The 72089-nt window shown below is 37.6% G+C and overlaps 2 protein-coding genes across 2 annotated transcripts in view; both read left to right on the top strand.

Annotated features, from left to right (window-relative positions):
* The first annotated feature begins 6615 nt into the window (after positions 1–6615).
* Positions 6616–30370, top strand: LOC110853594. Its single transcript, XM_022101879.2, has 6 exons — positions 6616–6892; positions 7852–8210; positions 8335–9498; positions 11768–11953; positions 29866–29948; positions 30073–30370. The coding sequence occupies exons 2-6, from the start codon at positions 7875–7877 to the stop codon at positions 30161–30163; spliced, it is 1860 nt and encodes a 619-aa protein (XP_021957571.1). The 5' UTR covers positions 6616–6892; positions 7852–7874; the 3' UTR covers positions 30164–30370.
* A 37311-nt stretch (positions 30371–67681) lies between these two features.
* LOC118436485 (serine-rich adhesin for platelets-like) overlaps positions 67682–72089 on the top strand; it is a 17204-nt gene continuing 12796 nt past the window's right edge. The window contains exons 1-3 of the mRNA XM_035854665.1: positions 67682–67955; positions 68913–69275; positions 69402–70526. Of these exons, the coding sequence (XP_035710558.1) occupies positions 68937–69275; positions 69402–70526 (1464 nt within the window). The 5' untranslated portion in view covers positions 67682–67955; positions 68913–68936. The remainder of the gene's footprint in view (positions 67956–68912; positions 69276–69401; positions 70527–72089) is intronic.

Raw genomic sequence — 72089 nt, forward strand, 5'->3', positions numbered from 1 at the left:
AATAAAAGGGACAACGGGCATTATTTTGCCAAACCTTAAATGCTCAAACTATTTCGAAGGAATATCGGTACAGGAAAATGGAACGATGCCCACCTTGACTTTCACTCACTTTCTGAGAACAATGTCCATTGTACGTACAGAGGAAAACACAAACAATTAAAGGTTGCTCTCTCTTTGTTTCTGGCAAGCGAGACGTGAAACAAACTCACGGCTCTGGCAACCATCTCTTCTCCACTTCCGGGAAAGTAAACCTCAGTTCTTAGTTTGCTCAAAATTTGACTGTTGTGTACTTGTCACAAATATTTGCTTTGTGTTGACTTGATTTGATGATGTGATGCGAGGGGAGATATCAACTTGTCCTCATACTTGACCACTTTTTGGGAAGTAATCCACTTATGATATAGCGACACTGTCATCTTAGGATTGTATATGTGTTTCACGCGATTTTAGTGAAGTCTTTCTTTAATTAAATTGGTCCCTAGTCGAACAAGAAAACAAAGGTTATAAATACAACAAAGCACCGTGGTTGCAGTCCTGCGAACTGGAAAACTGAGTGTGTTAGCGAATGTGTGAAACACAAAGGAGGTCGTAAATTAAGTGGTGACGACGACAAGGCCACTTCATCCATTGTTTGGTTTAGGATTTGTTAAGTTAGAAGCCCAATATTTTGAGGAACCGTTGTGGCGAGGTGGTGCAGAGGAAGAAGATTAAAGTAAACTCGTATAAGTTATACTTAAGCACAAATATAAACTCCAATAAACAGTGGAAGAAAAAGTAAATTCGGCTTTCACCAAGATTTGAAGAATATTCAATGTAGGTTTTCCTATATTCAAAAAAAGTCTGTAGTACCCTAACCTATTTCACAGCAATAATTAGTAGCCCATATATTGTCGGTTCCAATAAAAAATACCAACAATTTTCAGCCACGTGTATCAAAACAATTTGCAACTTCTGCGAATGAACATGTTCGCAGGATCCATTGGAAATTGAAACATTTATGTTGAAAGATAACGTTATCTTCACCATTTTACTGCTTGGGGTATCCGCCTGCCTAAGACAAGCACATTTCTCGTCTCATTTGCAGCTTTCTCCGCACCTACTTTTCCCTAAAGCATCAATTTCCAGATCCTCCACTCGGTCCAGATTATTCGACTGACAGCTCATCAGCACTCGAACCGCACGAACGCTATCCCATCAGCAGCAGGCGTTTCGGGTGCGGATGACGAGATGAATTTGTAATGGGACAGGTGTGCTCTTCGTCTGCTCATCCATCACGAAATTCTCAACTAACCAACAAGGTGGCCTTTTCCTCATCTATTTCAATTAACCAAATACCAATGATCGGTTAAATATTCGACCAAAGTATGGCTTAACCAGTTGAAAATAGGTCTTGCTATTTCAAATCATCACGAGTGACATTGACCACTAAATTAGCTGAGAAGTATGGGAAACAAGAGCAAATATAGATATATATTGGGAAAAGCGTGACATTCTAAAAGAAAGTTAGTAGCTGGTTGTACCCTCACTTTAGGTTTATCCAGATTTATGGGCCATGCCACAAGACGACAGAGACATGTATTCCGAGGTTGTGTCGGCTCTGGGAACTGTAAATAAGCCAGGCGTAATTCCCCCCGAAAGAGAACAAGGATCCAATCGAAGCAATCTCATAACCTCTCGTTCCAAAGACAACAATATCTCGAGCAGTAGCGCGTGTTGGCTAAGAAAAGAATTACGTGGCCAGGCTGGAGTAAAACAGCGGCTGGTTCTGTGAGGAAGAAAGAAACTGAATTACGACATTTTTGGAGAAAGTTGGGTCGTCTTAATGCTTGTTGAGTGACTGGTGTGGGCAACGTGGCAATCGACAGCTTTGTAACTGCTCGTAATTTTGAGGGGCGTCTTGATTGGTTATTTTGTGTCATAAAAATGTTATTTCATTAAATATTGGATTAAGTTTTAGTATAGTTTATGAGTTGAATGCAAAATCCCGGACGGGTTGCCAAATAATTCTTTGAAATTTCGCAACAAACTGTTAACTCGACCTGGTTCTGGTCATTCAATTTTTCTTCTTCGGATTGAAACTAAGATACTTCAAACTTTATTTTTATCATTATCATTTTGCTAAAAATTAGAAAAATTCATGTATGAAATTACATAGATACTTCAAATTATTTCTAAATTACACGTTCTCCTGATATCATTTGGGTGAACCATATAATCTCTCTTTCAATCCTTCCCCACAAATCCTGCTTTCGTGAGATCGAGATCCAAGTTGATTTTCAGGACCCACAACCAACACGCACCACGAAACCGCAAGCGTTGTCTGTCTGTTATTTGTGGTGCTGGACTTCACTCGCAGGCTTTCTCCCATTTCGTGAGGTGAAAAAAATGACGAGAACAAGATATCTTTCGAGAGAGGAGATTTCTCTCTTTCTCTGCTTGCCACCTTGAGAACTTTAGCTGACGGTAAGAGCACAATTTGCTTTCATAAATTTTTCTACAAAATTTCAAACTCTGTAGTAATATTCATAACTTATCCGCAAATAGGGATACAGCAGTGGAGGCCCGGGTGGACAAGCGAAAAAATTATTGAGAATTGATTGAATCCAGATTCGCTGCGACTCTTCGGTCAATTCGCACTAAATTTTCTGCAACTATTTTTGCTCCGTGGCCCCTGGGGGGTAAGGCGTTGGTAAACCCGCAAACTAAGAACTAGCACGTGTTTAACCACTTCACCCCTGAGAGACGAATATTTTCATACCTTTCACCCCTAGTAACGGCGAATTTTTTCTTCCCTTGACCCCGAAATTTTCACCTACTGCATGACGTTAATTACTGAGAGATGAATTGAAAAATGGTGTTCCCACCGGAATTATTCTGGACACTTTTTTATGAAAGTTGATGCGAATAACCATTTGGGAACGGATTTTGAGTTGTAATTTGCCTTTGTGCATTTTTGCGAACGACTAATGTTTATAGCCGAAAATAGCCAACACGCCGAATTAAAAAATGATTGTAATCGCATGGAAAGTTGCACAAACATTGATTATTACGTGCATAATAGTACATATATTTGCAAAAATCGATTATCGCGCGTCAAGGGCTATAGAAGCCGATTTTGGCGGGAAAATTAAACATAGCAAATATGGCTTTCAATTCATGACATTGGCTATAAATAATTTTGTAATCAGACTAAAATGTGTAAAAATTGCTTCTTGTACATTTAACATGCATAGAATTTACGCATACTTAGGGAGGGAAAACAAACGTTTTCTTACAGTGACTTTAAATTGGTAGCAGTGGTAGTGAATAATTATAGCATCAACTGTTCGAAACCATACTTTAGCGCATTTTGAATATAACTCAATTTTAACTGGAAAATTATATGCTACTTTCCGGACAATCTTTTAATTTTTCCGCCCAACGAGATTTCATCGGCTCCAGTGGTTAGTTTTCCCGCCAAAAATTTCGTTGGGGCGTTCTAAATCCGAGAAAAACAATTTCACTAATTTTATCTGAAAGCGCTGTTGAAATATGTGACGAAAATTCCATGTAACAGCAGTTTTCAAAACTGGGCGTGTTAGCTAGAAATAGCCAGTTAGCTATAAATTGTTTTTACCTCCCGCAATTCATCTTCCCGCCCAAATGGCGGATTGTTGACTGAAAACTATATTTGGAAGAGCAATGACCTAATTTTTTTTTCTGGATACGACACATAGTCGTATGCCGGTGTGAACGGAAAATACGCCACATAGTCGTTTCCGTTGTCAAGGGTCAATACGACACATCGTCGTATTTCGGAGCCAAGGGAACTTACGCCACATAGTCGTATTCGGCGTAAAGGTCAAATACGCCACATAGTCGTTATAGGGGCGAAGTGGTTAATTCGAGCAGATGCGCAAATTCTACACGGAGAAGATCCACATCAGCACATGATAATACCAATTTCATACAAATATATATGTATTTGAACGTTAAATATCAAATTCTAGTATAAATACTTCACACCATGATCTGGTGCACCGCAGCAAATGTTGACTCAAACTAGATGAATAATATAATAGAGAACATTTTTTATGCCGCCGGAAGTTAGGATTATAAGTGTATATATGCATTTGAAATGCCATTGGAGATTGTAAAAGTGAAATCTAGTGCTACATTTAAGTCATTCAGAGATTTAGAGGATTTGCATTTGAATTTGGGGTCGTGCAATGGGATTCAACAAGAGAAGTGGAGTAAATCTTATGGAGTTTTTTTGGGGGGTTTTGGGAAATAATGAAATTCAGACAGAAGGTCGGTCCCGTAGTTCATTGTGCACACACTTTATGCGACTTAATCCACTCAATCCTTTAAGGTGAAAATGGGAGAAAGTGAAACGATGAAAATCACATACATAACCTAATAGAAGTTACATTTAAAAAATTGATGTTTTTATCATATTGTATATTTGCAGAACTTAAATTTCTATTATACAGATATGCCTCATATGTGGCCTAAACAAGCCAGGCACTGACGAAGTTTAATAATACATATTTATTAAATATACATATTTTATAAATCTTGAACAAGTGGTTTTCATGGGTTTTCTTGATTTGTACATAACTTACATGAACGCGTAAAACATGATGAATTTTCACCCATACTCCACAATAAGCATGAATTTATTCACTTCACACCCCTAAATTCGTAACGAGCACATATCAGCTACTGAAGGAAGAGCTTTCCTCATGAATAAGTAGATAAGCTCTCCACATCCTTGTATGCACTTTATGGTCATTGAATGATGCATCTTAAATAAAATCTCACCCTCCGCCCCATGGCCAAGTGATAATTTCTCCATTTGTCCACTGGAAACGTGCCAAAGAAAGAGAAAGCAAATAAATCGAGTGGATAATTTTGACTCCTGGTCAACTCTTGGCCAAAGTATGGTGACCCCATAAACTAATAGGTCTATCAAATGACTGATTGAACTATGAATGGGGGCAAATTTGTTGTGTATAAAGCAGTGAATGGTTCAACGTGTGAATATTTGTACATGGCGTGATAGATTTGACATTGCTTAAACATTCCGTAGGTTTCTGAGTCTTTTTCCTCGCAAGGTAAGTCCTGGTTGGACTTTATATTACTTTAATACGAAAATGTGTGGGAGAATACACCTTCCGAAAAAAATACAATCAAATTAGGCCTCTATTTATGTAAGAATTCGAATATGCGTATGCGTATTGAACACTCTATTCCTATTCTTATTGGCATTGCTTACACAATACTTTTCTCCTTCCATTGATAAGATTTGTACGAGATGAAGCACTGCACTCTTTAATTTTCCCGTGCAACAAACAAAATAATCCAATTAGAGAAATAAATAAGAACGGAAGAAGAAGGGGCTGATTAGGTTACACTCGTTTTCTTCTCCATCGTGTGTGCTTAGCATGGCTGTAAGTGTTTGAAAAACAGGGAGAAAGTTACGGGAATTAAGGAACCCTGCGGGTGTTAAGTAAGAGAAATTCAAACCAGTCATCCGTCAATTACGTACAAATCCCGTGTACTGGAATTTTCTGTTTCTGATCCTCCTCTTGGCGTATTGATGGCATAGTATAAATGCCTCAAGAAATGTGCAAGACAATACAAATGTGTATACGGAAACGTTTCAAAATCTATAAATGAGCAGGACGTATCAATCTCATTTATATGAACAATGTTTTCGTTGCTAAATGAAATATAAGCTAAACAAATGATATATATGATCTGCAAAAATCTGCAAATTATTTATTTTTGCAAATTGTAAATCTGCAAAAATTGGTATTCATATACATATGTAAATGTATTATGCATATAGTATAGAAATATCTGCATAAGCAGCTCCGGCTTGTTTCAACCCAGAAAGAAGTACGCATCTTTAATATTAATTAACTTGATTCACAATTTAAATTGTGGCTTTAATTACAAAGTGCAATTACGATTTTTTGTACATGCATACCTTCAACTTTCACTCTTTATTACAACTTCCACTTATGCACATGATAAGTACTTTCGTCTACTCATGTTAAAAATAGATATATGTAATTACTGCAACTTTTCTTCTAAAACGCAAGTTTCCACCTTAACGAAACTTTTCACACTTTCAACTTACTTACTTCCCTAGTTTCACTTTAGTTAGTTTTATTAGCCAAGTTTGTTGCACGAGGGAGGAAACTTGGAGATGCAATTAAACTTTGTGAGTTTATCCCGTTATTGATATTGGAATGATCGCAATCTGGTTGTTTAACATTGTTTTACTATATCGAAATATTTTATTAGTCGAATTCCAAGCTACCAACAATTTTAGTCTGAAAATATGGTGCTGCAAGACTAAACTAAACCCAACAATTCTATATTTTTGTCTACCTTCTGTAAAACTGAGTAAAGAAATCAACCCCGTCGCTGCATCCCCCAATTTCGTTATAAAGGATTTACAGGCAGAATTTTGTACGAGACTGGTGAAGAAAGCTCACCCCGACTTTTCCCCACGCCATGTGCTCCGTGATGCGCTGACTACGCCGGCCTCTCATTACCCCCAACTCGACTGGAGAGAGGGGAGAATGTTGGGAAACTACATTTCTAAGCCGCCTTTCTCCTAGAGAATGGCTCAGTCAGGACCAAACTCTTGACAAGGAATGAACCAGTCTGGTGTGAAAACTGTGTCAAAGTACGACGATTTTCGAGGAAGAATTCCCAAACTTGAGGAACAAGTTGTGTTTCCTGTTTTGAAGTGCTTTGAAAAAGTTGATAAGAAAATTGTGTTGTAAGTTTTCCTCGTGAAACAAGTCTACTAAAGTATAAATCAGTTGTTAAATAATCGGTGGTATGATTGGTGAAAATTAGCCGTGTTAAGTAACTAAATGTGAAAATACACAAGGTAATACTTTCAAAAATACTTTAACCTTTAGACTTTAGAAGTGAAAATATTCTGACTTTCTCTTCATTTTGTGTAAATGTTACCCAATGTAGAAGTTCTGTAATTATTGAAGTTTTAAATTCATATAGTAAAATAAGCGCAAAATACTGCAAGTTTGATTAACACACTTAGGATGCGTTAAAATAAATATCATGTGGAGGGGCCCCTGCCTTTCACCCCCAGATTTTGATTGCCATTGAATATATATATAGTATCCCATAAGTCTACTGAAACCCTAAAGTGGTTTTGTTCCATGGCCCCATATGCGCCTGTCACACCCACGTATCTCACTTACAATTAATGTTAACCCGGTTTGCAAAAAATTGAGAAATTAATAACAATTTTCAAATAATAATTGGAAAGTTTGTACACTTTGAAAATTGGAGCTTGAACTTAGAAAATGTGCTGGTTGAATCTTTAGTAGGAAATTAGTAATTTCCTTTAAATACAGATGCCTAACTGAAATTAACTCTCGTGTTATTCGTTTAGCTTGGGTACATAAATTTGATTAAATTCATAATTCTATCAGCAACCAAATTACCCAAAGTTGAATGCATTCACAATTAATTATTATAACTTGGTTATAGGCTAATTTGTGTATCTCAGAATGCAGCTAAGGTTCATTTCATGTAAATAAATTAAGAAGTGTTTGCCAATTACTTGAAATAATCACCGATAATTACGTTCGAACCCATTCCTTAATGTGATAAGCACAAAGTGCATTACGGCATTATAAACTTTTCTATGTATAAATATACTCTTTGGAAGCTTGTTCAATAACAAAATTTGTTGAAACACACTCACACCTTACATTAATTAATGTATACAGAATATCTGGAATAATTTGGTGATGATAAATAAATCAGTAAAGTAACAAATTACACAAAATTAATGGATTACATCACTCTTTTATGTTTTAGAGTCACAGCTCAAAATACGAATAATGATTCCTAAAGAGAAAGCTGGATCTGACCAGTGGGACGCTTGGTTGTTGGAGGCCGTTCGGAAAATACGCGCCCAGAAACAACGTCCTGACGCAAACCGAATTTACAACGCTGTTCGTTTCCTCGCTGAAAAATGTGCTCAAAATTCATCCTCGTCTACGTCACAATCAGTCAAATTCGAACCTATTCACATGGTCCTCGTCCAGAGAAATTTGGACCGTGCGGTGCGAGAACGGCTTCTGCTCAAAGTGATCAGCAAAGGGCAGACGACTTATAAACCGCCCGATAAATGCACCGATCGAGTCATGAATTTGGGAATCAGTTCGGATGAAGAGGTAATTACATATGATTTTTTTAGCTAACAAGTTAATCTCAATTTAGGCTTAAAAATAGCTGTCCCAATTTCCCCCATGCTTTGCTTAAAAATTTGGAAAGATACTTATTTCCAATCTTTTCCAGATTTCGAAATGCTTCATAAAAGTGCTCCGAGAACTGAGCGAGCCCGACCCCACAATTCGTCAGCAACCTTATTCCTCCCCACTCTTGAAAAAGCCCCCCTCGGGTTTCACCCTCGACCAGATAATCGACTACCTGACGCAGTCCCACGTCCTCATCCTCCCACCCGGCGAACAGGACGACTCTCCAGCCGACTTTCTCCACGAGAAGCTGAGCGTCCTCTTGGAAAAGGAGATCCTCTGTCGCGGGAGGGTCGAGGTAATTGACGGAATTTACTACAAAATTAAGGAAAAGCAGGATCCTGGATTAAGACGGAACCCACAACAATCTGCAGTCAAAGTTACTCTAACAGACAATCAACAACAAGTCCTGCTCGAAAGTGAGGACACAGTGAAGCGAATTGTTGACGAAAGCGTGTCAGGCTTATTACAAAAAGCGGCAAAGGATGGTTCAACAGTGACTTTCACCCTGACATGTACAATGTCAAATACCACTTCAAATTCTGCTCCAAACCCGACAAGCTCAATTCCCAACATTCACATAGATATTAAAGAAACGAGAAAACGTAATCGATCACTTTCACCAGTTTCGGGCTCTGAAAGTGGTTCGTCCTCATCGTCATCGTCGTCGTCGTCGTCCAACAGAAACTTATGCATGACACGACGAAAGATAAAGGCGCCCAACATAAGGTTGACCCCACCGCCACCAAAGTTGGTCAGCAATGAAAATTCACCTGTGTTTGGAGTGAAAAGTTTTTCCCGTGCTCCACTTTCAGATTCGGAAAGTAGTTGTTCATCAAAACTTTCATTAAAATCGCAGAAAAGCAAAACAAATATGGGACAAAAAATTCCGGTGCCAGGGTTGACCTCTCCAAATCCAAATAAGACAATCAATGATACAAACCGGTCAGCTCAAACTTGTGCTAAGAGACGATCTTTGTCACCCGTTTCGGGATCGGAGAGCAGTTCGTCTTCATTGTCGTCAACTTGGTCGAAATCTTCTAAAGGAATTGGTTGTGAAAGTGGAACGGAGAAAGTTAAGGTGCCAAATGTGAGACTGACCCCAAGAGTTGGCTCTGGTGAGAATTCCGCACTGAAATCTCAACACGTAAAAATCCCCAACGCTGGTTGGAGCATTACTGATATCGCATCCGCAATCGTGCAAAAGGTGAGTGATTTAATTTTCAATTTATTTGTTTGTTGCAGAACTTTTACTACAAAAGAATGAGTGCCTGCATTACATATGTACATACAACTTCCACGCAAAGAACAATCAAAATATTTCCCAGGAAAAAGTGAACTTGTCTAAAAAAAAGGCATTCGCTTTCCACAAAAGGTTGAAATGGTTGATTAAACTTTGCAATGAAAATGAGACTTTGATTGAACTTAGCACATTTTTTCTTTCATGTCATTCAGTGTAATAATTGATTTGCTCGAGTGGAAAATTCATTTGACTGGTTTTAGTTTTCTAGTAAAAAGAATAAATTACTTTTGAACAAAAAACAGATCAGATTCTACAAGAGCTTAAAATCAAATAAAAATGTGATTCTATTTGTAATTTGTGTTTATTTTCTTTGAATATACATATGTATCAAGATCAATTGGATCCACTAGTGACTAGGTGGATACATTTTATCAAGTGGATTCCACTTGATAAATTTCATTAAGAAATCAGAGGTTTAGAACCTAGATTTAGCATTTTTATTGTCTAATAATATTTAATCTCGTATTACTCGTATATCACTTCGTTTCCAATCTATTTTTCACCCCCATTCTGAAAATTGAATATGGTAAAATAAATGTGCCCTCATAAAAATCAAGTCTGTACGATGTTAAGAACGAGAATATTGTTCAGATGTACCATTTTAATCTAGTCCATCCTGATTGTCACCATTATGATGTAGAGACAGGATTTCGAGACAAATCGGTTGTGTCAGAATAAATAAACCTCTTGTTGAGACTTTTCTCTCACTTTTTTCGTGATGGTCGGAGGGGTAAGGGCATTTTTACCATTTTGGTCTCATTTGAAAATACAGACTATTAGAATATTTTCTCGCAGAGGAAGTTTATAAGTAAGACAAAAAACATCAGCGTAAAGCAGGTTGTCTTTTTCTGATGAAAATAAAATATAAATTGAGGTTTTTGTGACAAAAAATATTAATCGTTAATAGCATTTTGTGTCTGGAATATAAAATATTGTTTTTGTAGCTGTTTTACTTTTCTTTCTGGTTTGCATTTTTAAGTAGCAAAACCGAGATAAAACTGACAAACTTCCCACGATAGTCTGACACGAAAGGAAGCAATTTTCATTTTTAATGTTACGATTGCCAATAAATATTCAATAATTTGTATTATTAATAACCCGGAGTTGATTCAGTTTAACTGATCTGATGCGGAAGACTTAAGATCGCTATTATTAACCAATAACATTATCATTCATTAAAATAATTTCTACAAGATGAAAAATTTGAACAAGTTAAATTCCATAATTTTGTTTTTTATTTAAAGAATATGGGAAATGTAGTTAGATATGTTCCACGTTACATTTTGCATATCTATTTAACGAAATGTATGTATTCATGAATATTTAGAAATTATTAGATTGTAATTTATCAAATTAAACTTACGAAAGAAGTTAATCATGAAATTTTTTAAAAAATTCAATACTTTGTCCAATTTGATTTAACAAAATTTTAAAGACCTTGTCTTTAAAAGCCTACCTGCGAATTATGAACCCCACAGTTCAATTGCTTTAGTGTATGAAACAATTTTTTCTATGGTTGAGCCCCGCAAAGAATCCAGGGCCAGTCAAACTAACGAGGAGAAAGTGGATTTCGTTTTATGATTTCTTCTTCATTTCCTCCCCTCATAATTACCCCGCAGTTTGCGTGGACGATGATACCGGCTCTCCACTCAAATCCACTCTCATCCTACATACATACTTTGTAAAACAGTAAAACCCGTATTCGGGCATTCGGTAGGTTTACTTTCTCTGAAATATAATGGGGACGAAGATCTAGTAATAAGTAATTGAGGCCGCGTAGTGTCGTGCAATGAAGATGAGAAGCTTTTATGACTCTCTTTCTCCATCATTATAAGATAAGCCCTTATCTCATTCATTTCTTGGGGAAAGTGCCTCTCATCTTTATCCACGGATATGGGTATATTTACATCTTAAGAAAATGATGCTTGAGCAAGTAGGCAATCGCAATAACATAATCGTTAACTCATTTCTCGATTTGTTTTCATAATGGGAAAGCAATAAAGAGCGGTTGGGGTTCTGGGATTATTTTCTCAGACAATCCGATCACTTGAAAAATAACCAAGTATTTAATAACTATTAATAAGCATTCAATCCTAATCTAATATGAGCTTCAATTCGTGCAACATTAAATTGGGATGTAAGATATAAAATTTTGTCATAATTTTAATTTTAGAGGAACATTACACCCTCAAACCTGTCTCGAGAGAAGAAAAACCTGAATAGGAAGAGGAAGAAGAAAGTGAAAGCAAAAATCCAGAAGAAAGACCAAATTTGCCCTGAAATTGAAGAACTTGGAAAGGAAATCGAGGTTGATTTAGATGTTGCGAGTTGTTGTTCGTCCTCTTCAAGTAGTTGCAAGGTAGGTTTAATTAATTTTTAACATATGTATTCTCTCATTGTTTTTATTTGCTTGCTTATCAACATCTTTTATCAGCGTCATACAATTTTCGTCAATTTTGTATGATCTGAAAATTATAAAATTTTTGCAAAAAATGATTAGTTTGCTTTTCTATTCGGCAATAACTTATTGAGAAGTGGAATAATTTTCCAAGTTTTACTAATTTATTAAAGATTTATCATGTTATGGTATTATACAACTTTATGCAATTTTACTTTTGTTTAACATACGACTCGCCTTTATTTGCTGTCCCGGTGGAAATCTAGACATTATTATTTAACAATTACAAAATTGTCAAAATCTCGTATACAACCTTGAAAATACACAAATTCCAAACAATTAAATCTTGCAGCCATAACTGCAAAAATATTTTGCATCTCAGTCAATAAGTGAAAAATTCAGTTTTACTGCACTACCATATTCAAGAACCCAGTTAGTCCTTTATTAAAAAGATGGAAAAATCGGTAAATTACGACTCTTTTTATTCTGCCCTTAAAACCCGGGTGGTATCCGAGGGAACGAAGAAAGTAAATGATTTCCCCTCAATTTCACTCTTTCAAGGCCGCAATTGTGGTGAAAGTTAAAACTTATTTTGCTTCGAAATAGGCACTTTGCATCCGAATTAGCTTCATCACCATTTTTATGGTCCTAATAACTACGAGATGAGCAAAACAGGGGCAAAGAAGTAGAAATAATAATCTCAAGAAATCCAAACCAACCAAGAAACTAAAAACTCTAATGCCAGAAACAAAACCAGATTTCTTTTTTATTTTTAAATGAGTATCTCTCCTGGTCATGATTAACCTCAACATTTCTGATTTTTTTGGGTAGGAAAATGAATATTTATGTAGATGGAGAGGGGAATTTCCTTCATTGCTGTCTCGTCTGAGGAGTATTGTTGAATATGTAAAACTTTCTTTTCATCAGTGGCCTGCGTGGAATAAATTGCACAGATATACAAAACTACTAATGGAATACACCAGATTTTCATCATTTCACATACTTTTAGAATCAAATAGATGTCCTCTATATGCATTTTAGGGGCAGTGGTAAGAATAAATGAGGAAGTGCAACCCTGTATTTCCTAAAGCTTATTTTTCCTCCCTCATTACTGAAAATTTGGATTCTGGATGACGATGAGTTGGAATAAGAAATTGTAAACGCAATTAAAAATTCAAAGGTGTTTGGTTAGCAGTTTCTTCTCTCATGCGACGGGAAAGTTTTCATTCACGTCTGAGAGAAAGTCTGTAGATCTTGGAAAGATGCTAAAGTATGATTATTCCATTCTTTCCGCAGAAATGGGGGTCGAGTTATGTCACGCGAGACGAAAAATAAAATCTCGTGGTTTACACTATTTACATTGTAAAATAGTGGAGATAGTGAAAGCAGACATAATTAAAGTTGGATATTTCTTGGTTGCTTTCTCTGAAACTTTTTTCTTTGTGAATAAGGTAATCATATTTTTGTGAGGTTAATGACTCTAGAAAAGTGGAATTTCGTGTTTAGTTGTCCTTTATATTCTCATCTTTGTAATGTAGAGTCTGTCTCATGTTGAGTGTAAAATTTTATCTGCGTTCGCTCAAAGTTTACCCACATTGTCAAGATTGCATGTACTGTTAAGCTTTCTTTGACTATGTTTTCAAATAAGCCCAATTTCAATACCGATGACCTGTAGTAGTCCCGTGTGGAGCGTTATATTTCCGACTGGATGACCAAACAGGGAAATCAATCGCATTATCACTTTCGACCCTTAATTTTTTTTGATGGTCTGTATTTAACTTCTGTCCTTCTGCTGGTTAGCAAAGTTATTTTAGATTTACGGGGACAGGAGGAGAGGAGATAATATCCAAATTCGACTATCAAATATTGAACAGTCCAGCACGAATAAATTCTAAATTCTTCCCCTTTCGTCGCTTCATCATCTTTGGTAAAGTGTGTCCTCAAGTGCTTAGTGCGATCATAAAAGTAAGTGCATGTGTCGACCCCTTCGGCTTCGAAATGGCCAAAATTATGAAACCCCTTTCTTTCGATGTATTTATGTTAGTGGAGGAAAACTCTTTGACTCGTAGAGGGAATAGTGGTCTTGTGGTTTTCGTTTTATCTCTATCTATCCTCCTTCTTTTCGTGCTTTCATCCACCCAAGATGAGAGCCATGCCCAAGTACGTTTATCCAATCAAGTAAAACCAAAACCATGCAGAACTAAATATATATTATTCCAAGACAGCTTAATTACCATCGCAGTCTCGTCGTTAACTTTTAATGTCCTATTCAGATTTCCTCTCTAGCACCACTGCAATTAATGACGTGGTTAAGCAAACGTGTAGATAAAATGGGGGCTCTCAGTTTTATTCATCTAATAAGAAGTTAGTTTTCCTCGTCTGTAATTATGGTATGAATTATCATGGGAGGAAATATGAAAGTCATGCTCTTTCAGTGGTGAAAGCTAAATAGGAGTGGATGGGTTTTAGAGAGAAAAATAAAGTCCATGTTATATACAGGTTTAAAGAAGGTGCATATTTTGATTTTTATTTAAAAGACTTGTGAAAATTAGATAATTATTGAACGTATGCGTGACGATTTGTCTGTGAGTCCCATTTCATTGAATTTGTTACAAGATAGATCCCTAAAACGGGCGGCTTAGGTGAAGCGAAGGGAATCGCGATTAAAATACTTGCAATAGCAACGAACCATAGCAATATGCAATACCACCACGTGGACAGTGGTACTTGCATTTATGAATATTGTGGCCATTTCTTAACCGATTTGGATTATCTCAAAGTTAATTGAAAGCTAAAAATATTTAGAAACTTTTTTTCACAGTACATTTTTGATTTAGGTCCTCAATTTTTTCGTATAAAGCAATGTCACCTTTTGGAGGGTGTTTTTTGAGAATATCTCAGGAATGGGTAGGCTCACAACCGACCAGAGTTGGAATCCAAAACTAGACCATCATAATTAACTCTCGGCACTTATTTCACAAAAATCCGTTAAGAAATGGTAAAGTAATGTGGTTTTGTCACTTTTGAATGTTGTAGTAAATGCATACTTAGGTGTTTTTTAATCATTAGATCACCATAGCTTCACCTAAGAAAAAGGAAAAACAAATCTTTCTTCATGATATGATACATATTGAGGAAATAATGCGTATGGATTGCCAAGAATTTGATTTACGTTTCCAAGATTGTTCAATTATAAGTTTCATATTGACAGAATTTTAATTTTGTCAAGGTATGGCGTCGCTATGGATAAGAATAATAATTAGCTATTATGTTTACATTAACCTTATAAAAACTAATTAATTTTGACCTGGATACCATTTAAAAACGGAATTTAAAATGGTTTCTATTGCTCTTGAGGGCGGACTTTCTGGGGTGCAAAATACCATTGAGACCGAGTTGTGGGGCGGTGATAAAATCAGTTGGGGACTGAATTAATGCAAACCGATTTTGATTATTCTGCTTATGCAGTTTTGATTTATTACGAACCAAGAACTGATTCGCGAACAATAATTAGAACATTATACACTTTTTGAACATGAAATTTCAATTATAAATCAACAATATAACTGAGCCAAATGGCACACACTATAAATTTTTGACATGACAGTGGGATTTGATTTTCATAGTAGTACAACAATTAACTAAACGAACAATAAATCATCATCATTGATGACATTACTATCATGATTTTGGGATGCATTATATATTTCAAACAAGTTATTGTAATCGTAACGTGGTGAATTTTGTCCAGTGTTCTGTGACTCGTTGCGATCCGCTAGTGGCACTACTTGCTGCGATACCTGCTGCTGCGATAACTGCAACTATTTGTGAATACACTACATAAATTCTCAGCAAAGATAAACAGCATGTTCTCGACTTACCATTTCGTCATGATAAAATTTGAAACAGTTGAAGACGCTGCTACCAATGCACAAACGTTTCTCGCAAGCAAGGCACTTGAACTGCGTAATCGTCCTCTTCCCCAATTTTGTTTTGCAGTGGAAACAATCGGATTTGCTTGGGTAACCGTTTTCTTTCATAACTCGTTCTGGAATATGCATATTCGCTAAGGGTACTGAGACACGGCTTTGGGAAGGTCTTCCTCTTGGCTTCCGTGCTACGGGGAACTTCGTGAGAATGTTGTGGATTATTGATTTGACGAACGCTTCGTAATTAAGACGGCGGAATCCAACTTGATCGTTTTGGGTCGTATTGTACATAATCATTGAATTATATACCGAGAGCTCGACCAAATAAAATGCGACCTTTTTATACCACTTGTATGACTTGCGGAGACTTTGGTTGGGTTTTATCGCTTTATCGACATTGTCCACCCCACCCATGGTCTTGTTGTAGAGTAAAACTGTATCTGGCTTCATTCCGTCATTCCATGGGGCATGAAAGTGTTGAGGATAAGCACTTCCCGCCTGTCCTGCCATCTTGTATGTACAAAGAGGTTCTAAATTTTTGAAAAAAAACAATAAATAGAAATATTTCACCAACCTTTCTATCAAAACGTCTCCATCACTAAAGGTTTCAACCTCTCCTTTTCTGAGTTTTCGAGTCATCCTTGCACCCCTTGGAATTCCTTTCCGTCTTTTTTGTACAGTCCCCAAAACATACGTGAGACGATCTTTCAACATCCTTGCTAATTTGAGGCTGTGGAACCAGTTATCGATTATGATGCGACGACCAGCATCTAAGTATGGCTGCAAAAGAGTCAGAACGGCGGCTCCCCCGAATCCAACAAGAGAAATCCACGAGCGGTCAGTTATCTGCGTGCTCTTGCCTTGATATGGAAGAACATCGAGAACATTCGTCCAACATATCGACGGTTTTTACAGATGGTATTAATTTCAAGCTCACACTATGTTCGTCTAGTTTAAGAGATCAGCTTATGAACATCTTAACATTTGGGAGTAAATTCTAACATCTAATTTAAAACGAAACATTTAGCAGACACTCATGTATCAAGTACACCTCGTTTTTTCCTTCTGGGAATTACTGGTGAAAGTAAATTTGAGTAGATTTGGCATAGAATCCGGTTAAGGAGACCTAATTGAAAATCAATTGTGATTAATTTCTCCAATGACCTTCCTCCATCCATTCACCCAGCTTTGTTAAATCCATTGATTCACGGACACCTCATCCCCCCATTTCATCCCTGTCACAGTTCATCTCACATTTCATACCCGCACGAATGCTAAAATATAATAACTCGGAGTAATTTCATGTCTATATTTTTGCCTGAATACCCAAAGTTTTATCACATATCAGGTCTCCTTCATTCTTTCATACGCAACACGAAACATCTGAAAACTATAAGAATCCAAACTCTTTCTCCAGTGGATTTGAGAACATTGAGAGGGTAAAGTCGGTTCTAAATGGAATTGTTTACGAAGGAGACCTCACAGGAGAAAGGAGACGAGAATAACGATAACAACTGAGCCGTTCGGAGTGGATTTCACCTTTGGTCGTTTCTGTCAATTCCAATTTCCTTTATTTCTTTCCCAGTCCCTGTTTCGTTTTATTGTCATCGCATCGTCATCATGCATCCACCGCCTTGGACTTTCAAGACAAGAAAAAGGGTTGCACACTTTCTCCCTCCTCCGTCTTCCACTCCATTCAACTCTCATTCGCCATCCGTCTCATCATTACCGTTCTGAAAAGAAGTTTTCAATTTCTTAGTCAATTTGCTAAGTGAGTTAGTGCGTTCATGGCTGCGTAGATTCACTCCAATCCGGTGAAAGTCATTGTTTTGAGTTCTTTCAGTTTTGAAATCGTGAGAACGAAATGAAATGGGCAAGGGTGAAGCCCTTTAAGAGAATTTTGGACCCTTAATACATCTTGTTCCATGCCTTAATATTACGAATGCCGACCTAATACAATGGGGAAAATGGAAAACCAATTTCATACCCGATAGGGAAATGCTGGCTACTTCCATTTGCATTTTCGAGTAATATTTGTATCCTGTGAATTTTTATGTGATGAAGAACGCAAGACAGAAAATAATACATATAGAAATAGGGAGATGTGGTATATTGACCTGTTGGAGACATTATACGAACCTTGCGTAAAGAAAAGGCTACATTTTTTCAAATTCTCCTTACATCTACGACAATGTTCAAACATTGGTCAGTCGAAAATACACAAAATGCATCATCCCATCCATTCATCCAAAGTCAGATGACATGGAATTCAATGGATTTCCCCAGAGTAGAAGAGAAAGCGGAAGGAAGAAGGGAACCCCGGGGGAGAAAATTGAGAGGGATCGAACGAAAATAAATGCATTTTTGAAGTCCGGCATCTCAATGACCACCGCACTTTGAATATTTTAATTCTTGTCTACTCCACAATTTCCTTCTCAAGATGACCATCCTTGACCAGAGGGAAATGAATAAATTGAAATTGAGCGTTTCCTTCCAACTTCTACTGTCCAATGTTTACCCACTTTCACCAATGTTAACATTAAATATTTCATCAATAAGCTTATCCATCAGTCCTCTTTTGGGTCGTTGGTCTAACAAACAAATGTAACCAACGACACAAGTTGTGACATCATTCCGATGTCCGATCATCCGTGATGTTGTCACCTTGTTAAACAAGACCAAACAGAAAGCAGACGATACAAAAAGACCACTGGGAAATGAAAACTTTTACAAATTTTGTTCAACAATCCTTTCAATACATCTCACATTTTTTGACGTCTAAATTCGTACTATTTTACAGTATACCTTTCCCCATTACAAGCTGGCTTACTTACTGCACGATAAAAAAGAACTGGAATACCCTATTCATCCATCGAATCACTCCTCTTTCCCGCACTCTCGGGATAACGGGAATTGGTAAAAAGAAGAGAATGTTGTGATGGAATTTCTGGGAAAGAAAGAAAGAAAGGGTTGCTCCTCTCCCTCGCCACAAAAATTCCTTGTTGTTCCTATTCCTTTTGTCCTAATAGTGGAATCAAGACGGCGACGGCTGCAGAGTTCGAGAGAGGGAAAAGTTTGAGAGAATATATGTAGGAAAATTCTATGACAGAAATGTGAAACTGAGATTTCTCAAGAAGAACGAACCAACTTTCTCCTTCACTTCGGCTTATGCACGTGTTTATTAGAACTACAGGGCTTGCTTCCTCGAATGTTTAAATGCGACGAATGTGGCGTCATGAGACAGAATTAAGCTAAAATGTAAGGGTTCAACGATCATATTTTATTTCTAGTTTAAGTAATATGTGCAGGTAGAACAAGATAGCTTATTTATTAGACTATTATTATATTATAATATTATTAATAGGTAGATAAAATTGACCGAGTTTTAAAATGATAGAAAACTTATTTGAGCAACCATACAAATTATGGGACGGACATTTATTATATGAGAGACTTTAATCCCCTTGAAAAATTGGAGTAAGAACAGATGAATTATATATTTAATACAAACCGAGGAAGTCAATTGTCTCTTCAGTGGTTTCCCTTTTGCGTCGGAACGATTTAATGTTGTTTTATTTAGTGAAGAATCGTTTTTTCACAAAAATCTCTTTCTAAATCGGTTGAATGGCAGGCAGTGGAGTGTGTGCTGGAATGAAGCCACTTTTGTCCTCTTGTTTTCCTCTGTGTTCCCCGAGCTGAATAAAAAACAGGGACGTTTTTGTGAAAGAAAATGTGAGTTATGCGGATCTCACCCGGAAATTGAATTTTGATTGTCTCCACGTTTTCGAGCTACACATTTTAAAGAACTCGAGGGAGGGAGAAATTGACACCATGTTTCCATCATTTTGAATAATTTGTAAGAAATTTAGAAAGTAGTAATGTGTCAGTTTTATAAAAAAAAGGTACCGCAGCGACAGATCCAAATGAACTAACACTCATCCGACTATGTAATCGTTTCAAGAAAAATTGGCGACTCAATAATGCAACTCGAAGAAGCACAACCTCTTCGAGTGTATTACTTTCTACGACCACGGTTGATTAGTTTTCACCTGCATAGTCAGCAGTACACAGCGTTTAATCCTTTTCATTAAGTTGGAGAAGCTGCTCGTCTCATATTATTCTCAACGGTGTCTACTCGGAATAAGGTGTAAAATAAGGTGTAATAAGGTGTAAGGTGTAAGAAATAAAATGCTACATAGCATTTTTAAGATCATGTTTTTTTAAGTGGGGTTTACATAGTCACAAATGCAGTAAATTGGTTTCTTCTGGCGAGGACAAGAGCCCCTAAAACATCGCCATTAAGTGGACGTGCCCAAAATTCCAAGATCGTAAAAACCAATACCATAAAATAAATGATAAAAAAACCGAAGATTAAACTCCTCTCACCTTCTTATCCCTTTCTTGAGCATTGCATATTATGCACATACTACGTAATACTTGTAATTCAAGTGCACCTACAATAAGAAAAAAAACTTGGTCCATTCAACTTCCATGACACAAGATGTTTAAAAATTTCAACTTTCCTGGTCTAGTCTCGAGGTCAACTACACATAATTAATGAATTAATCTACATCTCCAAAGTTTTTCCACCCAGAACAATACACACATCAAAGAACAATACTTTTACTAACTAAGAAAAGTAAGTTAATATGTACATATTTTCAAACTTTCAGTTTTACAAAATAGAAAAGTTTTAAACATATATACTGCAACGGCTGGTCTGAAATTATCCGAAAACTTATATCAGTTATGAATTTTCTCCAGCATCCAAACCTACCAAGTTGGTCATGTCGTCACCAACTTGGTATTAGTAAAAACCAGCAAAATGGATGCTGCATCTCTCTCCTGGGTCTTTCAACTTTTGTAGAAAGTATGGAAAGTAAAATGGCCAAAGTTGGACGACAAAGTTTGTCTGCAAAGGAAAGTTTGTTTGGCGACGATACCCAAGAATTTTATCGCTGTAGCATTATTATTACGACGTCGTGATGGCGCACCGACGACGGAGTTGGACGAGGACTTGGTGTTCTTTAAGGGACCGTGCAGGAATAGTTTTGATTGGATGCATGAGTGGTACATTTTTTCATATTTGAAAAGGATCATGGCGTCGTATTGGTATGAATGCTAGAGTTCAAAACGTTTTGCATTTTACGGATTAAATTTCTAATCTTCAATACTTTATTACAATTTTGTACTACTTTTTTAAACAAATTAAAGAGGTTAGGAATAATTAAAATTTAAAACCTGCTTTCACAAGGGCTTTTATACTAGGACAATTTTATATGAATCACTTATAAAAAGTGCACTACCTGAAGTTTAAAATTCTAGACGAGCCTTTAAACTATTTTTTTTATTCTTACCTATATTAAAGTTGAAGTTCTCAACTGCGTCATAACCCCCTATATGCAGATCGTATTCTGTATCTGTATCTGCCCTTCTACCTCACTATTTATGGCGGTTAGTTCCGAGTTGTTGAAGATAAGAAATGACACGACCACCTTATCATCATCCAAATTGCTTTCACCCCACAGTCACACACCCCGTCCTTACTCTTCTTTTGTTCTTTTGTGCATTTTTCTCTTTTCTTTCCTTGTTACGGAACAAAGGAAAATTGCTGAGAACATGAATTTGTGACGAGGGTGCGATTGGCTTCGTTCTTTTTTATCTTGGGCCAATTTATGGGCAGCTCAACCTGTTGTTGTCTGCCTGGGTGGAGAAAGTGCTGAATTGTTGATGGCGAAGGCGGTCCTTGTACATGAAACGGTTCCGTGTCTCGTATCTGATACGGAAAAACAACCACAACGTTTAGGCATTGCTGGTTTGTGCTAATATGGCATGTTTGAATATAACTATTCAGCAGCATAAATCGACTTTGGTGGTGTATACGCGTAGAAATGTGGAGTTGATTCAAGCAATTGAAGCTCTAGCAGAATGTCATATTATTTGAATTTAACAACTTCATTGTTTGACGAGAACAAAGGCTAGGAAAATATAAACCGTTACAAACGAAATGCAACGAAAGGGTGGAACCCATCAGCCGTTCCCAACCAAGAAATCTCATTTTCCCCGGGTGTAGTCATACGCCCTTGTCACTTTCAATTTCTCTATCCATTTCTAACAATATTGTTTCAAAATTTCATAAAATCTCACATTCCCCCATTGCTACTAGGAGGGGCATGGGCACACCCTCTCGATCAGTAGGACACCTTCATGGACAGCATGTCAAAAATATTAATTCTCAAATTTGATGACCACACCACCCGAGGGAGTGTGATAGAGGGTGTGGTCGTCCATATTCGACCTTAACCCCTCCTCAAACATTAGAAGCACATTGATGAAAACCGCATATCGAAATTCGAGAGCTATCGTCAATACGGACAGACAGACAGACGAGACATTCCTATAAAGGGGTTTCACCCTTTAACAATGAGAAATGTGCCTGGTTCACCACAAAGCTTGATATTTATTGATTGGAAGGACTATGTATGCACAACCTGCGTCCGCCTACGTGTCGGTTCGATGTGCTGTGGCTTCCACGAAATTACACCAAATTGGGATACAAATAACGGGTTAAGAGAAACCCTAATCGGTCCAAATTACCATGTACATCTAGAACGAAGTGAGCGTATTGATCACGAACAACACCTGCATGAAACGTGTAAAAATTTAATCTAAACCTGGAGTGCATCCGAGGCTTCCTATTTGTATATATTCTCCTTTGGTTTTCTTGTTCTTGAGAAAAAGTAAATTAAGGTTCATAAAAATGTGGAAGGGGAAAAATGAGTTACATTATTTTTCGTGTATTTTGCATATAAGCTTGTGTACTACATGCTTCCTGTAGCCTTTGATTGATTAATAATTTTCTTCCACTTCAGCATAAAGTTAGTCATTGTTTAAGGATGCGTCATGTTCTACCGAAATGATAGAAAGTTTAAGGCTAAGGTTGAAGTAATTGTAGTTCACCTAATATATATATGAATCAGTTTCGTGATTATTTGAATTGAACGCGTATCTTGAAATGTCCATACTGTATTTCGATATCATTTTATCATAATAATATTTGCACTATGAAATACGGACGTTGAATTGAAGTGAATTATATTCTAGTTTGTTTCCACTCCACTTTACGTTGGTGAGGATTACAATGGAAATCCTGACCAAAATCAGGTCTGGTGGGAATTAGCAGTGGTGAAAGCGGTTCAAGCTCAAGAGAAGAGATTTGTCTCCCAGTAGGAAAGCAAAGTGTGATTAATTACAGATGAAAATTGAGTTATAACAGGTTGAGCAGTAACATTAAGTAAATAGAATAGGGTTGATTGGGGCTCAAACTTACCGTATTCCTTCCATTGAAGTAAAGATTTTAGACCTTAGTAAATATACAATTCAATAAACCAATTGATACAAAAATTTATCACAATGTTGCTTACTCCATATTGTCCGATCTCTTTGCTGTGGACAAAAATTTAGGATTTTTCTTGCAAACCTATGAAATTTGAGGTTGGCTTTTTTTCTTTCTTACACGACAAATAATCCCTGGAAGATAAGCTGATGACAATGATGCCCCTCCACGACGCGACGAATTTCTTTCCGGGTTCAATAAGATTGTTAAATACTGATAGTTGACCCCAATAAATCAGTCGTTGCTGATTATCCCCAGTTTGGTCTGGCCTGAGTAACTTTTTATCAAGAAAAGAAATTCTGCTCAGATCACGGAGTTAGATATGTATGTATATGTATCATGCTATGGTTGAGATCAGGAGTACGTGGGCCCGATAAAAGACCGAGATTGCGTTAGTCTTCTTGTCCTCATTCAGAATTTATTACCTGGAAAGAGGCAAAAGTTTTGTTGGTTGGATGGTGTAAATCATACTGGTAACAATGCAACGTACTGACTTTTACTATTCGATGCTCTATTGTCAAGTTATTGTGTGGTAGATGTTGCCGTCGCACTCAGGGCTTGAGAATTGTTATCAAGAATTGAAATGAAATCTTGGTACACGTGAAAATGTGTAGTATGGAAGTTAAATACGCCACTTATTTATGTATGTAGACATATACAAGGCGAAGAAAGTCAAGGAGAGAGCAACCTCACACCACCACTTCTCGCACAGGTCCCCGCTTTCGCTTTCACCGATATATTTGTATTATAATAACACAATAACTGTTAATTCAAGTGTGGATTGTGCAGACGAGATGGAATGAAACCAATAAGTGTAACTTAATCATGGTATTGTTGGCGTTGTCATATTTGCCCTTTATTCTCACATTTGTCTTAATTAGTTTCACTTGATTTTACCCTGATCAAAAGCAAATTGTTTCATTCTCCACACGTGCAATCGTGAAATTTAGACATCATAAGAACCAAGTAAAAGGCGCTTGATTAACATGGGATCATGTTATAGCCAGTGCAGTGAACATTTTCTGATGATTGGTCAACATATTTTGGTTAGAATTTAGCTAGTTTACAGGCAAACTAATATACTTCAACATTCTTTATCTCAGAGAAAACAAACCATTTCTGAGATTTTGAAGGAGAAAGTTCGTTTGTACGTGTTTCGTGACTGGAAAGTGATATTACATGGCTTTGGGATAAGTCCGCACTGATAAATTAACACACCGACTGAGGCTCTATAAAGACCCATTCAGCCAATTACATTATACGGACGGACAGAAGTGGACCGTTCCAAGAAAATGTCGTAGGCGTTGAATTTCACATTAGTCCCAGTCAGTTGTAAGAGTTCATCAGCTTTCACCCGACTCATGGGAAAATATACGTAGATTTCAGAGTAAATAAATTTTTTGAACATAATTTCAGACGGAATTGGACACAAAATATAATCAACTTGAACATACATAACTAAAATCACGGATTGAAATTAAGATTAATTTTAACCCATATGTCACTATTATTTTTTAGTTGGCTGGCAGACTTGTACACAACTTGAACAAAATTCTTAAGTTCAGTGTGCTACAGTTAGTTGTGAACTTTATCATCTTGCTGATTCATTAGACTTTAATACATAACAAACTTTTACATTACGAATACTTTCCCGAAATGTTTGTGAACAAAGTTCAACCCCCACGTCCAAAATTTCCACCAACCAACTTTCTCCAACCTCCAACTAACTATAACTACATAACTTTGGCTTTGTTATACGCCAAGGGAAAGTTAGTTTGCGAAGTACTAAACAAAATGGCGGCTGGCTGCATTCCGAGTTCGACCAACTCTTGGCGAAAGTCTGGAAAATGGCGAAAGTTGGGGAAAGTTAGTTGAATAGGAAGGACAAAGTTTTTTAGGCGTCGCGACGAAATCCATAAGGTAAATACGACGACGAGTGTACGGCTTTGCGACGATGTGTTGTTAGCAATTGGGGTAATGAGAGATATTTTTTTTAGATATTTTTTGATACCTGAATTTTTTTATTTTCGGGGAGAACATTTTCGATAGTACAACTTGCTATTTAGAATAATTTTGTGTTCTATGAGCATATTTTTGTGCTAAAAAATTTGCTGAGATTGGGCCAACGCGAGAGAGGGCATTCCGAGTTGAGAATCTCAACTTGAGACGAGTGAAGTCGCAATTAAAGAGATTTTTCAGCGAAAAAATTATATTCTAGTTGACAAAGGAATAGGTTGCTTTCACCAATACGCGTAAGTGAACCTAGGGGGAAAAAGTTTTAATTTCACTTATTTTCCGAGAATTCGAAAACGCATCATGCCTTCTTGTTGTTTCAACCCTTTCATTTAAAAGTGAAAGGGTTGAAAAATTGAGAGAAACCAATGAAAAGAATTGTTTGTTGCGTGAAAAGCTACCGGCAAAGCAACACCTCAAAGACAACTATTTTTCAGTGCTCTGTAGAATTTCATTATTTCTGAGTTAATTAGTAAAAAATAATTAAATTACTTGTGACAAATCGATATGATAAATTGAAAACTTGCTCATAAATACTATACCATTTACGTAGTTCCTATAAAGCTATTGAAATGTAGACAAACTCTTTCCATCTAAATATTCTGGTACACCACTGCTACCAATTATTTAAATAGTTACGAAGACACAGACCAGATTGGCATTGATTTGTGGTCTAGCTTAAAAGAGTAAGCTTCTTATAAACTTCGAGGAATGAACAAAATTGGAAGAATCCGTCTGATTAACTATTTACCAAACGAGGCATGCATTCTGCAATCTGTTTTTCTAGTGGATTTAGAAAATTAACAGTTTTAAGAGAAAATGCGGTGATGGTGGAAGCAGAGCCTCCTCCCCAGACCTCGATTAATTGGGGTAAAGAAATTCCCTTCTTTTTATTATTCTTGGGTGGCTTGGTTGGAGACAGATTGGGTAATTTTCCTGCCTTGCTAATTTGCATTCGACGCATAAATTACAATGTGATTGGGAACCTCATTACAGAAACTGAAGCTGAAGTCGGAGACAGAATTGTGGAAGAAAGTGGAAAACGGTTTTATTTTCTCTCGTAGAGAAAGATTTTGGGGAATATAATGGTGCATGGCAGATTCTGCTCGTGAGAGTGATAGGCAGGACTAACGTCTCCAGGGGTTGGGGTCCACTCATTGAAAGCGGCACTCGGGTGGTATTTGCAGATGTCACAATTTGTTGGGTTCTCCATTATTTAGCCGGGCCTCTGCCACAGGAAAAATAACTTTCTCCAGGCGATAAGTGTAATTTTGCATTTGTGACATTTGACACTTTTTGTATCGCATTTCTTATATACGTTTCCAACAATTCCTCGTTTTACTGGTGTTAGATCCAGGGTGATTTCCAACCCCAAAATGAACACGGACTACACCACAAACTTGTCTGGTATTTTCGGTGATCCGTGTCATGCACAGACTTCCCTCGTTTCGTGACGTGGAACAATCATAGAAAGAGTAAGAGAGTCTCATCATCTAATTTTGGGTTAAGTCTAATATTGTGACTTGTACTGTAATATTATGACTTGTACCTTCAGAAAATGCCAAAATATCTAAAAACTCAAGCTGCATAAGGAGCTCACACCCCATCCAGCCCCCTTGACCGTATTTCGCAACAAAAGTAGTAATCTTAAGAGTACGCAATCCATATTTTCGAGTGGTTTCTCTTTACAGTCCCATTTAAATATGAATTCAATTATAGCTGAAACTTTTTTCCCCGTCCGCCTATCATTACCGAATAAGAGAAATTTATACAGTGGAGTTCTGAATTATTCATGTGACAGAGCAACAGCTAAACCCTAACTTTTACACGAAAGAATCAAGGCCCGGCTCCCCCAAGATACATGTTTAGTCAAACCAGGACATTATATTTACTCTGCTGAGAACTTCTGTAAATCCTGGATGCATTTTCCCTACCAAAATAAAACGTATGTACGTAATTCTTAAAAAAATGGGACAAGAATTTCTAAATTACTGACCCAAACAATCATCACCGTTTTCCTTACGAGGAGAGAAAGCTCCATAATTTGAGGTTTTAAATGGCAACTCGGACACGAAATTCCGTGCCTGGTCCTCATTTAATTTTTTAGACATGGACGAACGACGACAGTTTACCTTATGTTGATGGGGTTGCAGAATGTCCGTCTTTCTTTTCTGGTGGGTGATGAAACCTCGCGTTACTTTCACTTTGTCGGTGGAAATTACATGCTTAGGGGGAAGAAATTTTTGTGCTGCTGGTTTTACTACTGTCATGTGTTTAATGCCTGTAAGTTGGATGGCTTAATCTCGCGTGGATTGGAACCCACGAAGAAATGATTGCTTTCTTCTGTGGGTAGAAGACTCGAGTTAATTCCGTTCTGGCGTGTATGTGATAGGATTTGATGAGAGGGTTAGTACGTATGTGCGCCTTGATAATAGCTACTGGGCAGAAATCGGAAGATATTCCCAACCCCATTATGATGCGGGCCTACGTTTCCGTACATTTTTGGGTACCGAGATGAGACATAGGTAGAGTAGAATGATTCAAAAACATGGATTGGTTTCTCGTAGCACAAACTTGCTGATGATCAGCCAACAACACTCGCAGGACCGATTTGACTTGCTGTTTGAGGATCCAAATTAAATTCAGATTTGTTCCGAGAAAATGTCCATCTTGGGAGTTGTTTACTCTCACGAGCTCCCACCTACGAACTAAGGAAATGAGTATCAGACAAATAAGTTAAGAGTTGGTGACCCCATTTATTTATGACAAAATTGTTTTACATTGTAATTTGTAATTGTCAGGGCCTTGCTCGTCTTTAAATAGAAATTTTTGTTCGCTTTCTTTCAGGTTAATTTGGTACTTTTTTTGCATGGGCTACAAACAGGGAAAGTTGTCATAGTCTAACTTCGGGGGAAAGTTGAGACGCGTGATTTTATTGATGATGGAACTCGAGAGCAGAGGGTAAAAGTTGGTGGGTCGTCTCTCGAGTGTACTTTCTTACCCTCTACTTACTCACTTTCTCCCACCACCAAAGTCACGGTTGAGCTGTAAACGTGACATTTGTGTCCAACAACATTTCCTACATTCTGTACAACCTTTCGTTCTCTTTCCAAGATCTAAAATCTTAGAAAATTCAACCACCATTACCTTTTTTACCTGTTTGAGCTTAGTCTCACCAGATGCATTCGTTTCCTCTTCTTCGTCGCCGTCAGTTGTCACTCCCACTTAAAAGAAGTGGTAAGATGGAGTGCAGGACCCGGAGGGATTTGCCCTCCACATAAATAACTGTCAACTTGACGATCTTCCCCGTGTCAAAGAATTCCGGCAGAAGAAACATGAAATGTCCATTTTCATATGGCCTCCCAAGGTGGCATAATTCATTCATAAATGTCACCACAATTTATTTAAATGTCTCATCTTATTCGAATTGAATACTAAATTCTCTACAAAGGGATGACAATATATCAGTAAAGTCTTGCAGACAGGAGTGCGAGAATTGTTAATACATCTGGGTGATTTCAGGGGCAAAATAGTGGTATATTCATGTACAGAGGGTGGATTACTCCGTTTGATTTTGAAGTGAAAAGAAGTATATAATGATTCTGTATATCTAGTTTTTGCACAGAAAATTTACTAAATTGTCCTTCTTAATTGCATAATTAACCTTAAACCAAACTTTGCATGGTCATTATGGTCAAATAAAAGTTCTCTCTATATTCTCAATCCTTACCAATAATTTCTTTAGTTGTCCACTGCTAACGTGTCAAAGAACGGTTGCACAAAAGAAAGCTATTGGAGTGGATAATTTTAACGTGTGAATATTAATAACAATATAAAATACCTAAATTGGTCACACCAACAGGACGGGATGCATTAACTGGATTTAATTTCATCCGCTTTCTCTGCGTCTGTAGTAAATAATGAGTTCGTGAATAGCCGGACATGCCGTGACACAACATTATCCTATTAGTTACCAGTAAAGTAAAGTACTCGGCTTAATGACCACGAACGATTGTGTGACCTTAGTGAATGTGACACAATTAGAAGATTGACTTAAGGGTGGCAAGTGTAATTCCTGTAACGAAACTAACTAAAGGTTCTAAATATAACGGAGCGAAACGCAAACTTCCACAATTGAGTAATCTGCCAAATCTCGTAAATTGGATTATGCTCGTATCCTGTTCTTTCCATAAATGTGCATAGGATAAATCCCTGATCATTACACTTTGTGCTATAAAATTTTATGAGCAATCATGCATGTTAATTCTGGCATACTAACAATACCGTGCATAATTGTTTAAATATATAATTTTACAAATAATTACGTCTTTAGCAATAATTTAGGCAGTTTGAGACGGTTAAAAAGCTCCTAAGGTTAACCTCGCTATTCACATCTCGAGTTTTTGTAGTTATGCATGCATATAATTTTCATATAATTATGTTTTCATGTTCATGTTTCTATTATAAATTCATAATTGCATAAATAGTTCGTATTTAGATCAAAATAATAAATTTTATGGTCTTTCTAATTACAGGACAACGGCAACTCGTTCCTCGTCGAATGGGGATTGGCAATCGATGACATCATTGACTGTTACTATGAATCTGAAAATGAAAGGTTAGTCGCATTCTTTACATGTGTCAAAACTAAATCATTTAAACATCTAAAACACATCAAGTCAACCCAAAAACTAATATTAAGTATTACTAGACCCTAATTTTTGTAATTCTTTTTACTTCAGAGATGTGTCACCCCTGCCAAGCCCGACGACGTACTTTAAACTCTCACGACCAGAACTACCCTTCACGGATAGTCCAGTCGGTGGACACTAAATTCGTATTTCTAATAATCTGCATTCTAGTTGTACTGCATATTAATTTTTTTGGACAAATGCATTTTAAACATGTACCCTCCCCTCGCTGATATGACATAATGTCAATTATTTCTTGAAGCATCATTAAGTTTTATGGAATAATGTATTTAGCACTAAATTTGTCAAAATTCAAAAAAGGAAACAATAAATATAACGTATAAACATATAGTACACGTTTATCTATATTTAATGCAATATTTTAAACTTTTTATTTGTTTTAATTATCTAAAATTTTAGTTGGCCACCTTAACCTTTTCATAATCCCAGAATTCGACGACCCTGCATTAATACAACGTATGTTCCAAAGATTAACAAATTTCGCACCACACTGATTCACTCCCTTTCAAAAGTTTGGTCCTGGCTGAGCCGTTCTTCTGGAGAAGGACAGCTTAAAACCGTAGTTTCTCTACTTTCTAGTTTCTCCCCTCTCCTATCATGTCATGTGGGGTAACGAGAGGCCGGCGTAGTCAGCGCATCACGGAGCACATGGCGTGGGGAAAAGTCGGGGTGAGCTTTCTTCACCAGTCTCGTACAAAGTTCTGCCTGTAAATCCTGTATAACGAAATTACAGCGATGGATGCAGCGACGGGGTTGGTTTCTTTGCTCAGTTTTACAGAAGATGAACAAAGATAGGAAAGTGTTGGGTTTAGCAAAATTTTGCAGCACACTATTTTTAAATTTTATTGATTAGTTTGGGAATGAATTAATAAGATAGATATTTCGATATAGTATATTAATAATATTGTTAAATAACCAGATTGAGATCATTGCATCCCTTAACCTTCCTCCCCCATAAAATAGACTTGGCAAATACAACTAGGGAGGTAAGTTGAAAAAGTGAAAAGTTTTATGAAACTACATAAAAACTTTTACATTTTATTTAGAAGAAAAGTTGCAGTATATCTATTTATAAAGCTTGGAAGAAAGTATGCTCTACATATATAACCTGAAGGTTGAATTAAAGCCTTAAAGCCAAAAGTGTCACGTATGTTCATTAGTGGGTTGACCTATTTGCGTATCATAACTTTTTACACAAAAAAATGTTAGTAAATTATTTAGTTTTGGTTTAAAATATTTACAGCAGCGGAAACTTTCTTCATATAAATTTTTTCCCTATTAAATTTTTCATTCATACATTTTGAGAAGTTTGTGTTGTTCATTTCTTTAGCCTTTCATGCCACCACTGCATCAAGAGTAAGGAGGATCAGAAAATGCAGAAATTCCAGTACACAGGATTTGTACGTAATTGACGGATGGCTGGTTTGGATTTCTCTTACTTAATACCCGCAGGGTTCCTTAATTCCCTTTGCTTTCTCCCTGCCCTTCAAACACTTACAAAGCACACACAATGTAGAAGAAGATGAGTGTAAACTAATCAGCCTCGACTCTTCCCGTCCTTATTTCTTTCTCTAATCCTAATTGGATTATTTTGTTTGTTGCGTGAGCAGGAATTAAAGTGCACAGCGCTTTGTCTCGTACAAATATCCGCAAGGAAAACAGATATATATTTTGTAAATGCAGAAGTGTGTATGTATGACTTAAATTCTATGATTTTCTGACTAAAATTCTTCTATGGTCAGTTCCTCTAACACATTTTCCTACTCAATTAAACTTTGTCTCCTGTCGAGTATAAGCGACCAGATTGTTTAAACAATGCCATGTTTTGTCATGCTATGTACAAATGTTCACATGTTGAAGCATTCATTCATCTGGACATGACAATTTGCCCTCATTAATAGCTGAATCAGTCAATGGATGGACCTATAATACGTCACCTATAAGTTGATGGGGTCACTATTCTTTAGCCAAAAGTTGACCATGAGTAAAAATTATCCACTCGATTTATTTACTTTCTCTTTCTTTGGCACGTTTCCAGTGGACAAATGGAGAAATTATCACTTGGTCATGGGACGGAGGGTGAGATTTCATTTAAGATGCACCCACCACCATTCAACAACATGACCATAAAGTGCATGCGAGGATGTGGAGAGTTTATCTACTTATTCATGAGGAAAGCTCTTATTCCAGTCGTTGATATGTGCTCGTGACGAATTTAGGGGTGTGAAATGAATAAATCTATGCTTCTAGTGGAGAATGAGAGTACATTCATCATGTTTTCTTGTAAGTAAAGTGCTAGTTTTATTTATGTTTTATTGTTGTGAGTGCAACATTCGTGAACGAAACAAAATGAATGAAACACGCTTATTTTGAGATTAGGAGAATTTCGAATTTTGTTATTCTGTTAACTATCTGGCTTGTTTAAGCATTCGGCATGTTTAAGCATTGGGCTACATCTTGTTAGTATACTAAGATACCTGAAGAGATAACAGAAATTTGGCTTCACTTCGAAGTTCAACAAGTAAAAGTTCTAGTAAAAACATTTGTTTTTAAAATGTAACTTCATTTAAGTTACGTGATTTTCATGACTTCACATTTTCACATTTTCACCTTGACGGTTGGAGTGGATTAAGTCGCACGAAGTGTGTGCACAATGCACTGGGGATCGGCTTTCTTTCAGAATTCTTTATTTCTCAGAACTTCCCAAACTGTGCTCTATTTCCATTTTATTCTATTATCGCCCGACCCCAAATGCAAATGTAAGTCCCCTAAATCTCCGACTGACTTAAATGTAAGAACAAGTTTCACTTTCATGAAATCCAAGTGCTGGCTTCCTCCAGCATACAAAATGTGTTTCATGATATTAGGTATTCATCTAGTTTGAATACACATTTACTACGGTGTGGTGTATTTATAATAGAATTTGATATTTGTAGGAATGAGAAATAACGGTATAGTGCAAAAATTTGGTGACCCCGGTCTCCATCGAAGGAAACATTTCCCGGTATAGCCCCAGACGTACTCCTTTGTACTACGCGACCACCATATCAATGCACCCGTCAAATCTCACTCATACTTTTCTTCCCCACAGTATATGCCCTTGCGAAAGTAGGTTCGGTCCCCGAACCTTGTATGTATGTACTTTGGTGGGTAGACTGGCCCGAAAGCCAGTCTGCGGCGGTAGATCATTAAAGTCTAATTGCCGGCTCCCCAAATACACGTGCTAGTATGGCAGTCCTGCATATGTCCTCACTGCTATACGACTACCCCACCATGCACAGTCCCGTGGAACAAGGGCATCCCCACGGTTCACTCATGGTGGTGGTAAATGAGCAGTCAGGATCTGCAGGTATTTAACAGATGATGGTTAGAGAACGGGGCGGACCCCCTATCCTCGTCTCCTGCATCCCCATCACAAGTTCGCAACATTACACCGGATCGCTGCCCCTTGCAACAGACCAGTTAACCCAAGTAGCCACTCCATCCACACCTGACCATACTATTTGCACATTTTATATACGCCCCTTTGGATGCAAAGACAACCATAGATTGGTATGCCTGCTTAATCCACTCGATAGTAATGTCTAGTAAACTAGACTACTGGTAGGGCAGCCAGCTTCTCCCAGTGCAATTCTTGGTTGCCGGTGGCACCCGTCCTTGCACCTTGGTTGGGTCATAAGTGCTTAACTTTGGCCCGTCTATAGAACCAAAGCACCCACCTCACCAACGCTGGCTCCCCGAACCTTGGGAGGGAGTTGGGATACGGAGATGATGTCACTCCTGCTCATGATGCGATCTGTGCGGCTTACACTGAGACAGGCCTGACGATATGGGGAAGATGTTTGCACTGGGCAAGTAGGTACTGCTCTCTGGGAGTCAGTGTTAAATCAGTACTGCTCTCTGGGAGTCAGCTGATTGGAGGAGGGATTGGAGGTTGGGCTTCCGCTTTAGCATGTGAGAGGTATTGAGAACGAACTTCTGGTTCACCACATGTAGGAATGAGAAATAACGGTATAGTGCAAAAATTTGGTGACCCCGGTCTTCATCGAAGGAAACATTTCCTGGTATAGCCCCAGACGTACTCCTTTGTACTACGCGACCACCATATCAATGCACCCGTCAAATCTCACTCATACTTTTCTTCCCCACAGTATACTTCGTCTGTGGGCGTTGGTCTTCCGGTGGGCGCTTGGTAGGTCAGAGGTGAGTGCAGTCGGGACGGACTGGGATGAATGTTCCGGAAGGTCACCACACAGTTTGGAGGCGTAAGGCCGTATGTGCGATCGGCAGCCCCACTTATGATGTGAGATACACGAAAGTTAATGTTTTATCGGAATTTAGCACTCGAAATAAGTCACCGAAATGTAATACGCGTCCCCCGAGAGTTATAGTTTTTACAGAGCAACTCGTTATCAATTTATTTTACGTAGCCGGAGGATTTTACATTTATGTATCAAGAAACCAAAATATATTTAGAGGTTGTGGAAACTGTAGAATTATGGGGGACTTTAGGATGGCAGTGGTGGAGAGAGGAGATACGTCTTGGTAGACGCCGGAACTCCGTCTGCCAGGATTCTTGGATGGAGGACAGTATATGTCCTTGCTGAAGGAGACGATGTCCTTCAGTCGATGTATGGATAATTTAGGAGTGAGTGGCCGGTCGAGACATCAATGTATGAATATGGAGACGAGGAAGAGATAGGAGGGGAGGATGCATATGATATGCATAGTTCCCTCATATTTAACACAAAGCTTGGCCACCCCACAAAGTACATACACGCATACATTGCTCCCACAGATACAGAGAAAGTGACGAGGTTTCATCACCCACCAATAAGGTCGGACACTCTCCAAGCCCATCAACATAAAATAAAATGTCGTCGTTCAAATAGGAGCTTAAATTAGTAACAGGCACGGAAACTTCGTGTCCGACCAGCAATTTACCTCCAAAATTAACCTTTCCCCCTTATCCTTAGTAAAATAAACGGTTATCATTAGTCCTGGTCAGTAATTTTAGAATTTCCATATTTTTCTGACACCTCATAATTTTCTATATTTATTGATGTGGATCTTCTTCTTGTAGAGTTTGTGCATCAGATCGGATCAAATGCATGTTAGTTGTTAATTTATGGCTTGCCTATCTATCTCTGTTTAAGGACCGAGAATGCAGTATCATAAAATATTATATTGCACGGTTATAGAGCTCCGGTTAAGATATGAATATTACTACAAGGTATTGAAATTTTTGTAGAAAAATTTATCAAAGCAAATTGCGCTTTTACCAGTTCTCAAGGTAGCAAGCAGGAAACGAGAGAAATCTGTTCTTTAGGAAGATAACTTGTTCTCGTCATTGTTTTCACCTCACGAAACGGGAGAAAGCCTGCGAGTGACGTCCAGCACCACAAATAACAGACAGACAACGCTTGCGGTTTCGTGGTGCGTGTTGGTTGTGGGTCCTGAAAATCAACTTGGATCTCACGCAAACAGGATTTGTGGGGAAGGATTGAACGAGACATTGCATGGTTCACCGAGGTGATATCAGGAGAACCTGTAGTTTAGAAATAATTTCAAGTATCTGTGTTATTTCATACATGAATTTTTCTAATTTTTAGCAAAGTAATAATGATAATAAAAAAAGTTTTAAGCATGTTACTTTCAACCCGAAGACGAAAAATTGAATGATCAGAACTGATCCAGTGCATATTTTGTTGAGGATTTTCAAAGAATTATTTGCCAACCTATCCGGGACTTGCATTCAACTCATAAACTATGCTAAAACTTACTCCAATATTTAATGAAATAACATTTTTATGACACAAAATAACCAATCAAGACGCCCCTCAAAATTTCGAGTAGTTGCAAAGCTGTCTATTGCCAAGTTGCCCACACCAGTCACGCAACAAGCATTAAGACGACCCAACTTTCTCCAAAAATGTCGTAATTCAGTTTCTTTCTTCCTCACAGAACCAGCCGCTATTTTACTCCAGCCTGGCCACGTAATTCTTTTCTTAGCCAACACGCGCTACTGTTCGAGATATTGTTGTCTTTGGAACGAGAGGTTATGAGATTGCTTCGATTGGATCCTTGTTCTCTTTCGGGGGGAATTACGCCTGGCTTATTTACAGTTCCCAGAGCCGACACAACCTCGGAATACATGTCTCTGTCGTCTTGTGGCATGGCCATAAATCTGGATAACCCTGAAGCGAGGGGACAACCATTCACTAACTTTCTCTAGAAATGTCTCACTTTCCCCAACATCAATATTTGTGATGATTTTCCATACTTCGCAGCTAGTTTAGTGCTCAATGTCACTCGTGATGATCTGAAATCGCGAGACGCATTTTCAATGGGTTAAGCCATACTTTGATCGAATAACTGATCATCTGCATTTACTTAATTGAAATGAATGAGGAAAAGACCACCTTGTTGGTTAGTTGAGAATTTTGTGATGGATGAGCAGACGAAGAGCACACCTGTCCCATTACAAATTCATCTCGTCATCCGCACCAGAAACGCCTGCTGCTGATGGGATAGCATTCGTGCGGTTCGAGTGCTGATGAGCTGTCAGTCGAATAATTTGGACCGAGTGGAGGATCTGGAAATTGATGCTTTAGGGAAAAGTAGGTGCGGAGAAAGCTGCAAATGAGACGAGAAATGTGCTTGTCTTAGGCAGGCGGATACCCCAAGCAGTAAAATGGTGAAGATAACGTTATCTTTCAACATAAATGTTTCAATTTCCAATGGATCCTGCGAACATGTTCATTCGCAGAAGTTGCAAATTGTTTTGATACACGTGGCTGAAAATTGTTGGTATTTTTTATTGGAACCGACAATATATGGGCTACTAATTATTGCTGTGAAATAGGTTAGGGTACTACAGACTTTTTCTTGAATATAGGAAAACCTACATTGAATATTCTTCAAATCTTGGTGAAAGCCGAATTTACTATTTCTTTCCACTCTTTGTTGGAGTTGTGCTTATATTTGTGCATATATTTGTGCTTAAGTATAACTTATACCAGTTTACTTTAATCTTCTTCCTCTACACCACCTCGCCACAACAGTTCCTCAAAATAATATTGCGCTTCTAACTTAACAAATCGTAAACCAAACAATGGATGAAGTAGCCGTGTCGTCGTCACCCTTTAATTTACGACTGAGTGTGTTTCACACATTCGCTAACACACTCAGTTTTCCAGTTCGCAGGAGAGCAACCACGGTGCTTTGTTGTATTTATAACCTTTGTTTTCTTGTTCGACTAGGGATCAATTTAACTAAAGAAAGGCTTCACTAAAATCGTGTGAAATACATATACCAATCCTAAGATGACAGTGTCGCTATTTCATACGTGGATTACTTCCCAAAAAGTGGTCAAGTATGAGGACAAGTTGATATCTCCCCTCGCATCACATCATCAAATCAAGTCAACACAAAGCAAATATTTGTGACAAGTACACAACAGTCAAATTTTGAGCAAACTAAGAACTGAGGTTTACTTTCCCGGAAGTGGAGAAGAGATGGTTGCCAGAGCCGTGAGTTTGTTTCACGTCTCGCTTGCCAGAAACAAAGAGAGAGCAACCTTTAATTGTTTGTGTTTTCCTCTGTACGTACAATAGACATTGTTCTCAGAAAGCGAGTGAAAGTCAAGGTGGGTATCGTTCCATTTCCCTGTACCGATATTCCTTTGAAATAGTTTGAGCATTTAAGGTTTGGCAAAATAATGCCCGTTGTCCCTTTTATTTACCACCAATTTTCACTAATACTAAATATGTGCAGAAGTATAAGAGGGAAAATAAAAAACTCCATGAAACTTAAGAAGCTTTTTTGGCCACATCGACCAACTCATGAGATGCAGACGATTTTTGATGCACTATAAGCAACCCCCCAATTGCTACTTAAAGGATTACGCTTGAATGTTCTTTCAACTATCTGAGACCACATTTTGCACTACATTTGCAAGATAACATTTACTATTATTTCCTAACTAGGGAGCAGAATTTTTATGTTGGTTTTATAGTTGATGGTGTGAAATAGAATTAAATGCGACAGAAACCAGGCGAAATGAAGAAGCGAATGTAATCTTGGTATAAATTAACCCTTCCAGCTTTCTGACTTTCGTTTCTGTAGAAGCACAAGACTCACTCCGGGTTTCTTTCTTATCTAGAATTCAGTTTTAATTAAACAACCACAGTCAGAAATATGCAGAACATTGCGTCGGAGGGTTCGTAGGACAATGGTTGAATCATTATGGTTCAAATGCATGTATATTTATCGGTATATGTCACTTTTTGGGGTAAAAAGTATCGAATTTTCCCACTCGATTTACTTACGGAAAATTTCATATTTTTTTTTTTGTACGGGTTGTCTGGTTTCCGAAGCGATTATGTTCTAGATATTTCATCGCGGGGGTATTTTTTATACTTAGAAGAAAGTCTGTACGAATATGAAGTGTCAAATGTCACACCCAAATAATTCTAGGAGAAAGTTGCTCTTTTTGTGGCAAAGGTGTCTGAATAATGAAAGACATTTTAGTGACGGTATAACGCAAATGCCACCCGATTACAATTACTGGACCCCGACCTCCCTCGAGGTTTGTCCTGCCTGTCACCCTCAGAAGCCAACAAAATCAGCCAGCCTTCCATTTTCTGGCTTTCTCCCTCATTCCAAAAGCCTTTTCTCACTTTCTTCCAAAATTCTGCGTCTAGATTGAGCCTCAGTTTTTATAATGAGGTTCCCAATCACATCGTAATTTATGCGTCGAATGTAAATTAGCCAAGCAGCAATCTCTCTCAAAGCAAGAATAATAAAAAGAAGGGAATTTCTTCACCCCAATTAATTTGGAGAAGAGAGTCATTCTCATGCACCCTAAATGAGTTGCGATGTATCCAGTCCGGGTTTTACAGAGGCTAAGATTTAAAATGAAATCCACAAAACGAGAAGGAGTGTAATTGAAGGGATGTCACATACAACATGCACCATCCCTTCGTCTCTTTCTCTTCTTCGTCTCCACATTCTCCACACTATCAAGTGACCGGACATTCACTCAACATTATATATTCAAGATTCAAGGACACATCGCCTCCTTGAATCCACCTTCAGAAATACAGCCGACGCGACTGTCCTTCAGACAGTGGCAGGCTGGGACTCAACAGGAGAACATCTTCTCTCCTTCTCCGCCACTCGTCCTAAATATCACAATTTTCAATATTATACTTACCTATCAGTCCCAGTCATAAATTCATTTCCCCTTAATGTACACATTTACACACTTATCAATTTACTAAAGTCTACTTGTATATTTATTGCGCCACGATAAATAAATGTTCCTATAATTGTGCATAAACGATAACTATTGTGTGTGCCGGGTGAGTTATTTGACGACCGAACCGATAAACTGTGTTATACATCCTCCTCCGAATCTTGGTGCCCATTTACACATACGAACTATTGTGCGTCATTTGGGATATTCATCCCCACAAGCGAGCCCCTCTTCCTCTACCTCACAGCTACGGACTCCTCCTGTGTGGCGACTCGTGGGATACCGACGCACAACGCCACCGACGTGGCGTACCTGGCCCTTCGTCCAACCAACGCCCAAAGACTTGGTGGACGCCCTCATCACCTTACCATCCCCAACGCCCACAGAATTGGTTAGACCGGCATCGTTTCGTTCTTGTACCTCATCACGAGATCTTGCCCCAAGAGCACAGAATTGGAGGACCGGCATCGTTTCGTTCTTGTACCTCAGCAACGCCCACAGAATTGGAGGACCGGCATCGTTTCGTTCTTGTACCTCAGCAACGCCCACAGAATTGGAGGACCGGCATCGTTTCGTTCTTGTACCTCAGCAACGCCCACAGAATTGGAGGACCGGCATCGTTTCGTTCTTTGTACCTCAGCACGAGATCCGACGACAACAGAATTGGTGGAACGGCTTCGTTCTTTTTCTGCGTCTCTTTCTGCCCGAAAATTCGTCCGAATTCGTGGACGCCCCCTTTCGTCTCAATCTCCCCAAACGAGTGGACCACGCCGTCTTCTCCATAAAACTTCGGATTTCTGGTTCGTATCTTTCTAAGCCGTGATGAAAATCATAAAAAGGTGCCGTACATATTTTTTCTACATTTTTTGTTTAACAAATTGACGCTATACTTTTGAGAGAGTTTTTTGAGATTTATTTTTTGAAAATTAAAAATGAAAAAAGGCAATTTTTAAACAAAACCCTTCGAAATTTTTTTTTGGGTAGTATCACATTACCCCATTTTCTTACAGAAACTTCTGAAAAATTTTAAAAAGTGGTCAGATCGAAACAGAACTCTGCCCAAATTTTCCTTACCTGTTTCACAATGCCCCAGTGCTCTCAAAAAACTTAGAAAATTTTTACAAACTTATCTCAAGCTGCCTCCAGCTTCTCCTTTTCGTAAATCAGTACGTACATACGTTCAATATATCGGGTTTTTAGCAATTTCTTTTACATTTTGAGCTTATACATACATAAGTAAATATATTTTACACATTGTGTGAGGAACACACTTTTCAATTTTGATTTTTAAACGAAATATGACATATTCTTCCAAAGCGAGGAATATTTTTACAAATGTACATACATAATTCCTTATAAAACTTTTATTTATGACTCGATTTCTTTCAAATCTTTTTACATATATCCAATTTTAATTTGCCTTTGACGATTGACGGTTTTCATTGGAAAACAATGCCGATATGCCGATTTATTTTGAAAATAAGCCGATTTTACGTACACTTGTCCTTGTAAAGGTCACTTCTTGGTAGGACAGTTCTATTCATTAGAATAGCGTCACTTATTTGATTATTACTAACCATTATGCTAATTAACAAGGAAGCAGAAAAGAAAAATTGTGTGTTGGCATGCATGCATATTACGCTTTGTGTTCATTTATTCAAAGTTTGGTTGAACTTTATTACACATCAATGCATTTGTTAGTCGAAGCATTTCCCAAAATTCCAAGTTAGGAGCATTTTTACATATTATAAATCTGAATTCATTTCCTACTTACCTACCTACCTACCTACCTTTCCACAACCTACCTTACCCTACTCAACTCCGAAGAAGGCACCGTCCCTCACATTGACCCAAGCTACACCACGGTGGTCAATGTTGCGGCGGCTCGTGTCGTCGTGAGCCAGGGGACGAAGGCTAGGCCTGCGGGTTCATGGTTGCAGATCCTGGGTATGCGAGCAGTTGTGGGTAAGCCTTGGCAATCAAGCCGAGGGACAACTTTCATGAGTATCCTTATTCCTCCTCTCCTTTGTTCTAATGCCGCATTATTCTAATTATGGTCGAAACAAGGGTACATAAAATTATCTCTTTGTTATTTGGGAAATACATATTTGTCATTATATCAGGCTACAATTGTTATGAAATTGATAGGTCAAAAGTCTACCTTCTGCATCTTTCTCCTGCAGATTCGCGCACAAAATTAAGCTTTCTCTCCTATCTAGTTCAAGGAGAAGCTTTTACTATACTGGCGGCATCAGAATAAGAATAATTATCAACACCCATTTCTCATAGCCTAGATCTTGGATTAATTTTAATAATTAATTTTCCAACCAAGCAACGAGCCACACGCATTATGACAAAAACTCATCAATAGCAGAGAAAATTAAATCTGTAGGATTAATATTTCCACTTTCCACACTCTCTGCAGCACCCAGATATTGTGGGTGAACAAGCATAAATTAAAAGTAGGGAAATTCAGCAACGAATTTCACCGTGTTACGCAAGCTACGTTACGTGAGCAAGCCATTGGATTGGTTCATTTGTATTCATCGTCACCAATGCATTAGTGACGATTTGGTTGCAGAATAGATACATAGACTCGTATGCAGTACGTCTCTACATGAATTGTGAACAACCCTTGGATAAATACTTCACACAACCACGTGTCAACTACGAACAGGGGAACAGATTTGCTTTTCATGACTGATGAAGAAAACACGTTGTTTTTCTCTTCTTATGATAAAATTACTATAAAGAAAGTAGGTGTTTCTATCTCCCCCCTTGGTCACAACATTGGGGTGAAAGTGTTATTCGGCCTGAGACGAAAACAATTCTTTCATTAATCAGGAAGACAAAGCGAAGCTCGACAGCTACCCGACCACCCCGATTAGTCCGACCACACTCACTTTCCACCAATTTCTCCATGAAACCAATGATTAGCAGGACAAGCTTTTCTCCAGACGAAAAATTAGTTTTCTCAAGTAGCTGCGAAAACATGTCAGGCGATGGCGTCATTAATCCAAAATTTTTGTTATTGGGTTATAATAAATTTCGAGAGATGCAAAATTTTAATATCTTGAAGCGATTAAAACTGCAAGTTAAGATTAAGAAGTATAAAAATCTGTTTTTTTAAAAATTAATGCAACCATTATGCAATCTTATAATCATCATACATATCTGATGCTATTTATCTTTTCCTCAACAAGACACGAATCCCATTTTGTGGGAAGATATCAAGAAATTAGTGGAAAGTTTCATTATACTCGCCGAGCTAGAAGAATGAGACGACATTACACGAAATTACTCTTCTTGATTACTCTCTGAAATGGAGTGGGAGCTAATCAGCCTCCCAGCCTCGTCCCACACCAACCAGTCTTCTTATCTCTCCTGGAAAATGCATCATTCCAAATTTTAAATGACATCACCCACCTCGGGTGACACTCTCTCTCATTTCGAGTAATTAGGAAACTAATCAAATCTCTCGGCTGCATTTTCTTAAAGGAAAACCTTTCAGGAAAACTTGTTTTAATTTTGTTGCTTAAAAATATGCATTAACGCTTTAACTGTGAATTCCAAGATATTTTAGCTTGGTGTAGTTTTCTTGGGGGGTAAAAATTTAAGACTGACGTTGGTTCTTTGTATGTACTTGTAGAGTAGAAAGATGTTACTTTTTCCTCCACAGTTTTCTCTGCTGTCAGTCCTGGTCGTGATTAATTGGCTCGTTTGCTCATTTTCTGGGGAGGCCAGGGAAAGAAGTTGATGCATCTCTTTTTAACGAAGGAGAAAGTCTGGTTGGCGATGGACGGATAGCGACAAAGATAACGAACCGAACCACCGATGAGATGATCAGAATTTGTGCATAAACGAAAAACCGAGGAGAGAAGGAGGAGGTGGAATTAATATTCATTATTGTGTCGAGAGGGAAGAATAGTCAGTCTTAATCTAATTTCTGGAAAAGAAACAAAGTTTTAACAAGATAGGTTGACTTTGTGGATGAATTTTACTTTGCTGTGGTTTTGTTGTGGCTCTTCTTTGTTTTAAAGTAATAATTTAAGAATACTGTTACAATGGCTGTAAGTTGCTCTTGGAAGTTTTTAGTTTTCCCAATATTTATTAATTACTAATTTTTGAGAATATTTTGATTTTAAACAAAATGAAAACTGTGATAAAACTGATAAAAATTCCTGCTTCAGATTTTCGGATTACTTTAAATCATTCTAAATTCTCAAGAAAGTTTCTCTTCTACCCAATTTCGTCATGACACCTTCTTGGTTGCCCTCCTCTGTTTAGTAATGATGGCTGCATATTCTTCTTCACATGTATTTGCTCATTCGGATTACTTTCTTTACTTGGAGTGAAGCTGACTGAGATTTGTCCCGCATAGAAATTGGTGATTCATGGAAATTTTAATGGGAATCTGCAACCTTCATCCCTCACAAAAATTCGGAGGGAGAAAGCTAACGAGGTTGATGGATGGGATTTATGTGTCCCGTTTTTTCCTGTATACTCACACCTTGCTCATTATAGTGCAGTGTAAACAGATTCGATGAGGGTGACAAAAAGTGCAGAGGATTTCTATTTTGGAATTATATCACAAATTATTGCACACAATTTACATAAGTAAACATACACAAATTTCCCTCTCCACTTTCTATAATTCATTATGTTAATAAAAAAAATTCTTGTAAAATTTCATGGTGCATGGTAATGCAGCAACGCAACTTTCAATCTTTTACACTGCTACACACACTTAAATTAATGTCAACTAATCCCAACCTTTAAGAATTCAGTCATCCGATCTATTCCAATTGCACCGAAATACAAATCGGGTCCTCATCTCGTCATCTAACCCAGCGAACCTTGTATCCGTCAATAACAGATCGGGCGACGGAGTATGTGTGTTCAGATTGAGATGGTAATAGGAGAATCATCACGAGTTCAAGTGGCCAATTTGCATATTAAGTTGTTGTGTCGGAGAGAGAAAGCTGATTTGGATTTGATGCTCATTTGCATCTGAATCCCCACTAACAAGGTCTCTCGCATCTGCATCACGAGTTATTCTACGCACATGGAAATGTCGATCGAATTCAATTAACGATGGAGAAAGCTTGACTTTACGGATAACGAGGTGAAGGTCTGAGAGTTTCCACGAAGGAGAATGATGAAAATCAAATAAATAAGTACGGTGTATGGGAACAGGAAATATTATTCCCTGCGTGAGTGGATTTTTGATTATGTGAGTTTTGAGAAATATTTTCACACGTATTTTTTGTCGAAGTTTGGTCTCCCAAAAAATAAGCCACTACAATTCTCACGTGAAGTATATAATAACTCAACATGCTGTTAGTAGAAGCCGATTGATGCACGAACTGTCAATAATTTAGAATGTTACGGGAAAAATGATGTGATGAGTTATTTTTTTGTTTGTGTTGTTCGTGCGTATTGGACTTTTTACTGTTTTATTTCGTCCAATGACTATAATTTTTCCTTCATTAAACAAAAAAATTGGGTAACTTAAGGCTTTTGCTTTTCCCTTGAAACGGATGTGGAGTCAGTCGGAATTAAGAAAATAAATTATTTCACCTCAATTTCATTCACTCGTTCGTGGCAGCAATTGTGGTGAAAGTTAAAACATAGCATGCTTTGAAATGTGCACTTTGCATCTCAATTGGCTTCATCACCATTTTTATGTTCATCTCTTCATTGGGGATGAGCAAAACAGGAACAAAAAGCTAAGAAATAATAACCTCGAGAAATCCAAGCTAACCGAGCAAATAAAAATCCTATCTTGAGAAAGAAACCCAGACTTCTTTTCATTTTATTAAATGAGCCATTCTTTCTGTTTTTATTCTTCGCTTCATTGTGATTAACTCCAATTTTGGAGTTATTTTTCATCTCTGGCTGCGAAATGAATGGAAAAGGAGTGATATTTATTTTCTTTGAAATGTCCTCGTCTTTGTCACAACCTTGACTAAAAACTCACTCCCTAATTCTACTTTTGGGCAGAAAAATGAACATGAAATGCACAATTTGACCAAGTTTACGCAAATTTCTGAAAGGATAGGCTCATCTTAAACCTTCTTTTCCTCAGTGAGGAATCCTCACTACGTTCGTCTCAATGTGCTTTCTGTGGCAACGTCAAAATTCTGAGGTGAAGCTGGCTTGTAATTAAGCACTGATATTCCTACACATTTGAAATCTTGGCTATGTGCGAGTTGGGCAGGGAAATTGTAAATGCAATTAAAAATTCAACGGTGCAGTGATGGCAGCCTCCCCCTCTACCACATCAGTTGGGGAAGTTTCATTAAAAATGAGGGTGAAAGTTACTCAAGGTTGAGAAAAGTTTAATTTAGCCAGTTTTTTTACGCTGAGGATCCATGAATGTAATTTCGTGTTTATTAACTTTGTGTGGAAAAAAACTTAAAGATTGCAAATCCGACTTACATAATTTGAAGACTTGCAGTTCATCATAATCGAACCCATGCATAAGTTTTCCTGTGAATAAAATCTGAACAAAATGGTTAATGTAAATATGTCTCTAGTAGTTAACACACATAACATGATTTGATTTATTATTTCAATGAGGCACCCCACTGCATGGGACTTTACACCTCAAGGATAAAAAAGAAAGTCATACATTACACAATTTTCATTTTGCTTGTACATACATATACCAAATGATGATTACGTCATAGAAAATCTTGATACTCATCCGAATCGAATAACTCGAATAATTCTATAACTCTTTTTGTATTCTGGACATTTAAAAAGTACTTCTTCACCTCTTTTTTAAACATAATTAGACTCATCTTTCCATGCTCATTTTTTAAATTTAATGGTAGATTAGACCATGACATTGCTGCATGAGGTACATAGATCTGCTACGTGTATAAAAATTTGAACATCTTATTTTCCTCAAAATTGATGCATTTTGGTTAGCGTCCAGCAGATATTTGCCGATTGTATGAGCCCATCGGGAAATCAGTCGTAGTATCCATTGCACTTTCAACAATTTTGGGATGGTCATTCTTACATGCTTCGTTTTCCCCATAAAATTTTGAACAATTTCTAAAGTTGTCATCCTTCTTGAAATGGTTCATGGTTGGCAAATGCATTTTGGATTTACGGGGACAGGAGGAGAGGAGATAATATCCAAATTCGAGTATCAAATATTAAACAGTCCAGTCGAAAGATGTCGAATAAATCATAAATTTTCCCCTTTCGTCGTTCCTTCATCTTTGGTAAAGTGTGTCCGCAAGTGCTTAGCGAGGTCATAAAAGAAAGTGGATGTGTCGACCCCTTCAGCCTCGAAATGGTCAAAATTATGAAACCCTTTTCTTTCGCAAGATCAATTTTTATTAGTGGTGGATAACTATTTGACTTCAAGACCGGGTAGATATTTTTTACACTCCCCTTAAAAGTTCAGTGATAGTTTTTTAAAAATAATTATTGGCTCATATTCACACCCGTGGATAATCAACTACTAATTCTTTGCCATATTTGACTAGTAAACAATTAATTCAAGATAACATGATTATTCAATTTCAAGATCTGATCTGTCATGCAATACTTATCGAATTACAGCTTAAATTCATCACACGATATTCGCACCACGCTGTTGTTGGTAATAAGTGGTGAAAGCAAATTCAAGGCGATTTGTCTTTCTACGGGAAAGGCAGGGTGGCGTACTAATGGGAACTAAAGTGTGATTAATTACACCGAGGTCTCACCTTTCTCTCCCTCGACAACCACCTATCGTGGGTCCAACCCCGATGGACCTCGGTGTTTGTAGACTGTAAAATTTGTAATTATTCAAACCTAATCATCAAACCTAATTCAAACCTAAACCTAATCATCCTCCTCTCTCCTTAAGTGAACTACTAGGTTTGCTTTAGACACTTGTGAATTGTGTAATTAAACAAAGTGAGGAAAGGTGTTACGCGTGCATGTATTTACAAATCTTAGAAGTGAAAGCACTAGATTTACATTAGTAAATCTACCGCTTATGGTTCAAGCAGGGGCATAGAAACGTATTAATAGAATAGCTTCGTAGAATTTCGCATGTCAATAATGCTACAGGCCAACTTTTTTTAGACAGACTGTGCCGAGAAAAAACTTCCAACTACGGCGTCAGTCTCACGCCGAGGATTCTACCGACCATTCATCCAAATTCCAAATTCAATTGAAACTAGGAAAAGAAAGTTAAAAATGGAATTCAACGCATTTCCCAAGAGTTCTGGTGGACGAAGGAGGAGGAGAACCCCGAGGGAAAAGAATTGAGAGGCATCGAAGGGAAAATAAATGTAGTTTTGAAGTTCCGACATCTCAATGACCACCGCACTTTGAATATTTTAATTCTTGTCCAGTCCGCCACTTCTTTCATCTTCCCGCCCAGCAATCCTTCACCACAACCAAACGAATGAATTGTACGTTTCCGTCCTATTTCTATCTAGATAAATAATCCCGTGTTTGTCAAATGTAACCAAAACCGACATCTTAAGCAGTCAGGGTCGGCTTCAACTTTTTTTAATTCTATACAAATCCCTTTCTGGTAACATTTTTTACTCGTCCACTTTTTGCTGACCAGTGCGCCCACACTCAATGAGAGGGAAAGCGGACAAAAGAGTAAAAGCAGAGATAACTGAGTTTCCTTTCCTCGTAAATCTTGTCCCTCTCCAAATGAGGATAATTGAGCAAATGTGACCAGGAGCAAGGGGAGCACATTTCTGATATCAATGGGATCCACATTTGTCCATACGGGTTTCTCTCGCTCATTGTGTCTTCCGTGGGATCAACAAATGTAGCAGTAAAGCTACACAAGTTGTCGCATCATCGCAATGTCAATTCCCAACTGCTCGTGCCACATTGACAATCTTTACCCAACAAAAAAACAACTGGACGAGAATGCAGCGGCTGGTGGAAAAGAATGTTGACGAATTTTGTCAAATTTTCCAAATTTTTCTACTACATTTTCACAATTTTCTCTTTGTGTGGCTATATTTTTGTTCTATATTATTTCATCTTATAAAACTTAGATGTACTTCAAAATCGAATTTTGACTTGACTTACTCTGGTTTCTGCTACATTAGACGAAAAACAAGTAGTGTTCGAGTTGGTCGTTGTCTGGTCCTGAGTAAAAGGAAGAAATGCAGCGGAAGGGTTGTTCCCTCCCTCGCCACGATTCCTTGTTCTTCGTGTTCTTCTCCTTGGCCTAATGGAATCATGGCATACTGGGAAAAGTGTTTGAGTGAAGATATAAAAAATAATATGACAAGAATGTCCAATTCTGCAGAGAATTCGAGACCGACAAACTTTTATTTTTCTCTCTCGAGATGCACGGTATTTGAAAAGGAGAGAAAGAAATACCGTAAGAATTATCTGCATTTCTTGAGGTAAAGTGAGAATGGAAGTTATAAGGATTACGTATAACTGAAGATTTGTTGGCTTGATTATTTCTGTCAAAATTACATAATTACGTATTTAGAGACTCGTCAAAATTTCATAAACCTGTTTCTCATCAGCCAGTTCACATTGAATTTTTGAACAACGCAGATACTGATTTATATATCTCATGAAGCACTTGATTCTACCAATTTAATTTCAACATTGCCAAGATTGGCATTATTATTCTAGTGCTTGAAGGAATTTATATGTTCGTAATATTTTATGTCCCGGAAAAGATGGACGAACGACAATTACACTTTTATTAGCCATCTACACAAGTAATAATGATGTCTCGAATCTCGCCATAAAAATGTCTGCCTACAAATATTAGTTTTTCTTAAATCAATCCTAGAAATCATATATATTATTGTTAGATAACGTTATTAATTTCTCAAAAAATCTCATAAGAAAGACATCGTCATTAATAATGTCATACATAACCAGAAATTTATAATCAACCAACTGTGGTTTTAGTGTTATGGGACCTAACTTGAGAATTGGTTAACAAGTTGATCTTGCGAAAAGTGTGTAATTATCCGACAACAGTAGCTCTAGCCAGATCTACTAACTTCAACTTTTTTTCATAAAATTCAGTCGTTTTCATCCTACGTACTCGGAATTTACAGATATTGCCTGGTTGGAGGTATGTAATCATTTTGCCAACAATAAAGCATGTCCTCATCACAAAAAAAACATTCTAATTCAGGTTGAAACATCTCTATGTTTCGTGTTATAGCACGAAACTGGAAACTTGAAGAAGTCAATTATCCCAACTTTTGTAGCATGTCTCCTCCACCGGAAGGATTTAAGGTGATTCTTGTAAAGGGTGAAGAAGTAACGAAATAAAAAGCGGTAGTCCTTTTTGTCGCCAAAATCTCTTTCTAAATCGGTTGAATGGCAGGCAGTGGAGTGTGTGCTGGAATGAAGCCACTTTTGTCCTCTTGTTTTCCTCCGTGTTCCCCGAGCTGAATAAAAAACAGGGACGTTTTTGTACGAGAAAAAAATGTGAGATGAATTCCGGATCTCACCCGGAAATTGAATTTTGATTGTCTCCACGTTTTCAAGCTACACATTCTAAAGAACTCGAGGGAGGGAGGAATTGACACAATGTTTCCCTCATTTTGAGTAATTTGTAAGAAATCTAACAAGTGTTAATGCCACATTTTTTACATTACATCGTAAACCTTTTGTTATTTGAGAAAAGCCGTTTGAATGTAAATTGGATGTCATTTTTCTTGCCGAGTATATGAAATGGCAATTTGATACTGAACTATAAATTGTTGGCATTTAAGTGTGCAGGATCAGAATGTGTTTTATTTTTCGTCATCCTGCAACTAATATGTATGTAATATATTTCTCATATGAATTCATATTTTTCTCAATTCATTTCTCACTAACATGACTGATTTATTTACATAAAAGTAAGTGTGCTTCTCGGTATGCAACACTACGACAAATTCTACAAAGGTTTTACAAATGAAAATCTATATCTGCTATGTATTTCTTATTTATTTCTGCGGAGGTGTTGATGGAGCACTTTTAAAATTTCCAGTCCGCTGAACTCTTCACCGCACCGTCAGAGGAAAAGACCTCGTTTCACTGGGGGCGGTTTCTGTCTCACAAAAGATCCCCTTTCACACTTTCCTTCTTTATTCCAGCGTCATTCATTATTTCATTTCATTTCCGTCTGAAAGATTTCGTCCCAAGTCCAACTCGAGGTGACACAAGGAGAGAGACTCGATCGTGAGAAAATGGAAGTTTTTGGACACCACCGAATTTTAATTAATTAGCAAATTCAACAGAGTGAGAGAAAATTATCTTTAGAATGCTTTCTCCTGATTGCTTTTGGTCCAATTAATTTTGTGGAGAAATAAATTTACAGATGGATTTTGTGGGAATAATTGATTTAGATTTCTCAAAAAGGGCTTTAACTGAATATACTTCATTATCGGGTCTTTATTTTTCAATTCTGCTGACGAATCGGTTGAAAATATACTGTTTTCTTTCATTGAGGTGGAATTTTATGCTCGCTTTATAGTTATGCATTGCCTCGTTGTGTAATCAGCCGTACTAATAATTATCAGACCATTTTAAGACATTTAATTTCATCCAATATCAAAAACATGCCGAATTAAATTACATATTTTTAATTTTCATAAGAATAATTAATATGTACGGTTAAAGTTGTGTTTATACTTTTTAGAGGTCAAAAATACTTTACTTCAAATCTCTAAAATTCAAAACAAGGAAGAATAAGTTTCCCCATAAAAAAGTAAAGTTGGTCAGTATTTCGAAACTTGATCAGTTTTAGTCTTCAAAGTTTGAAGTTCAAACCGAGTAAGAAAGTTTAGCAACTGGCATTTAGAAATTACATAACCGAAAACTCACGTTGATCCACAACTTTCTTCAACTTCAACTTCCCCAAACTAAGACTTTCATCAACACCACTTAGGGAATTAGTAAGAACGAGCAAAATGGTTGCCAAATCTCCTGAAACAAGTTTGGAACAAGATGGGAAAACTATCATCTTTTTACTCTATATGACGCTTATCAAAGCAGATCACAATTATCATATTAGGTGCTTTTTAAATGCCAATTTTACTAACTGTTTACTGCTGCACTAGTACTTCCCAATTTTATTGAGTTGTACAAATCCTATGAACAAATGGGACGTGAAAGTGATGGGTCGTTCTAGAAATTGCATTCGACTTGTTGAGGGCGAGAGAAAGGGGTACGTGGCATTGCATACGGAGTAAATCTCCAGTTGTTATTGGCTCTTATGTTGCGTAATAAAAGTGAGAATAAAAATCTGTTCAGCTTTTACAACAACTCAGAAAGTAAATGATGATCGTAAGAGCATACTCGAAACAAAGTTATTGTTTTACAAGGGCTCTTCTCAAGCAGTAATTCAACACTTATTTCCGAATATAACTTCAACGATACAAATTGAAAGTTTCAGCTGCTTGAACCCAAGTTTTTTTTTATTTTGCTTGTAACTTATCTCAACTTTCTCCAGACAAATTTTATTCAAGTTCCGTTCTCCTTCTATCTTTTTCTACCCCACTTTTTACTCTTGAAGGGTGAGCTTCAAGTTGTTAAAGATAAGAAATGACACGCACCTTATCATCATCTAAATTGCTTTCTCCCCACAAACTCCTGCCACGTTGTTCTTCTTTTGTTCTCTTGCACATTATCCCTTGTTTCTCCTTTTCTTCATGTCGGTACAAAGGAAAATTGGGGGGTGAGAGTACCTCAATTTTTAAGAATTCTAAGCCAATTTATGGGTTAACCAAACTTGTGGTGCAGAAAGAGATGAATTGTTGATGGTGAAGGCGTAAATTCATATTTCCGTATCTGATAAGAAGTACGTAACAACCACTTGTTTCTGCCCATGTAGCGTTTTCCAACGACAAATAACTACGTATTGCATAGCGTGAGTGATTGGCATGATATTCGTTTATGGTGAAGTGTTGCGATAAACATGTTAAACTGAAAGCATTGTTTCATAAGAACGGTATGCGGACGAAGGAAATGTGGGCAATGTGTTCATTTCATTTAAAGTTAGAGCAGAGTTTCCTAGTTTACGTTACGAGTATGAAAACTCGAGTTGATTTCGGTTGTGCAATTTTGAGATATTTAAGCTAAAAATTTTCAATTTTTTATCTTGCCAAAGAAAATTTTTGAATTTTTGTCCGCACCGGCGCTCTTATAGAACAGTGCCCATTGTGTAGAAATGTAAACTATCTGCAGACAAAATTCAAAAATATAAGGGGTCAAAGAGCTATACACTACACGTTTGTTTGTAAACAAAAATACAAATGTGACACGTCATAACGAAACCCTTAGTTTGTTGAACCGGAAAGTTTGTTGAATTTATTGTTGTAACATTACTCGTTCATCGGATGCGTGTGGGTTGGCTCCGGTAAGATTATATCAAACAACTGGTTAAGCAAACCAAAATCCCAAAATATAGGTATTCGTCAGGGGAAGGAAGGTCCTATCGATCGACATGCAAAAAATATAAAGTCCAAACATTATTGTAGGTACGATGCGTTGGATAATTTAATAGAAAAGTTTTGCTTCTCTTCTGTTCTTTGCAAGATATAAAACGCAAGTGAATTACGGCTGATAATAAACGCGCACTAAGGTGGATCAATTTTTTTATTGAGACTAAATGCAAATTTTAATAGTATTTTCTCCGGGTGCATCTTAAGTAAAAAAATTTTCACGAGCAGGAAAGGTACCGGAGGGAACATTTTGACGTCATGAAATGTAACATACATATCTGCTGGATTTGATTTGCTGTTGAATTCGAAACCTACAGTTGCAGTAACAAGGACAGAAGTTTAGTTGAATGCTAAATAGTTTATCCCAGTTTACTCGGATGAGGATTACAACGGAAATCAAGACCAAAGTCTGGTCAGTTGGAATTGGCAGTGGTGAAAGCGGTTCAAGAGCAGAGATTTGTTTCCCTGCAGGAGAGCTAAGTGTGATTAATTGCAGATGAGAATGGATGGAAACATCGCTGAAAGTCAGATCTATCTCTAACGTCAAAAACTTATGTGCTGATTCGTACTATATGAATTTTTATATTAACCAGGAATTCTCTAATTTAGCAAAGTTAACAAAAACAGATAGCTGAGTGCTCGTGTTCACTGGACACAAAAACATGCACGTCATTACAATAAGTAGCATGCAGGAGAACAAATCTCCCTAAATCGAGTTACACCGCGAGCCAACGACATATTTACGAGTGACTTTCTCTCCTCTCTAATTAATTCATGAATTAGCTAAGAACACGATCTTAGCCCGTCTTACACTCATTCGCAGCAGATGAATTTCTTACCTCGAAAGCGAAATGGTTTTCGTGTGGACGGGAAGCCACTATAAACACCAATTTTCCCCATGATTTACCAAACGCGGTTTCCTTTCAAGTAAATTCCATTCTGGTGCAAGGTTGGAGAAATTTAGATCCGAATTTGCTTTTGCACGAATGGTTTATAAGTTTGATACAAATTTTGAGACGGAAGTATACGTAACGTATACCTCATTCAACTGGCAAGAATCATGATATGGATCTGCTTTCACCTTGCATGTCAATCCCAAAAACTTCCTTTATTTGCGAGGTTGTCGTCACATTCAATTTAAACAATAAAAACTGGTTCAAAGGAAGATAGGGTTGACTTTGTTTCCGCTTCATTCACCACATTTTTTTGTCTCCGCAGAAGTTTCCAATTTCTTATTCAATTTGTTAAGTGACTTCTGACTTGAACAACAGGCTTGTTGTCTGATGGGGCTAGAGAAACTTTATACGCGATTTGAATCATTTGCCAAATTTAGATATAATTGAAATAAAATACATTACAAAATATTTTGCAAATTTTAGAGAAAGTGGCTCCAACTCGGTCTCAAGGTTCTACCTAAATTCTCTGATACATATTTCCTTTTGTATCAGAATCGTCACCATAAAAATATTTTAGATTCTATTCAATGTAGATACTAGAATTTAAATTCATATCACATTCACCTTTCACCATATTTAAATTGAAAGAGTGCAAGGAGATGAAAGTGGAGGCAGGCAACATTCACTTTGTGGACACCAATGAATTCACTTTTACACACCTTTCTCCGTGCAACCGTCAGAGGAAAATTTATGGGAATTGTGCAATGAAGTTTTCAAAATTCACTCGAATTTCGTTTTCAAAGAAAGGCCAGCGTACCCCATTTTACTCAATCGTGAATATTACCAGTTTTCTACAAGGTGTGAAAATCTATTCAAATATTCTTCCTTCTTCCACCACAATTTGGCTGATTGTGATTCAACCGGAACATAGCGTGGTTTTTTGGTCTCTGAATTTGAAAGTAAACATTGTGGTGCATTCTTCTCGAGGGGCACTTGTTTGCTCCACCGGGCTGTCGAATTTGATGGATGATGTGCGATGGGAACCGAAGAGTGGAAAATGTATTCGACATCCATCCCTCCATTCAATCCTCGAGAGGTGGTCAGGATGAATATGGAATGTGGAATTTACATCTCTGCACGCACTTCCAGAATAAAAAAAGGTTTTTCTTGTAACGAAAGTACGAGGACTTTTGAATTGTGGAAGGATTTTATTTTTAGATTCGGATGGTCTTCTAATACACATTGGACGTAATTTACGTCACATAAATAAGGTAATACATTTTAGACGTCATATCGTTTTTATTGAGAAATATCCCAGTTAATTCCAGTCAAATATCTGAGACGTGACGTTATTTGATTTTTAATAAACTAGAATTAACTTGAAACGGAATTAAATTATGTCAAAAATAAGTGAACACTCGTAAAATATTAAATATTTGTTGCTAATTTGCGATAAGATCACCACAGACGTGTGACCTTAATCAATGAGCCACAATTATTTATATGTGGTAGTCTAGCTGGGTAAGATGTTATCAAAATCTATTCTTAGAAGGAGGAAATACTTAAATTCTGGGCTAGATCACATGTGGATGTAAATCTAAGGCCAAGAGGGAAACGACAGGGTTCGATAAAATCGTAAGGTTACGTTACTCTCATCACCCATTCAGAATTTATTACCTGGAAAGAAGAGAAAGTTGGTTGTTGGGCGAATGTAAATCATTGCGGCAACAAAGCAGAAATCACTGAGCGACTTTTATTATTTGGCACCATTATCAACAATTGTACATTAGAGTGGTTGCTGTCAATGCAAACTTAGGGATATTTATGAATCTGTGTACGTCTGCTACAAGAGGATATCTTACTTACCAACTTTGGGAAATAAAATACAAGGTAACTTTCCCCAAAGCAGTTTTCCGACCTCTGTTTACTCATGTGTGCAAATTGGATATGCTTACATGCACGCGTAGGAATTCAGACAACAATTGTGCAGTTTCAAGTCAAGGGGAAAGTATTAATATCAGTGATATTATTTCATCCAAATATTGTAATAAGAATTAAATTGATAAGGTTGCACGCCATACATGAAAAATATCAAATAAATGGCACTCGAATTACTACTACTTATTTAAGAAATGAGTTGCATAATCTGTACACAATATTATTCAAGAAGACTCCGACCCCCAGAAATTTTATTTGGTGTACAGTGCAGTAGAAATGGAATGGAAGGACGCCAAGCAATTTTGGAAGATTCGGATCTACTTGCATTTTCTTTATTTCAGAGAAAACAAAACATTTCTGAGATTTTGGAGGAGAAAGTTCTTTTGTGCGTGTTCCGTGGCTGGAACGTGACACCACCCGGACGTGGCCCGGACTGATTAATTAACACTCCTCTCGCAGACCCCTCTCTAAAGGCCCATTCAGTCAGATTAGGGGAGAGACCTCGGTTTCTTCTTGAAATTGTCGTAGCTGTTGTGAGACTGCGGAGACATTACGCTGCATTACTACACGACCCCGGCAGTTGATTAGCTTTCACTTTCTTCACGAAATGTGAAGAACACCTCGAATACTTATTCAGTAAAGTACAGATTTCTTTGTTTTTTTGTTGACGCATAGATTTTGGATTAATTACTAAGGAATTTTTCGTTGGTTCAGTTTCTATTGATAATCTTAAGGCGCTACTGAATAAAAATTAAACTGAAGCAGCTTCATTTCGTGGTCTTTCTACGTGTCCAAATGAGGATCTCATAACCAGAATCATTAGCACCACATAGTATGGCAATTGCTGAACGTGATCAAACTTTGAATTGCTTCGAGTACATACTAAAATAAATTGAGAGGAAGGATAGAATCGAGGTATGCATACATAACTTAAGGTAAAATCAGAGGATTCTGGGGGAAATATGAGATTATTATTATTTCTTTGCTCTAATTTTTATACAAAATATAAAATTATTACGCTCAACTTTATATGCAAACTTTACTTACTTGTTCACAAAACTCTAATAACGAATAACAACTTTTCTCCAACTAATACTTCGTAAACTTCTTGTGAACAAAGTTCAACCCCCATGTCCAAAATTTCCACCAACCAACTTTCTCCAACTCCAACTAACTATAACTACGGAACTTTGGGTTTGTTGCAAGGCAACGGAAAGTTAGTTTGTGGAGTACTAAACAAAATGGTGGCTGGTTGCATTCCGAGTTCGACCAACTTTTGGCGAAAGTCTGGAAAATGGCGAAAGTTGGAGAAAGTTAGTTTAGTTGAAAAGGAAAAGTTTAGAGGATTCGTGGCGAAATGGAAGGAACGACGGCGATAGGTCGACGTGCGACGGCGTATTCTTGTCGAATGGAATAACATGAAATTTGGCTTTATTCATAATTTTTATTTCATTTCATCAAGTTTTTTATCGTTACCGATGCCATTTGCACCTGAAACTAAAGGCAACTGGTACTTGAAATTGAGAACCTTTGCCACCTAATTCTTCTCAATTTCTTTCTCGCTTTTAGATTAAAGCTAAAACCCAGGTCGTTTTAAAAATTAAAGCAAAGTGGTTTTCATCCTACAACTCAATGTTGACAAGACGAAGAGCAAACATGGTCCTGAGCACTCACTGGATTTTTAAGCGGGTTGGTTACCCGGATTCTGAGAAGAATTAAGCTTCATTAGCTTCAACTCAAAAAGTTACTTAGCTCTTTTATTGCTCTGCAGGATCAATACTGAGGATCTAAAAGTATATCCGATTTTGTGAGACGAGGAAACTTAAATTAGAAAAAAATCGTCTATTTAAATACACGTTCTCAAATGAATTAAGGCTTTGATCTTCATGATCGATTCAAACTGTTTGACTTAAGTTGAACTGATATACGATTACTTTCGACTGGGTCGTTGCTATTATTGCTATCGTGCCTTGAATGAGAGGAGAAAGTTCATAGGCATTTTAGTTTAAGGAAGAATTTTTGTTAGGTTTCAATCGCACAGTGTTTCTCATTTCTCACGGCTTATTGTGCATAAGGTCCGAATAATCCGAATAATTGAACGAAGATTGAAACTACAGCCGTACTGTGTATATATTAAATCGTATGAAACCGATGCATAAAACGGAGTGAGTAGTATGTACACGAGCAACAAGAACAATTGCATCTGCTTCATCTGGGGTGAAAGTTTATTAAAAACTTGCTCCCAGTGAAAGTATTCTGTGTGGAGATGGGCCAACTGCGCTTCATAATCAATACAGTTACTTTCTTATTCTGCATTTTCTTGAACACCATCCTGTAGTAATATTGCATTTCTGAGCGAGTAGTGCTCTGCGGATCAGGATTATGTACTTGAATTATGCAGATTTTGAGATGATGCTGTATTATTATGGGAATAGAGAAATAAAGACAGATTTCAATAATATGGTGATATACGTACTCATGTATGTGCATATATTTATTTTCTCTTGGTTTAGTGGTTCGAACTTAAGTCGAGCATGCAACTTTCTCCCTGATAAGTTAATATTACAGAGTTTGGGCTCAGAGTTTAGGGCGAATGCAGCTGCTTCAGTCATAAAAAAGGTCATAATTTCAAGTCGAAGTTATTATTCTGGATGTCAACCAAAATGAGAAGGTTGGACGCAATAAGTGAAATGGAGCAAGCTGAATTATGTATGACCCTTTTTTAACTTGGCAAAATAAATAAATAATTTAATTCAATTGTTTTGATATAATAATTATTTACTACAAATTTCAAGGAGTTTACTAGTAATAAATTACCACTGGTAGTTTCCATCCCCTAGATGCACAGGAAAAGCCGAAGCATTTTCAGAATGCAGGTTATCTTCGTGGGAATTAAGAAGGAATTCATTTCTACTCGGGTGGCGAATAAAAGAAGAACCTGTCGGAAAGCATGGGGGAATGTTTTTAACCGTTTTTATCCATCCATAAGTATTTTTTATAGAGGCGAAAGTGAGAGACAGATCTGGGCCAAATTCTTGAGGGCTTTCGAAACTTTTAGCTTTTCTACATTCTTTTTTCCTTCTTCCACTTGATTCGATAAGGACGAAAGGAAGAGGAAAAAAGAAAAGCTGTTGCTGAGCACATGGCTGCTTTCTTTTCCTTCAACGTGACTTGTTTGAATAATTCAACATCGTTAAAAACCCAGTATACGGTGAGTTTTACCGAATTTGTTTATCCCCAGAGACACCGTAGTGCCGTTTCTCGTTTTTAGGCTAATAGTGAAGTGGTTTCGGTTGGTGTACAAATAAACATTACAGTTTAATGAAGGATTCGATTCTAAAAAAGCCACCTGTAAACTTATCCACGTGAAATTTTATTTTAACGATAAGAAAGACAATCATTTTATGGCATCGAGTGTTAAACAAAATTAGTTTGATCTCATTTGATTGGTACAAATTGACTTCTCCAGCAAGACTGTAATTAATTTGTCGTTTAAACTAGCATAAATTTGAAGTCCAGATAAAGAGAAAAAGCTCAAATCGAATGCAGAGAAATTTAAAGAATTGGATAGATTCTATAAGTTGAATACGAACCATGAATCTATTTCTATATTGAAATTAGAAAATAAAGAGTTTCTACAGAAAATGGGGTACTTGGTGGGAATCAGGGTTTCTTGAAAATGTCTGCCATTTCCAAGTAGATTTTCGTATTGATCAGACTGGTCCATCATTATCGGGCAGCGGATTTTAGAGTTGGGTGCATAGAAATGTGAATTAAGCATTAGTCTCCCCTCTAATTTAATTGGGATAAAGAAATTCTCTTCTTTTTATTATTCTTGGTTGGAGACGGATTTGGTAATTTGGCTGCTTGGCTAATTTGCATTCGACGAATAAATTACGACCTCTGTAAAGAAATCGAAGGCAAAGTCGAAGTCAAAATCGTGGAATAAAGTGAGTAAAGATTTTGGGAAATTTTCTCTTTCAGATAGAAAGTCAGAGCATTGAATGGTTTGGTGGCAGGTTTTGTTGGTTTCTGAGGGTGACAGGCTGAACAAACCTCGTGGGAGGTCGGGGTCCAGTAATTGTAATCGGCACTGGGGTGGCATTTGCGTTTGCACACAGGGTCACCAAAATCTCCTCCATTATGCAGCCACCGCTGCCACCAAGAAACAACTTTTTCCATTGGAAAATAAATACATTCTTTCGCTTTGACATTTCTTGTGCGCGCATTATTTCGCTGTTTCTGTCGTACGTTTTATTCGTCTTGGTCCAATTTTTGCCCGCTATCATGTGATATAGGATTTAAAGATTGATCAATGATTTCCCTGATTTGTATAAAAAATATCAATAAATATCGTTCAATCAGAAGGAGTAGCTATATAGATTAAATAAATCTGGTGACCGGGGATGTCGATAATTTTCTAAATTGTTCTTCATTTTGTGAACTATTGAAAACTAGTGGCGTAATATTTAGAAAGTTGAATAATTAAATGTTTATCTTATTTGAAATCTTGGAACCCTTTAAGGTTTTCAAATTCCAGAAGTACTTAAATATCTTCTACGTTACTGTGAGACAAAGTTTGTCGGATTAACCCACCAAATAAATATGTTAGAATTTTACCCTCACCAGAATGATGTCGTCCACATTGTTTCAAAATTATATACCTCTGGTTTTACTTCCATATTGATAAAAGAGTGCGTGCGACTTGGTCAATCTCATAGGATTCCTTTACTGGATTCTTTTGTTCCCGATGAGAGAATCGACTAACTGATGACGGATAGAGCAAAGGGGTTGAAAAGAGAAAGTTGAGTGGAGATGGAGATGATGGTTCCATTTAGGAGGGGAGCTTGCGAGGTTGATAATAACAGATCTTGATGCCCTTTGGATATGTGGTAGGGACCCATGAGTGTACTATAACCCTGAAGTGGTTTGACTCCATGGCCCCATCTGCGCCCGCCACACCCACTCAAAAATGCCCAAAAAACGCTTTCACTCCAGTTTTCACTCACTCAAATCCACGCCAAAAATCCAATTTTACTCGGATTTTGAAATTTCTTTCACCATTACACTCCCAGATAGTTGCTTTCTGCAATCCAATATCAAACTCAATTTTGCTGATGACTATTTCGCAGGCATAATTTGCGTTGTTGATTACTACAACAATCCTCATTCCGAATTGCAATTTTTAAAAATACTAAAAATTTCGAAAAAATTGAGTTTGATATTGGATTGCAGAAAGCAACTATCTGGGAGTGTAATGGTGAAAGAAATTTCAAAATCCGAGTAAAATTGGATTTTTGGCGTGGATTTGAGTGAGTGAAAACTGGAGTGAAAGCGTTTTTTGGGCATTTTTGAGTGGGTGTGGCGGGCGCAGATGGGGCCATGGAGTCAAACCACTTCAGGGTTATAGTACACTCATGGGTCCCTACCACATATCCAAAGGGCATCAAGATCTGTTATTATCAACCTCGCAAGCTCCCCTCCTTAGTTCAGCAGACAGCAAAGAGCTTTGAAATGACCCTACTTTTGATATGCGTCTGGTTCCGGTGAGTTGCAGCCAGGGTTGTTTTAGTCGGATGTTTAGGAATAGTTAGGGGAAAGAAGAATGCTTTAGTGTAGACAAAATAGAACCCTGTCCACCTTGACTTTCACCACATTTCGGGGAACAATACCCACGCGGGGACAAAGGAAACAAAAACAGTCGAATAAGTTTGCTCTCAATTTGTTTTTGGCAAGTGGGCCGTGAAAAGAGGCACTGCTCCGACGGCTATCTCTTCTCCACTTCCGGGGAAAGAGACTTCAGCAACTTCAGTTCTTTGTATGTTCGAGATGCGAGAGTTGTGTATCTGTCACAAATATTTGCTTTGTACTGACTGAACGTGAAAATATGGCGTGATGTGATCATCAGCGCAGATTGATATCAAGGTTATCCTCTTGTGGCGGTTGGGTTTATTTCAAGTCTTTGTAAAGTTGTAATCCTTAATTAAATTGGTCCCAGTTAAGCAGAAAACAAAAGTGGGAAATGGAACACAACATATCTTGGTTGAGGTGTCGCTAAACAAGAAAAACAAATGAGCGTGGTAGGAGAGAAAGCCAAAATAAACGATAATTTTAATGCCGACAGCAGCATGACCACTGTCACTTTACTCTCTGTATTTACAATTTATGAAGCGAGACCCCGTTCACTCTTTGTGCAGGTCTTGATTACTGTTTTAGTATTTCTATCCACTATTTAAATTTTGCATATCTGGCAGACAGAAAAATGTGTTGAACTGAACTCAAGATTTATAAGATCATAACTGTAGCCTGCACAGCTAATAACTTAAATCTTCTCTTCTTTGCTTTTCTTTGCTGTAGGACCATTAAATTATGTTGTCTGAAATTGGGCAAATAATTTAATGTACATATTCGTATTTACTTAAAAATGCATAATTTCGATTCCGTTTGAAGATTTGTTGTATTTTTTTTAGAAGACAAGCTGCATGGACAGATATGTCTTCTTTTATTGTCATATGTTGCTTACGTATTATTAATTTTCAGCATTCAGAGTTTAAAATGGTCAAAACTGTAAATCCGGCAATTATCAGATATATCCTAAAGTAGTTTACTCCCACAAATATGCATTCTACATTCCTTTTATAATTTGTAACTTGGAGATTTTATGTGTTCTTGGTCCCACAACTGAACTCGATCGTCTGTAAATTTATGTGTATAAGAAAATCTCAATCGCAACCGCAACGACCACATTTCTCATCTCATTTGCAGCTTTCACTGCACCCACTTTCCCCTAAGCATCAATTTCTCCATTCTGCTGGAGATTATTTGGCTGACAGCTCATCAGCACTCGAACCACACGAACGCTATCCCATCACCAGCAGGCGTTTCGGGTGCGGATGACGAGATGAATTTGTAATGGGACAGGTGTGCTTCTCGTCTGCTCATCCATCACAAAATCCCAAACTATCCAAAATAGATCTTCTTTTCCTCATCCATTTCAATTAAGCAAATGTCGATGATCAATTCGTCGGATAAATTAGTTCAGCGTTAGAACCAATGGAAATGTTTACATATTTGGATTTTAAGGAAAGTGAGGCTTTTAGAAAGAAAGGTGCACTACGAAGTGAGTACATAGTACTGCTGGTGGTTGAAGTTTATCCAGATTTATGGCCTATGCTACACAACGACAAGAACAAGGATTCCGAGGTTGTGAGATTGTGTCGAGCTTGGGGGCAGTAAATAAGCCAAGCATAACTTCCCCCAAAAAGAGAAGAAAATGTAATTGAAACCAATATCCTATCGATATCAAGAAACGGACTGCACATGTTGTACGTACCAGGTCTATAAGTACGTGTGGGCTAAGAAATAATAAGAATTCGGAACGAAGGTTGGTCACAGAAAAGAAACTGAATTACGACATTTTTGGAGAAAGCTGGGTCGTCTTAATGCTTGTTGCGTGACTGGTGTGGGCAACGTGGCAATCGACAGCTTTGCAACTACTCGTAATTTTGAGGGGTGTCTTGATTGGTTATTTTGTGACATAAAAATGTCACATGATTAAATGTCGTGCTGGGCTGTGAGGTTCCACAGTGAGTGCTGACCCTTTCCTCTTCAATCCATCCACAAAAGTTAATATTCTCGTTTGGTCGTTTTCAAAACGGACAACATGTCAGTCACAGATTTTCCCCTTTCATTTGGAGGTGAAAGTAATGTCGAGAAAGCCACCAACTTTTTGTAATACAACTTGTTTTCATGTGATCATCGCGTTAAATATTTCAAAATTACAAACACAACATTTCACACCCCATTGACTCTTGCTCCACAATATTTCTTTGGAGAAAGTGGCGTTATGATGTCATATTGGCAAAAGTAAGTACTTGTGTATGAATAACGTGCGGCTTAACCTCTGCCTTTCAAGGAAACTGCGCTGCACGAACATATACGAGCCCATAGTTTTCCCCCTTATTTAGAAGTATCAAGCACTAAAATATGAACTTGAATTCTGTCTGCTTCTCCGTCCGCATATCATTACTGAGGAGAGAAAGCTACACAAACCATAAACAGAGATCGTCTAAGAACATGCAACCCTGAATTATTCATGGTTTCAGTAGCAGTGAACGTAAAGAAACCACAACGTTTTCACGGACGAAGGAAGAAATTAAATCCGGGTTCCCCCACAGACAAGAAAGCCAAACCGCACCTCGAGAGTCGCGACATGTTTTTGGTTCACAATTTCGTAAAGCAGTTAGGACACTCGTGCCCTATGAAAAGCACATTATGGAAAAGAATTGGAGTTCGGTTCACAAAAAATGGGGAAGAAATTCTAAAATTACTGACCCAAAGCAATCATCGCCGTTTACTTTACGAGGAGAGAAAGTCCGTAATTGGAGGTAAATTGCAACTCTGACACGGAATGCCGTGCTGACCCCTCAATTACACATCTTGTGGGCATGGACGAACGACGACATTTTACTTTATGTTTATGGGGTTGAAGAATGTTTTTCCGTGTCGGTGGGTGAAATCTCACGTTACTTTCACTTTGTCTGTGGGAATTAGTGGGGAGTGTGGAGAATGTGGCTGGTCGGAATTACTTGTTTTACGGCGAGGTCGTCCGTACTTTGGATGGCTTAATCTCACATGGGCTTCATGGTGACGATGAGATGATTATTCGCCGTGTCGGGAATAGGAGATGAGAAATAAGGAAATACTCTTAAATCCTATTCGGTGTGCGTGTGATGGGATTAAACCGATCTCGTGCTGTTGAAGAACCATTTTACTAATAACTTGCAGCAGGGTTCGGAAAACCCCGGGGTTTTTCTAGAAAAACCCAACCCCGCGGGTTTTTCCGGGGTTTTTGGGGTTTTTGTGGGTTTTTGGGTTTTTGTGGGTTTTTGTAGATTTTGGGGCAGGTTGAACCAAAATTCTTTAAATTATATATTAGATAAAAAGTAATTTAATATACGATTTTGACATGCAATTCTAAGCGTTATCATTGAGTTGGACTGTTAAATCGAAAATTCATATTTCGCATGCAAACTTGGAAATATGCAATAAAACTTGGAAATTCAAGTCGCAAATGAAAATTCTCAAAATTTCATGATGAATCCGTCAATTTAATTAGCATTGATTTAAGTTGTAGTTTAAGGGATTTTGTTTCAATCTGTCCCAAAATCTTACAAAAACCCCGGAAAAACCCACAAAAACCCACAAAAACCCGCAAAAACCCCATTAAGCATTAGGGTTTTTCCGGAGATTTGATACCCCAACAACCCACAAAAATCACAAAAACCCCAACCCACAAAAACCCGGGGTAGCGAACCCTGCTTGCAGGTCAATTACAATAACCACAAATTTGGATACGTTTAGTTGTAGGTGTAGGATTTGACCGAATAATTTAAAAACTCAAATTTCTCCCACATTATTCTAAATATTAATAAAAATTTAAAAAACAAAATAATTTGGGAAGTAAAATATCAGTTGCCCAAAGCTTTCAAAAATGTGTCCCCTTTTCAAAGAGGAGTTAGGACGCCTGATTTTATTGATAGTCTTCCAGCCTACAGCCTGTGAAGCTTTGTACAAATTTGTAGATTGTCGTCTCTTGAGTACAGTTTCTCACGCTACATGATCACGTTGGGACGAAAAGCGTGACACTCGTGTCCCACAACATTTTCTACTTTCCTTTCCTTCTTAAGCTTCTCTCTTCTCTTGCACCTAAGTTCTAAAATCTACAGGACTCCCTCACCTTCGAGTTTACTACGCTTGTCCTTCGGGTCACAATATACAAGATCCTTGACAAGACGTGAGCTACATGCTTTCTCCGACGAAGTTATTCTTTCACCTTCTCCACCGCCCCCAGCTGCCAATTCCACTTAAGAGATGAGAGTGCAGAGAGGAACGGACGACCACATCCCGATGGGATTTGACCTCCATAAATAACTGTCATCTCTGAAGATCTTCTTCCGTCAAAGATTCCCGAAAGATGGAATATCCATCGTCATCTGTCCCCCCCAAATGTCATAATTCATTCATAAATGTCGCCACAATTTATTGAAATCTTTCATTTGAAGCGCACATCAAATATGAAAGTTATGCTGCATATGAGAAGTCGCTTATGAGTATAATATTAAGTGATTATTACACTGATTTGATTTCATCGACTACTTTCACCGCGCGACATAGATAAATATGCACAACTTACTTTCCCACAACACACTCAAACTCAATTTTCCTCTTCTTCTAATTTACACTTGTTCCCACAAAATCTCGACAATCTTGCGAGTGTCGAAAGTGGAACTATTAATCCCGAGAGCTTAAGATTTAATTTTGCGTTTCTCTCCTGTCGACTGCACGTTTTTGGTAGAATGTTGGTCTCTTGGTTGGAAAATTAATTATTAAAATTAATCCAAAATACGCAGAGAGCAGAAGAGCGGGGTGTTGGCAAGCATTCTGATAATTATCCTTCTTCTCCTGCTTGCTCTTGGTTGGTGTTGTACTTAACTGCATCTCCTTGAGCACGACGGGAGGGAAATCCTAATTTAGTGCGAGAATCTGCAGGAGAAAGCTATGCAGTTGATTCTTCCAACTTTCTCCAAAATACTGCCACCCCCATAAATACATAACCATACATAGTGCTAGTTGGTCGGAATTATTAGAATTCTGATAGATTTTAAATCAAAATTCCCCATGGTGCTCAAGAATTTAATTTAACCAGTCATAAATTTCACGCAGTCCTTTCTCTTAAAATGCTTCTGTTTTCTTGGCATTCTTCGCTTTGTTAAGATTTCAGCGAAAATAAAGAGGGCACATTTTACGAACCCGCCTCCACAGTCAGTTTCAACTAACAAGATAATCCAATTATACTTAAAGAAAGAAGAGAGAAAGGAAGTTAATTAGGTTACACTCGTCTCCAGAGTGCGTATTTGGCAAGTTAGCCTTGTTTGAAACGCAGGGAGAAAACAAAGGGAATTAAGGAAGCCTGCGGGTGAGAAGTGAGACAGAAATCCAAACCTTCCATCCGTCAATTAGATATCTCTTGTACTGGAATTACTGCTGTTGTTTGTGATGTTGGTTGCAAAGTACGTGGCATCAAATGTACAGTAGAAGAATGGATATACGAATGTATGAAGCTACAAAATGCATTTCATATCAGATTTCTATTATGAAATGTACGGATTCAAAACCTGGAAATTAAAAAAGTTTGTGTGAAAGTTCATTGAGCTCAATATTTGAATACATACATCTGTACTTACATACGCATATGCACCATTTAAAGAAGTAAACCAAGTGAAAAAATTATTTAATTCCTTGTGCAACTTTGAACCAATTTTGTACAAAATTAAACGTTGGCAATGCATTAATATTTTAGCCCCGTTTCATTTATGCGTTGGATTAAGGTACTTGACCTTCGAAGAATACAAAACATCCCACATTTGTGACGTCACTTTCCATAACTAAAGTTTGCACCCTAACAAACTTTATACACAACTTTACACTTTAGTGCAACTTACTTCCCCAGTTTTAGTTTTAGCTGCAAAGTTCGGCAGGCGGGGGAGGAAACTTGGGGATGAAACTAAAGTTGTCAAGTGTATATTTGTGCTTCCCTGGTTAACGTGAAAGTATGAGGGGTGGATGTTGATTGTGCTGTATTACACGATATTAGTTCAATTCTAGAGCAAAGTAAAACAAGGGTGAACTTTCCTCTCCCTTTACGTTACATATATTATTAGAATAAAACGAAAGTGGGACAAACTAAGCGAAATTATTAGACCTAGACAAAATTAATAAATATTTTCTGGCAAACTTCCGAAATTTTCATAAATGGTTTGGGTAAAAAATATGTTATTAAAATTGAGGATACATTAATTGCCTTAACAAAATAAAATGATATAAAACTACCCTGTCTCTCCTTCCCCTTGCTAAGAATTTCCTCATTCAGGTTTAGTTTGCAGCTAGCCACACGTTTTGAGACTGGTGAAAGCTCACCCCAACTTTTCCCCACGCGACGTGCTGCGCTGACTACGCCGGCCTCTCGTTACCCCCCAGCTCGACTTTCGAGAGGGGAAAAAGTAGGACAGCTTCAGTTATAACACGTCTTTCTCCGAGAGAACTGCTCAGTCAGGACACACGTTTTGGCCAAGCAGGCAATAGTGAATATAAAGCGTTGTATGTGAAAAGCGGGTGAAAATGAGATTTTTCTCTCAATACAGTGAATTTCATTTCCAAGTTGTTCATAATTATTGTAACATTTTCGAGTGATAGCCCCATGAAAAATTGCGTTTGTTAAGTTTTTATAGCGCAAGTGATCAACAATTTCAAGCGATAGACAATCACACGAGGCGTCACTGGTCCTGCAACTACATATACATATTTGTAAAGGTAATATGCATACATGAGTAATGCATATGTCGTGGGTGTCCTAATATTTCCGAAAATGAAATACTGTTAATTCCAAGTAATTCAATTTGACAAAACAGAACCCTTTTATGTATTTTACCTTCTTTAAGTTCCTATCCTTAAGTAAATAGGAAAATTAGCTAAACTTTATGAATTAGCATTGTTGTGGTAATCAACAAAGCAAATTATGGCTGCGAAATAATCATCAAAAAAGTTGAGTTTGATGTTGGATATAAGAGAGAATCTGTCTGGGAGTATAATGGTGAAAGAAATTTCAAAATCGGAGTGAAATTGGATTTTTGGCGTGGGTTTAAACGACTGAAAGCTGGAGTGAAAGCGATTTTTGGGCACCTTTGAGTGGGTGTGGCGGGCGCAAATGTGGCCATGGAATCAAACCACTTCAGGGTTGTTGTACATTCATGGGACACTACAACATATCCAAAGGGCATCGAGATCCGGGAGTTGATAGTACACAACCTCCCCTCCTGAGATTAATAATTAAAATTAACCACTTGTTAATAACCAGTGGTTATTCAAGCGAGTGCATGTTTTAGAGCGAAATTGTCCATGGATTCTACTAAATAAGGAGTGTAATTAATTAGTTGATAACAAAATTATTGCTCGAACGCATGGAGATTGGATTATGCCTGGCAAACACCTCAATTTCCCTACTAATTAGTAATTAGTGGGGAAATTGACGTGTTTGCTCATGGTTTACATGTTTGGTATGATTTAAAACCCGAAAGGAAAATTTATATTAATAAATACATGTAGTATCAAACCTAAGATTAATTTGTCAAGATCACGGGAAGGTCATTGTCAAAACAAACTGAATAACATAAATCTAATAAAAATATGAATTAAGATTTAAAGGAGTAATTGTGTGTAAGCGAATCACAAACAACTAAACCTGTGCATTTCAATTTTTATAATTTATAGATTAGCCGATAAATTGGAATCAGCATGACGATTTCCACGGAGAAAGCTGGATCTGACCAGTGGGACGCTTGGTTGTTGGAGGCCGTTCGGAAAATACGCGCCCAAAAACAACGCCCTGACGCAAACAGAATTTACAACGCTGTTCGTTTCCTTGCTGAAAAATCTGCTCAAAATCCATCCTCGTCTACATCACAATCAGTCAAATTCGAACCTATTCACATGGTCCTCGTCCAGCGAAATTTGGACCGTGCGGTGCGAGAACGGCTTCTTCTCAAAGTGATCAGCAAGGGTCAGACGACTTATAAACCGCCCGATAAATGTACCGATCGGGTCATGAATTTAGGAATCAGTTCGGATGAAGAGGTAATTACACAGAAATGTTTTTTGGTTAGAGATTTATATTAATTTCGATTAGGGTTTAAAAACCTTTGTCTCAATTTGCCCCGTAAAGAATTTGGAAATATGCCAATTATCTCTTATGTTTTCCAGATTTCGAAATGCTTCATAAAAGTGCTCCGAGAACTGAGCGAGCCCGACCCCACTATTCGCCAGCAACCTTATTCCGCCCCACTCTTGAAAAAGCCCCCCTCGGGTTTCACCCTCGACCAGATAATCGACTACCTGACACAGTCCCACGTTCTCATCCTCCCACCTGGCGAACAGGACGACTCTCCAGCCGCCTTTCTCCACGAGAAACTGAGCGTCCTCCTGGAAAAAGAAATCCTCTGTCGCGGAAGGGTCGAGGTAATCGATGGAATTTACTACAAAATTAAGGAGAAAGTAGGTTCCGGATTAAGAAGTGCACAACCACCGGAAGTCAAGGTTACTCTAACAGATAAGTCAAGGCTGCTTGAAAGTGAGGACACAGTGAAACGAATCGTTGATGAAAGCGTGTCAGGTTTATTACAAAGAGCAGCAAAGGACGGTTCCACGGTGACTTTCACTCTGACTTACACAATGTCCTCTCCAACGGAAACTAACGCAAATTCCACAATCTCCACCAATATTAAAGAAAAAAGAATACGAAAGCGTTCACTTTCACCCGTTTCGAGCTCAGAAAGTAGTGCGTCTTCAATTTCTTCGTCTTCATCAAGAAGGTCGCGTGTCAAAGGAGGAAAAATTAAGGTGCCAAAAAAAAGATGGACACCACCTATGAATGAAAGTTCGCTTGTGCTAGGAGTGAAAAGACGATCACTTTCCCCAATTTCCGGTTCCGAGAGCAGTTGCTCATTCACTTCATCAAAATCGCAAAGAGGGAGAGTAAGTGTGGGACGAGAAAAGACTCAAGTTCCAAGTGTAAAAACACCTCGTGATGCAAATACGACAATCCATAACAGAAATGTGGGAAGGCGGTCATCTTCAATTAGTGCTAAGAAACGATCTTTATCCCCAGTTTCGGGATCAGAAAGTAGTTCGTCTTCATTGTCAAATTGGTCGAGATCTTCTAAAGGAAATGGTGAAAGTGAAAGTGGAAAACAGAAAATTAAGGCACCAAATGTGAGACTGACCCCCAATGTGAGTAATTGTGAGAATTCTATCATGAATTCAGTGCCCGCAAAAATCCCGAACCCAGTTTGGAGCATTAGTGATATCGCGTCGGCAATTGTTCGAAAGGTGAGACCAGATTAAATTTGAATTATTTTACTCGAAACTTTCATTATTAAGTTATTCGCAAATGGTTTCCAGAAAAGAAATATATTGACTAAAAAAACTTTCCCTCTCTACTGAAAAAGTTGAAATATTTGATTCCATTTAATTAAACTTTCATGAAATGAAAGCGAGATTTTCATTGAACTAAGAGATGTTTTCTGTCTTTCATGTCAAATAATTGTAATTTGTTGCTGGACTTGTAGAAACTTATTCCTATTTAAACTATAGTAAAGTATTTGGTTCTTTGTATAAAGGAGAATTACCTACTTAATTTAAACACAAAATATCGGATTCATCAAATCTCAATGCATATGTCAATTTCAATTTTGTTCTTTTTGTCGACAAGTTCTATTTGATAAACTTTGGAAAACTGTATATTTCGAAAACAGCATAAACTCATGATTTCGTAGATTATTCAGTCAGTCTTACCCTTGTCTGGCTCATTTTTTCAAAACCTCTCGCCCACCCGTTTAAACCATTAATAAATTTAATATAGAAAATATGACAAACTTAAGCGCCGAAAATTAATTACTTATTTTTGTTGAGTTACTGATATATTGCATTAAAAGATAAAACATGATGGTAGGAAAATTTTCGGTTTTTTAGTGTTGGTGAAAGATACATCTTAACATGGTCACCCATGTCTCAGGAAATGCACGAAAAATTTCATTGTAAAGTCTTGATTACACTCTGAAATGGAGTGGGAGGGGAGTTAATCAGCCTTCCAGCCTCGTCCCACACCAACCAGTCTTCTTATCTGCCTTAGAAAATGCATCATTCCAAATTTTAAATGATACCCACAGACCCCGAGGTGATACACATTTCGAGTAATTATAAAACTAGTCAATCACTTTCGTCCCCTTTCCTTGACTAGAGAACCTCTCAAACGTGCTTTGGTTTTTGTCAATAATTTCGAAAGTAGGTTTGGCAGTGTGCATTTAGAAATTCTTGTTAGGAAAAATTCATATTATTAACGCTAAAAATCAGGTTTAATTGGTGTACTAAAACTATTTAAAGAAATTTTCGAGGAGACATTTTACATCTGTCACTCCGAGTCATGATTAATGCTCATTTGCCCAAACTGGGGAGCGGAGAGAACGGAGAAGATGCATTTGTGTTTAGCAAAGGATGAAGAAGGAGAAAGTTAACTCGGATTTTCATAGATAACGCACCAACCAATAAACCCTTGACCAACCTCTTGACATTTTTAAGGGTTTAGGTCCCCCTCATTTATTTTCCTACGAGAATTACTTCCCTTAACTAGTGAAACTCTAGTCTAAAGTTGAGATGAGCCCCGCATGGAAATCGTTGATTCATGGAAATTTTAATATATTCAGCCTTAATCCCCTTCACAAAATCTGGAGGAGAAACTTAACAAAACTGATGAGATTTATGGGTCCTCGCTATGTACCAATTGTACCATACATTTTCATTTGCCGAGATGATGATGTGGGTGACAAAAATGTGATTGAACTTTTCACAGATTTTTAAGTTTTTTTGCTGATCGGCTTGGATGTGTGTGATAGA

Source organism: Folsomia candida, unplaced genomic scaffold (genome assembly GCF_002217175.1).
Source record: "Folsomia candida strain VU population unplaced genomic scaffold, ASM221717v1 Fcan01_Sc008, whole genome shotgun sequence".
In the NCBI taxonomy this organism is placed as follows: Eukaryota; Metazoa; Arthropoda; class Collembola; order Entomobryomorpha; family Isotomidae; genus Folsomia; species Folsomia candida.

What these genes read in the sequence shown, in the direction of transcription:
- LOC110853594 (XM_022101879.2), top strand. Translation starts at nt 7,875, where the DNA reads ATGATTCCTAAAGAGAAAGCTGGATCTGACCAGTGGGACGCTTGGTTG. An exon ending in CATCCGCAATCGTGCAAAAG is followed by an intron (nt 9,499 to 11,767) that starts GTGAGTGATTTA and finishes TTTTAATTTTAG; the next exon opens with AGGAACATTACACCCTCAAA. An exon ending in TATGAATCTGAAAATGAAAG is followed by an intron (nt 29,949 to 30,072) that starts GTTAGTCGCATT and finishes TTTTTACTTCAG; the next exon opens with AGATGTGTCACCCCTGCCAA.